Below are 72,089 nucleotides of genomic sequence, written 5' to 3'. Positions count from 1 at the left end.
AATTTATTAATGATTATTTTTAGTTATCTAATAAGTATATTAAATATTAGTTAAAGCTTATTAATTAAGGACTTATAATTTTGAAAAATAAATTAAACAATGAATTAACTTCCCACATAAGGATTTAAAAATCATAGCAAGTTAACATAGCTACAATAAAAATATGGCATCTCATAACATGCAGGTAAATAGGTTATAAGTTATTTGTAAGATATCATTGTAAATTCATCACTTTTAAGGAAAAAAGGGGACAAATCTTAATATTTATGATGACTAATTTATATCTGACCCAGTTGACATTATAAAAAAAAAAAAAACTAGATCAATGTGACTATATTTATGATGAGCTTAATGAAAATCAGGTTTTTAAACTTTAATTTATATCAACGTATTGTTTACAATATGTAATCATTCATCTTAACTTCTACGATATTTCTACTGTATATAATTTAAGAGAAATAATCAGTATAATAAGTTATAAACGTGCAACGCACGAGGTCTAATCTAGTTCTTTATTAATTACTATTGTAATTAATTGTTAAAAAGTGTAAATGTGTAATTGAAAAACAAAAAAGTGTAAAGTAACACCTTACCTTAGCATTGTTTCTCCCCAATAACACAAGACTAGTCTAAGTGTCTCACCTCCTCTCATTTTTGCTCACCGGCCAAGGATCCGAGTCAAGGAGTCGTCGATTACCTCTTCTCTTTTTAGTTTTCGGTCCTTAGCCTTATGTGGTTGCTCGGCTTTCATTTAACCTATTAGAGCCAAGATTAATATTATTTTTGGGTCTAAGCTTTAAAGTTTCCCTTTCAAGTTGCTCTCTGTTCAAGAAAGGTTGTGATATCATTGGCTAACTCTTTGTCTTAACAAGAATTTAAAGATATTTACAAATTTAATCTATAAAAAAGAAAATTATATAACGTATAAGACTTTTATAGATATATTTATAAATTTTATTGGGAAAATTACATTAATGGTCAAATATCAAGGTGTATATCACGATTTAGACACCTACAAATTTATTAACCAATTTGGTCAATCACTTCTTAATACCTACTTCTTTTGGTAAGAAATGAAATTATCCAATAATTTCATGCCATGTGTCACACATACATCCATCCATCTCTACATCATATATATTAATTTTAATTGGTTATAAATTTCACTTGTATTTCATATCCTATTTATCCAATAGGAAAATATAAAATGTTGTTAATAGCATGAGTGCTACTCTCACAAACAGCTTCCCCTAAATTTCTCACATGATAAATAAATAATTATCCCCACTGAATATGAGGACAACAGCAGCCAACTAAATGTTGTTAACAACATATTAGCTAACCCCTTATCTAATATGATTTCAAGTTAACTATAAAGCATCATCTTCGATTATAAGTGCAAAATATCAAATAGTGTATATTAGAACTTGTATAACATTACGAAAATGGTTATTATAAGTGCAAATTAAAATAGATCCTTAATTAAAAAATATCAGTTCGTTTTCAACCACTTAGGATTTGAATAATAGGATCAAAACGATCATGTTTGAGTTGATAATTTAAAGATTACAATTAAGAAAATATGTATCTTAATGAACCGTAACAAATGACTGAATCTATAATGATTGGATTGTATTGGTCTTTTTGAATTTGAAGTCAGCTCGGTTTATCTTTAATTCAACAAAAACTATAGGTTTGTTAGATTGTTGAGGAATTTCAATAGAATAGTGATTTAGGATCGATAATTTTTATCATTAGAGTAAGTTGGGAATCGAATGCTTATAATAGTGATTTAGAAGTGGGAGTGTTTTTGTTTTTGTCTTTGTTTTTTAACATGTACCTTATATGACACATGTCATGATATTATTGGATACTTTCATTTTTTATTAAAAAAAAATAATAAAAAATGATTGATCATATATCTATATCTATAATTCCTTATAAAACATATTGAAATTTCTATTTTAGGAAATTTCAGCACTTTTTTATACCCAAAATACCTCCATTTCTTAATCCTAATTCTCCTATATACCTAATCTATACTTTTATACTATCTAATACATAAAAAAAACAATTATCCTTAAAATGTTACATGAGAAAATTATCTAAATAAATTACACTATCACTCATTTATCTTTTAAAATATCTTCATTAACCTTTTAAATCAATTACTTTTACACCCATTATCTACATCACTTGACGCCGCCTCCACCACCAACAGTCGTTTCCACCACCACACCATCGTCGTCCCGACCACCTCCGCATTGCGCGAGTACCGTGCTAGTTAGTAAAAATTTTTGTAGGTGTCTAAATTAAGATATACATCTTCATTTATGAATTATGACTATTAAGGTAATTTTCCCAATTTTATTTATGATTATAATTTATGATTTTATGTCATAAATCGAACCAAGTGAAAGTTTATGCTTAGTAACTAATGGAAAGGTTTACATACTTTTTTAAAAATGAGTGTACTTTAATGAATATATAAAACCAAATGATGTACAAAATTAGTATAATAATGGATAATTAGAGAGCTAAACTAAAGTTAACTTACATGTTACAATGTATTCTACTTTTGTCCCTTTCTCGTTAGTTTAGATTAGATATCAGATTATATAATAGCTGATGTCTTGTTGTTCAAACTGTATCATGCCTCACTGTGGTTTGGCCAATCTTAGTCTGTAAATTCATATTTCCAACCCAGAAACTTATAACATTATATATTTATCATTTACTTGAAGTCCTAAAACTCAAATAGGTTTCGAAGGGAAAACTTTATCAAATATGACGAGCACTTTTTTACGATCATCACCCAAGTCCTTGTTAAGTATCTCCAAGGACAGATTGTTTCCAAAACTATCATATTCTCTGACAGAAAGGCGATATGCATTAATTTTGTGAACCATTTCAGAACACATTTTATTGACAGCAGTAAGGATGCCAAATGCACAAGCTGCCCGGTATCCAGCACATGAGGCCACATAGTTGAGCAAGTGTCGACGCATCTTTAAAATATCAGTGCAGTAGCCATAGCGAATAAATGATCTTACAAGTGTATGGGAATGCATTAGTCCATATACCGACATTTTCAATTCACGTGATCGTTTATTGCGATCCTCTAACATATGCTTGAACCAGGAGTCGCCAGACAAAATAGCCTGCAAACATAATAATACAAAAAAATTCTGTATTGTTAGTCTAATAAATGGAGTAACTTCAACCTATTTGACTGAAAATGTATAAGTTTTGGGTCATATAAGATTCGTTTCTGTCTTAAAAAAAGTTCAAAATGAAACATGTTTAACGGTAAAAAAATTACAAGGCATAGCAGTTACTTACAACTCTTATGTGAAATATTGGATCATTCTTAATAGCTTTTTAACCATGTTTACTTACTTAGGGTGTTTGTTTTAGTTATTCATAATAAACTTTTAATATAAGACAAAAAGATATTGATGGATCAACTTCGAATTGACTGACCCGTCTTGACACGCCCTAAAATTGTACCCGTATTAATAATAATCTGCGAAGGTCCAAAACAGATCAAAGAGTGTTGATGAGTAAAAGAAATACGAGCAATCCATTTTGGCCCCCCTACCCCCCCCCCCCCGCAGGCGGGGGCGCGGCGGAGCCTGTTTCATGTAATCAATGAATAAAAACTGAACATAAAAATACAAATGAACCTTAATGTACAAAATGAGTGTAATATTGGCGCCTTGGTGGGCGATCACGATTTTAAAAGAGATAAATATATATTCAGACAATTCTGCATAAATCGTTACCATTGCAAGTATGGACATGGCCTCTCGATTTCCAGCTGCGGCACACTCACAAAGGAGGTCATGAGGGTGATGATGCTTTGTGTAGTCATCTGTAAAAGTCAACTGGTGTAAGTTGACTATACTTTGGATATGTAGTCGTTCAGCCATTATCTTAATCTGCTTGCATCTGCACAAAATTCTAAGTGAGATAACTAAGAACACTCCAAGTAGCATTATTAAGAAGCATATAAGAAATATGTTGGTTGTGAATACTTACGTTGCTGCAAATCTTGTCAGGTCTCTGGCGCCATCAGTGGATATTGCTAACAATACGATGATAAGATCCAGAAGGTCAAGGGGCAAGTCATGCAAATGCGCCATCTTCCTGCTTTGGATCATTAATCCCATGATAAATATGACACAACATCATGAATCAGAATCAATACTTTTAATCTCAAATAGATGATGACAGACATACTTGAATTTTCCTCGAAACTATAAAATTAGTAAATGGAATTGAAAATTATAAGAATTGAAGTTACATTTCTCTACAGTTTCTTTTAAACAGAAAGATCCCCAAATATATTTTTCAACAAATTGGAATCTTACAAATACCTTTGAACATCACAAAACAATCATAAATATTTGAAGGATTACCGTTTAAGCATAGTAAGATAAGCTTCCTAATGAATCTAAAGATGATATAATAAATATGGTGTATATTTAAGAACCCGACAATCATAAATTTACTTGACGAAACTGTAATTCTAACACCTTCATATATTTCTGATTATGTTTATTTCAAAGAAAAAAATCCTACTCGGGCAAGTTTGATTTGAATCAGACGCAGATTTAAGAGATGCAGATTTAAGAACTCATGAACCATAAATTTACTTGTTGAAATTGTAAACCTCAAATCTCACATACCTTTCTCTCAATCAGAGCAAAATGACAGACAATTTATAACCCTATTAGATGCAACCACATTGACTTAAAAAGACATTACTCTCTATAGAGTTCAAAGAATACACGAAACCAATGGTGACATTACCAAGTCATCAATACGAGTTAATGCCACACCGACTAAATTTAATTCATAAAAGAAAAACAAGGTGCAAAAATCTATACCCTCTTGTGAACCTCACGACGACTTTGGGCTACCAGCAGAGCGGGTGGTTGCCATGGGATTAGTCGGCTCACAAAGTGGGTTGGATACCTCAGTTAACCAGAAAGAACCAAAGAGGTTACATACATCAGACATCAACAAACCCAATTGAACTATGCATAATCCTTTTAAGCACAAATCACAATGACTTATAGAGACATTATCTCTACCTATTACAGCATCTATATGAAACTAGTGGCATAACCAAGTCTTTAATAACGTAAAACCCTGAAAGCAGGTAGTTACTATCCTTGATTTATATAAAAAAAAAAACAAAGACGTTACATTTGCCAGACAGTAATTGCTGAGTTGCGTAAAATATACGCTACTATGAGACTATGGGTTGTCAAGATTTAATAGGCGAGGTTTTATTTGTCGGTGAGTCCACGTATCCAAATATTCAAGAAAAGTATGATCAGGTTTCGGGATGTCAATGATAGTATCTATAAACAATTCTACAGAAATTGTGGAAAAAAAAATAACTCTTGTACATTGTGGAGTTCTCATGCTCAAATTTACTAGCAGCAATGTTCTGTGTTCATAGGAGATTTACCCGGTTTATGTGAAGGGGGCATTGCAAAAATCCCATGGAATAGTGATAATACATCAAAGGAGGAGTCAAAATTAGGGTCTAAAAATCATACCATACATATTATACAAAATTTATACGAAATTCATCCCCTTGCAACAAACCATCTCAGCATGACAATTACTCTCTTCCCTCGTCCATTCCATTCCTTAGTAATAGTTACTTCATTCCATCCAATCAAATATATATAATAGGATCTCCTCTCCCAATAAAGTTCAAATCGGATTGTATTCCCCCTTATGCATACTTTCTGGCTCAGCCAGTAGACTATAAGGATATACAAACTAAAAAGAAACTCATTGGTAATACTGTAATACTAAACTAGTTTTGCTAAGTGTATAGTTACTCATTTACTAAGTGATTGCTTCTTATATGTAACCCTGAATTTCTATGTAGTAACGCATCAATGCATCATCGACGATCTAGCCAAACCACTCATTTCCACCAAAGTGATTAGAGTACACATTAACTCGACAGAAAATATAGTTTTAGACGTAAAGATCGATAGATATCCCCATTTTCTCGTTGTGGCACTAAAAGAAAGATTACCACAGTGTTAGTTTGTGCTCTGTAGATATATGATACGATTACAGCATTTGAGTTTTGTAACTCCTATGATCTACAACGGTAAGGGTTGATCAAGTTAACTGTTTCTATGATTAAGAGCACCAAACGTCTAAAGTTTATGGCTCACTATTTGAGTATTTGCTAAATTTCTAACAAATTTAAATTTTAAAATGAAGCCTACAAAATGCTACATCACTGTAGTGTTGGGTTTTTGCTTTCTCAACTTCCTAACCCTATATGCTTTCTTTTTTCTGTTCTTATAAGCAGGTTTTGACTTTGCAGTAGGTCATAAGAAGGAGAACTCAGATAATAATTACTCGTACTAATTACTTCACAATTAATCAACACAAACTATTAAGAGATGGAAAGAGATTTATGAACCTGACAAAATGCTTAGGCACGTGCCTGAATTGCAACAATTTGCAAGAAGCTAAGGCTGTCCGGAGTGGTAATGCCGGAGGTTGGGCTACTTGCACCAGCTGGAGGTTGCCTGTGAAAAATAGGGGGAGTGGAGTTACCTGGAAGGTGGGGTAGGCTTTTGTGACATGTGGCAATAAAATTATTAATATTAATTATTAAACACACTAGGAAACAAAATTATGTGTACTAAATGTGGACTTTTGTGTACTTTTGTCAGATCAAAGTGATATAGTCAACAAAAAATTGGCAACCCATATGGATCGCTTGCTATGCATATCGCCTGGTGGGGGTGGTGTAGCAGGCAACCCACCAGCGAAATCCGTTGGATCACTCCTCTCTCTCGCCCCACTCCGGATAGCCTAAGCCATCCATATGAACACTCAAATACAGCATAACTACAACTTATCACAATAAAACCTCAAAAGTACCACCCTTTAGCTCACCAACATTTCCGTGCATTTTCATCACAACTCCGTTTTGAAATCTTTAAACATAGTATACTGGACATCTGTACTTCACTTGAAACCAGAATTTTGATATTCACCTAAGCATAAATTAGCCTGCCCATGAATAATATGCAATATACTAGAAACCTTCTACATTAGAAAGATAACACTATCTCATGATCTCATCCCATGTGTTCAAAAGCATACCACATTTACGAAGTTAAAAAAACTCGTATAAGCAACATATTGTAAGCATTTGGTGATACCCTACACTTAACATATGTCTTTTCTTCTAAATACTCACAACACTATGGAAGCATCCAGAGAACATATTATCTATTTTTAATGATTCTTAAAGATATAAACTACACTGTAGATTAACCAGCTCTTCTCAAACCCTCAGCTAGATTACCCATTATGAGTCAGCAAGGTTGAATTTACCCCCTTCTCTCTGGAGACTACGATCACCTGAATTGAGAATGGATTAATGTGTTCCCATGCGCTTGTGAGATCTTATTTATCTGCTATAGTCACTGTAATGATATTTTATCGGTGCCTCAACTATGTGACCTCGTGTAATAGATACAAGTTGACTCCTGCATTTGGCAACCACACTGATATGCCTACCTGAAATGGTTCCAAAAAATCGTCTCTTTAGGCACGTTCATGATAGTTTTGAAGATAATGTGTCCTTGAAGATAATGCCTATCTGGTAACCCGAACCGGCCCATTGAGTGAAATGTGGTATTGGTTGTTAACATTCAAAATGGGAATATATAGTATATTAGAGAAGGCAATACCTGATGCTCTATTGAATTTACTATGTATGATTCCTGTATTAAAACCTTCCTCATCAGGGATACAACAAACGAGTTGAGTTTGCAAGAGATTACTACTTGAATTAAAGATTTTACAGGTAAGTCATGAAAAGTTTATAAGCTAAATAGGTCAAAAAAGAAAAAGGCTTATAAAAGATATGTCAAATCAAAGCTAAATAATTACATGAGTCTTTTTTTTTCATTACACTCTCCGTCTCAATTTAAATGTCATATTTTAACTTTTGAAGTCAATCTTTCATAGCTTTGACCGTAAATTGCTTCGTGTATGTTATACAATAATTGAAGTAAAATATACGGATGATTGAGCTTTAGATGTAGTTTTCATTGATATAACTTTCATTTGATAATCTATTATACAAACAAAGATACTTACGGTCAAAGTTAGAGTAAAAAGACCGAGCAAATCAAATTTGGACATTTAAATTCGTCAGTTAAAGATACCTTAAAAGTTAAAACATCCGTAGTTATCTTTAACTTGACGAATACTTGTGCGATATAGCGGTGATAATGATAATGGCAATGTAATGATGACGGTGACTGGCAGTGATAAGTAGTGTAGTTTTTTATTTAAAAAAATAGTGTACTTATTTTAATAATTGAATATAAACTAACTTCATTAAAGTTTATTGGATATTTAATAAGTTTATTAGTTATATTAAGGATATATTTAGAATCTCTATTATTAATAAAGGAAGATTGTTTATAGAACAAAAAATCATATGTGTCATATTCTAATTCTTTCCTACATTCTATATAATTAATGATGATGTCACATTACAAAAATATAATTATTCTAATCTAGCATTTTTTTTATTTAGTCATCATAGTTTAAAATTTTCACTTAAGTATTGATAAAATATTTATAAATCAAAATTAAGGATATCTTCTATATATCTATCTCTATGTAACAATTTATTTTGAAATTAAAATGCATAACTACATGTCTATTAGTCTACCTCGCTGGTGTATTGAGTTTATGGTTATAAATACGTAAATTATGTTTTGTTTTTATAGGTTGTAGGTTATATTATTATTACATAGTGATTATGCTAATATTATTATACTTTGAAGCTTGTATAGCCTAATTAATGTTCTCCTATAACAATTTTTATTAATTACAAATTTATAGTTATGATATTTTGTTCATTATCGAATTCAATATTTGATAATGTTAGGATCAATGTATGCCTCTTATAACAAAATTTATTTTTGTTTTTATTATAACGAAATATATTTGTAACTTCTTGGATTGCATCCTGGTTGATTAAGATTTTTTAAAAATTGTATTACTACACATCCTTTTAATTTAATTAGCATCATCATATTTTTTTATATAAAATTCAAAATATTATTTTCTTAAATATGTATCATCAATATAGATTTTTATTAAATATCCACAATATTATGTAAGTTTTAATCAACCTATTTTTTCGTTATAATAGACTGAAAACTATGGTGTTTTTTTTTTCTTTCTAAACAACATTTTTGTTTTTGTTTTTGCCAACCGAATGTGTTTTAACGTGTGTCCACAACTACAATACTATTGTTTCCGTTTAGTTTCGTTTTTTTACATAATAATTTATCACAATTTTCAACTTATTTAAAGTTGTTTTTTATACATTTTAATATAACAATATATTTTAAAGTTATCCGGGTATCATTCGGTTTATTTGCAAAGCGTTTATCAATTAACCCGGGTTAAACCCGGGTTGATCAACTAGTATTCTAAAGATAAAACAATCGAAATGGAAAAGAGGAGCTTGTTTTATATGCTAACAAAGATAAAAGTATAAATAATTAAGATAAAGTAACATATATAACTAATTTTATTATGGCCTACATTGATATTTATATACATCTTGTCCTAACAATGTAAGTGACAAACAATTTATCAGATTTTGTTTATTAAATTAAGTTTTACAACATCAGTCATAGAATTAAGCTTGAACTATTGGTTTTTGATATCTAACCGGTTGTTATGGAGATGTGACATCCGTCATCAAAACCAGTAATTCATTATAGTCTCTAATTTGTATTCCTAATTTCTTGACTAGTTAATGTGCCTACATAGTATAACAAGTGTGAAGATGTTGTGATCATTCTAATATGTGACTTTTATTACTTTGATTCCAATAGTTTATGATTTAATCACTCTGCAAGACATATGGTTATATGTAGGGCTGTCAATGAGTTCGGGTTCGGGTTGGCAGGTTGGTGGGTTAAAAAACTCCGACCCTAACCCAACCCACTAAAAGTTTCAGGTCAGAAATTTCAACCCTGACCCATAACCCGCCAACCCATGACCCAACCCATGTGACCTGAGAAGCAAATATATATAAATATAAAATGGAATAAATCAACCAATATAAAGCTTTATCATTGATGGTGTATGCCGAAAACGAAGGGTACAAAAAAGAAAGAAATACGAGGGTATTGTTAATACTTAACACAAAATTAACAAACTTACCGTCTCATCCTACATCACTTATCATCTCACAGAATTTTGAATCCTCCTTTTATTTCATATTTGAAGTTACTTTAAGTTAGAAATATAAAAAATGAGAATAGGACGTATGAATTAGTGTAATGTGGAGTATGAACTATTATATATAATTCAATTATTTTAAAGATATTGGGTTGGCGGGTCGACCTGACAACCCAACAACCCAACCCGGACCCAACACAGAAAAAATCAGGTTGGTGGGTTGGCGGGTTGGTGGGTCGAAAATACTCAACCCTAACCTGATTTTTTTCGGGTTGAGTTCGGGTTGGGTTTTGGGTTGGGTCGAAATTGACAGCCCTAGTTATATGTCATATTCACTTCTAGACATTTATAAATCTCTATACACTACTTAGTGGTGAGTCAAAATTTATAATTAAGGTAAATTATAATAATTATAGGTAGTAATAATAATAATAGTTTTATTATACTATCAAATTAAAAAGTTAAAACAATTAAAAAGTTCAAATTCAATTTGATGAGGTTATATCAAATATCAAAACATATCCTTCCAACCTTGTGGATTGGAATTTACGGCTAAGGGGATCATCCCATTTGAATTATTCTTATTATTAATAATAATATAGTCTAATTATATACTAACTTAAACACTTATACCTATAATAAATATAAAGCAAATAGCCTACATAAAACTAAAACTCTTTGATTTTGTGTCCCTGCCGTCGAACAAAACATCACCACCGAACCAATATTTTTTTATTTATCACATAATTGCCAAACATTCACCTGAAGGATTTTTGGATTTTTTTTTTTATAAGTTAATATAATTCTCAATGTATTTCAAAGGATATTATTATATAAAAATCTATGTTTAAAATCCTTATAGAATTATATTCTGTTTTGTTAAGGTATCTAAGGAATGATCATCAATTTTGGGGTAAATTACTTATCTTATCTTTTCATATATATAAATTTATCTTTATATTTATTAATCTTATATTTTGAGTAACCTATTTGATTAATATATATTTTGGCAAAATTTATAATAACTAATGAAAGACTTTTAAGGTTAAATCAAGAGCTTGAAGTATAGATCACATTAATCATAAATGTTTACGTAATAATTTTAGAGTAGTAATTAATATAATTTAAGAAAACTAATTATGAAGGCATGGAAATCATAATAACATATTTAAATAGGTGTTGGAAGACTTGAAAATTTATATATACATATTTAGTTGTAGTAGTCTTTAAAATAGTAAGTTGTAATTACTTCAGAATCTGGACAGATTTAGTTTGCTAACTTGGAAAGATCGTATCTTGGTCGTGGAAGATGGTTAAGTCACGTTTTTGGTGTCTAAAATTAAGTTCAGGAAGTGTACTTTCTAGTGGAGTTGGTTTCGTGTCAAAATATGAAATTTAAGGCTGTCAAACGAATTTTATAACAAAACTGCACAAATCTGAGTTTTCCGAACAGACTTGAGTCGACTTCAAATAGTCATATCTTGGTCAAATTTAAGAACTGGAAGTTTATGCTTTTCCGGGAATATGTTTAAGATGTTAAGAGTTGATAGTAAAAAGAATGGATTTTTTTGAAGCTTTAGAGGTCTTTAACTTTTATAAAAAAAATTTAGTGCCCAAACAGTAACTTTTCTGACTAGTTTGTAATTATCGAATTTTTAAAAATAGTTAGCGTACAAAATAAATTATGTAAAAATTCATGTAACTATATAACACTCTACGGTTACAGTGGTTAAGATTTGAAAGTTGAAATTGTTCGTTTCATTCTAATTAAAAATAGATAAAGTTACCAAAAATTTCAGTGAATATGAACTTGTGGAAATCAATAATAAATCATTAAAACGAATACTCTATATTAAGTTATGTGACTCGTAACTTAATAATACATGAGAAATCAGGTTGTGAATATTTTGAAAGTAACCATATGTGTATTTCATCAAATACGGGTTACAATGGACGGTTCTTGACCATGTCCATAATTATAACTTGTGCAATATGTTGTGTAGATTCTAATGATCTTTTGGACTTTGCACAACTACTTGCTTATTGAGGTGAGTTTCGTGGCCCTTTTTTATTTTATTTCTTTGGGGGAAAATGATGCTCAAAACATTTTTCATTTCTTTACTAGCTGTGCTAAAACTAGTTTGTTTTATTGGACAAATACGTGTAATTATCAAATGTGTATGCTAGCTTGTTTGTGTTGATTTCTATGATGCAATAGATGTCTGTTGATATCTATTGAAGACTATTTGATAACTATCGACCAACTTTATACTCCAGCTGGTAGTTTGTTGGTATACAATGTGTGATTGAGTTGTTGGCAGGAGTGATGAGGTTGTGTTGCTGGCAGGAGTGATGGGGTTGTGTTGTTGGATAACTATGATGGCATTGATCAGTATTTGGTATGCATACATGCTACTACATGTTTATATTTACACTATTGTCCAAACCTCATATATCATGCACATCAAATTCATTTGTATTACTTTAAACCTACGAACTCACCAACATTATGTTGACATTCTCGAGCATTCATTTTCAGGTAATAACAACGTTTGAGGAGCTAGAGAATAAGGACTTAGTGAGACCAATAACAAGATCCTTCATGGGTTTTTAGTTTGCATTTGAGCATTGATTTCTATTTGCTAATTGCTACATCATTTGCTATTTACTTTGGCATGTTGCCTAAGACTTATCCCACTGTGGGAATTACATTTCTTTGGATTTCATTTAATAAAACTCTATTATAAATTACATGTGCTATGTTATGTCTTTTCGTTATATCCTACGATTCCGCCTAAGGTGGGGTGTGACAGGAGATACATTCATAAATACAATATAACCTCTATAATTTAATACTTGATAAAATTAATAATTTGTCTGGGACCAGTACAAAATTGGACCCCAATCAATAAAATAATAAGATAAAATTTTTTTTGAAACCCTCGTGTAAATATGTTGGTCCCAATGAAACTACAAATTAATAATTACAAAAATATTCCAAAATTTAAAGGTTGTCTAGTAAGAAAATGAATATATAGTCACTTAATTTTATTTTAGCTTCAAGTCCTATTAAGTTCATCTTTAAATTCTTTCATTGCATTTAAGAGTTGATAAATCGTCTTATCGTATTACACCAAAAAGTTGTGATGAGTTGTTGCCGCTTACAATGCTTCTTTCTAAGCTCATAAATCATCCTCAACTTGGTCATCAAAAAGTGGTGATCTTTCTTATATACGCATAAAAGTTTTTGTTGTTGATTGATCATGGTTGATTTTTTATCACCTTTTACTTTATAAGCCATAATTGATGTGAATTTAAAACTTACCATACGATATTTATAGTGATCAATTTAGAACAATATGTATTGAGCTATCTTTAATTCAAAACAATGAACTTGGCAAGTTTTTCAAATTGGTGAATGTATATTCGACATGAAAATTTTGAAAGCAATACATTAATCTCTTTAAATTAATAATTTATTAATTTATTGATATAATAATATCTCGTTAAATTAATAAAATACTTTGGTCCTAATATTATTAATTTATAGAGGTTATATTGTAGTGTGATTACTATACTATTGAAAAAATCTTTGTACCCATGGTGATTCATAGTTTCATACACCTTAAATCAATAACATTGGTTGTGCAAAGATGACATATACGCAAAGAATCTTAAGTATTTTATATCTATACTCCCTTATAAAGAGTATTGGATATCTTAATTCAGCACTTTTTTTCTTTCCAAAACACCCCTACTTAAACATAATACCCTTATATACCCTCATTTCCTCATTTGCTCTAATCATTACATACTCTTATCGACTTTCTATCACCTTCCGCCGCCGCCCTCCTTCTCCACCGCCGCCCTCGCTCTCCACTACCGCCTCCCTTTTATATTATCATCACTTTCTAGCCGCTGCAACGTGCGGGCACTATGCTCGTTATCTTCAAAACACGTTTATACATGGCTGGATACATATAAGTAAATACCATAGATGAATATTTTATTTACGTCAGTCACTCAAACATGTAAATTAATGAATATGAAAATAAAAAATAATATAAAGTCGGTTCAACATGACAACTACAAAGACCTCAAAAAAATTTAAGTTATAACTTTCAGGTCAAAAAATAACACGAGCTAAAATTTTGTGTAGTCAATGTTTCTAATTAGTATTCTTTTGTAATAAACGAGTGATAGTGCTTGCGCATTGCGGCGGTAAAATGGTAGGGGTGATATGTCAAGTTATAGAGTATGATAGTCAAATGCCTTAGCTATACGGGCTCCGTCATCGGATTTAAAAATTTGTCGAAAATATATCGAATTACACCTCTAATTAAAGAGTATGAAATTTTATGAACACCCATATAATTTTTATAATTTATCGATATACGGTTTTTGAGATAAAAGATTTTCAATGAATTAGATGAATAAAATGATTTATGAATAAGAGAAAAAAAAATGAGTAGTTGAGATTTGAGGAGAGAGAAAAAAATGAGTGGTTGAGATTTAAGGTTATTATAGGTACATTAAGTAGAAATGTTTAAATTAATGAATAAAAAATAGATGTATTTTGGGTAGTTCAAATCATGTTTTTTTAAAAGAAAGGACAAAATCTTTTATAAGATAGTATTAGTGGGTAGTTCAAATCTTTTATAAGATAGGATTTTTAGGCTATTTTGTTCGAAGGATTAGTCATTTTCTTTAGATAAGTGTTATTTTTATTTTAAACAAAGGATGCTTTGTTTAACCCGTTACAATATTTTACGCATATCACATCAGCTATTGTTTGTACATGCAAGTATGCAACATAATCATGTAAATATGTCTAAATAAAAAATGTTCCATCAACTTTATAGGAAAAGAAAATATCAGTATATCACATCAATATTATACATAGTTAGTCGGTAAAGGTGTGTTACACTCAAATATATACTAGAATAATACCCGGTCGGTGACCAGGTTACATATAACCTTATATCTGCATCACATATTACGAAAAACATAAGTCTTATAGTATACAAAGATGAAATTAACTATGAAATCGAGCATGACATCAAGATAAACTTGTAACACTTATATATTTTATGGTATAACATATTGAGTCTATCAAAAACTCGATTCAACCCAAAACAACGTGAAAATAACCAGGTCATGCTTGCATATTTTGGACCTTTTAACCTGTCAAACAGATTCTTTCGGGCTGGTTGACCTTTCCGATTAACAGGACAACCTATCAACCCGGAACTATTTAAAACTTCTATAATTTTTTAATAGGTCGACCGACCTTTTTTATATGACTCTGAAACCCATAACTCGGTTGACCTAAATTCATCTGAGAATTGCAACCCATATGACATTTGTAACTAAAATTAATCTATCAACTCATTTAACCCGCCAACCGATTTTCTATGGATTGGCGCATTGGGTTAACGGATTGACACAGTCATCTCGTTTGAATCGGCCGCTAACAACATTTTTTATTACAAACATGTAATCTGTTTCATTTATATATTATGAATAAGGTTTCTAAACAAGCTTTGTTGTTTTGTTGTTTACACGTAATTACTTCATATCCATCTTTAAAATGCTTCCTTATTTTTTATACGAATCGAAATAAAAGTAAGACATGTACATTAGAAATTTTGAAGTCGACGGTCGGTAAAATCGACCATTATCACTTTCATTATTTTCCTAGGTAGAAGTTGATAAGCATAAGATTTAAATTTGATTTAAGCCTAAACTAAAATATATTGATAAACTACTTGACATCTTACGCATTGTTTGTGTTCCATTTTAGTTTGTGAATAAAATCGTTACATATTAAATTAAGTTGTGATTTATATTGAAACACATGTTTTGGATTGTTTGACAAATAACTTTTGTCTTACCCAATAATCATATCTCTCTTTTTTTATTCCTTTTTTAAAATACAAAAACGTAAAAATATAATTCAAGATGTCGTTACCTAGCCACATTCTTTGACCAGACTTGTTTTTAGATTAAAAAAAAAAAATAGTTACAAAAATTATGTAATTCGAGATGCCATTACCCTGCCATATTATTTAAACAAACTTGTTTTGTAATTTTTATTTTCAATTAAAACATACATGCTTAATATGGTACCTTACTACTTTCCTTTCTAAATTGTGTTATTTTTAATCTCGTTCATTAATTATATGTTTCAATGAGATACCTTCCTTCCTAAATTATGTCTTTTATTTTCAATGAAGAGATTAAATGTTAAATATATATTTGAGCTTTATACCCGGTCGGTGACCGGGTTACTCGAAAACAACCTATTTGCCCCTTTTCACCAAAAACTATCCATTTGACCCGTGAACCCCCTTGAACCAAAGTCAATCCGTTACGGGCTGACTCGATAGACAACCCTAATAATTAGGCATGTCTATACCCGACTCAACCTGAAACCAACCTGAAAAAACCAAGTTAGAGTTGTGAAATCTTGACCCGCCAACCCACTAACCTAATTAAGTTATATAATGTTTTTAACAGGTTGACTCATTAATTCATTTGACTTGCAAACTGACCCATTTAATCTTGAAATCAACCCGTCAATCAATAATTTATATGAGTTGTTTAACCTATATGATTTTTGTATAGATACACATATCATTAAATTAAAAGACTTTTTAATTAATATTATAACTTTAGATTAAAAAAAATGTATATGATATTAATTCATATAATGTTTATTTTAGTGGGAAAATAAGTAATTTTTGTTGATAAATAAATCGTAAATCTAAATTAATTAAATTTTTTAGCTAGAAACAAAGTATCATTTACTTTTTGATTTTTTCAATGTAAACATGAATTGTAGGAACATGATTTTGTGATTGTTAAGTTATATTGAAAGATTTAATTCGTTTGAATTCGAAATATACTTATTATAATTTTCCTTGGCATTACCTAATATAGAATGACATTTAAAATAGTTTCTAAAAATAAGTTCAACCAATTTAAATTCAAGAAAATAAAGTCCCCAACCAATCAGAAGCGAGAGAATTCATTTTTTTTTTCTCTCTCCTCTACCGGCAATATATATATAATTTTGTAAAAATCTAATTATTTTTATTTTAAAGGTAATTTGGGTTCAGTATAAACTTTTATATATCCAACTCTAATTTCAGAGGAAACCCATGTTGAAAAAAACCGTTTCCAATCCTAGGAGCATTTTGCTCACATCTGAATTTAAACACAAAACCTTACAGTCTCAAACTCCATCATATAGCAATCCATCTATTGAACTGGTAAATCTAATTATTCTTAACTTATTTTTCTAGCTAATAATTATATAAAAGGGTTATAATTAATCTATAACCTTAATCCCATTATAATTACAAGAGGTAATTACTGAAATGGTACCTCACGTTTGACCCATATTACTGGTTTCATACCTTTCCTTTCAAAATTACGTAGATCATACCCCATGTATGCAATTCTCCATTCGCACCATACTTCCGGCCAACGCCGTCACGTTTCCGTTAAACTCCCCTCACGTGACTTGCACGTGAGGGGTAAAAACGTAATTTGCCACTTGAATCTCGTGTTTGCCAAAGTAGATTCACGACTTCAAATGTGTAAATGAAGATGAAATTGGGGTATAAAAAGAGTTTTCAATGCAGCTCCAGGTGCAAAATTACGTTTTTACCCCTCACATGCAAGTCACGTGAGGGGGGTTTAACGGAAACGTGACGACGTTGGCCAGAAGTATGGTGCGAGCGGAGAATTGCTTACATGGGGTATGATCTGCGTAATTTCGAAAGGAAATATATGAAAGCAGCAATATTGGCCAAGCGTGAAGTACAATTTCAGTAATTAACTATAATTACAATTATGGAATAATACATATTTTTTATTATTGAATCCATCATATATTTTCGGAAAAATGTCGTCATGGGTCTGTTTTGTTTTCTTTTTAAAGAATATTAAGTGCTTAAATTGATAATATATATTATTTTTTTATTTATTAAGTTAAAAAAAATATATTTTTTATCGACTTAAATCCATTTTTTCTTAATTTTATTAAGTATATTAAAGTGTATGTTTAAGTGTTTAACATAGATTATCCACTTCATCTATTATACCCAGATTATTCGAAAAAACGTCATAATATCTTTTCCTCCTTTTTATCTCCCGAAATAAAAAAAAAACTAGGGTTTTAAAACCCACACTCAAAATCCCATCTCTTTCCAGTCCAGAAATCAAAATAAATCAAAATAAATCACACACACACACACAATCAAATCAATTCCAACTTCAGTTTCGATTCCAATATCAATGTCAACAATTCCTTCCGATTTATATCCGTCACAAGATGACCTTCTGTACGAAGAAGAACTTCTCCGAAATCCATTCAGTCTAAAACTATGGTGGCGATATTTAATCGCCCGAACCGACGCGCCGTTCAAAAAACGGTCCGTTATTTACGAACGAGCACTAAAAGCATTACCAGGAAGCTACAAACTCTGGCACGCGTATCTCCGAGAACGACTCGAATTGGTACGTAATTTACCCGTTTCGTATCCGCAATATCAGGCTTTAAATAATACATTTGAACGTGCCTTAGTTACTATGCATAAAATGCCTAGAATTTGGATTATGTATTTGACTAGTTTGACTGAACAAAAGCTAGTTACTAGGACACGTAAAGCGTTTGATAGGGCGTTATGCGCGTTGCCCGTTACGCAACACGATAGGATTTGGGAGAAGTATTTGGTTTTTGTTAGTCAGAAAGGGGTTCCGATTGAGACGGCGTTAAGGGTTTATAGACGGTATTTGAAGTATGATCCGGGTCATATTGAGGATTTGATTGAGTTTTTGTTGAATTCGGAGTTGTGGCAAGAGGCTGCGGAGAGGTTGGCGGGTGTTTTGAATGACGATAGGTTTTATTCGATTAAAGGGAAGACGAAACATAGGTTGTGGTTGGAGCTTTGTGATTTGCTTACGCAACATGCGAGTGAGATTTCGGGGTTGAATGTTGATGCGATTATTAGAGGCGGGATTAGGAAGTTTAGTGATGAGGTGGGTCGGCTTTGGACTTCGTTGGCGGATTATTATATTAGGAGGAAGTTGTTGGAGAAGGCGAGAGATGTATTTGAAGAAGGGATGACGACGGTTGTTACTGTTAGGGATTTTAGTGTGATTTTTGACGCGTATTCGCAGTTTGAGGAGAGTGTGCTTGCTTTGAAGATGGAAGGGTTGAGTGAGAGCGAGGATGAAGAGGAAAACGGTGTTGAAGATGATGATGGAGATGAGGAAGAAGAGGATCGGCTAAATGTGGGAAAGTTGGAGGAGAAGCTTAAGAAATTTTGGTTGTCAGACGATAAAGATGTTGATTTGAGGATAGCGAGATTAGAGCATCTTATGGATAGAAGGCCCGAACTCGCTAATAGTGTTCTTCTTCGTCAAAATCCTCATAATGTTGAACAGTGGCATAGGAGAGTTAAGATCTTTGAAGGGAATCCAACAAAGCAGATCTTAACATATACAGAAGCAGTACGAACAATTGACCCAATGAAAGCGGTTGGCAAACCTCATACCTTGTGGGTTGCGTTTGCTAAATTGTATGAAACTCATAAGGACATTGCTAATGCAAGGGTGATTTTTGATAAGGCTGTGCAAGTTAACTATAAAGCTGTGGATAATCTTGCTAGTGTTTGGTGTGAATGGGCAGAAATGGAGCTCAGACACAAAAATTTCAAGGGAGCATTGGAACTAATGAGGCGTGCTACAGCTGAACCATCCGCTGAAGTGAAACGCAGAGGTACAATTATACTTCTATCATTACTATATGTTTGTTAGAATCTGTTTTTTTCTCTCTCTATATTTTTTTTATATTTTGGAGCTGAAAGCTGCATAAACCACTATCAGATACTACATCAAACTGCATTAATCTTTAGTGGAAAACTGGATAAACCTGCAACAGTTAACATGCAAAAACAACAACCCTAAATTGATTCCAAAAAATAGCAAGAAAATAATAGAAATCAATTAAAACTAACATAATGTGTAAGTTTTGCTTAATGGAACCAGATTATGTTGTACGACCGCCTCTTTATATTTGGTTTTTAGCATTTAATTACATTATCAACCAAAACAATTGTGGATGCTTCCTTTTCTATTGGACAAACTGCACAAATTGCTAACATTATCACTGATTCAATTGCCTGATTCAAAATACTACATACTAACACCTGTAGAAGATAAGTACAGTTTTTGTCTTCGTGTGCAGCTATTATCAAAAGAGTATGAGTTGTACTATTGCTGGGCTGTAGCAAGCCTTTGTGTACTTGCATTAGTCAAATAACAATAGTTAAAATTTTAACCTACTATATAATTACACGACTGTGAAAGACGTGCATAAAAATTACATTGATAGCCTAAAGCACGAAAACTACCCCACACGGTGTTCTAAGAGTAGCTATGCAAGAAATTTGAAGGTGTTGACAACAATAAGATGAATATTATATATCACTGATTAACAAAGAGTAGCTACGCAAGAAATTTTAAGGTGTTCTCACCTATATCTTCTCAATTTTTCAAATGTTCTTAGATATATGTATACGTATGAAGCAACAGTAACTACATATAAGAAGACTTTACATCAGCGATCATTGTCTCTTTCCTAAGGTGGACATTCTTTGGACTCGCTATGCCAGTCTTATGATATAACCATAAATCTCTTTCATTAGATAAAGAATATGCCGAATCACCTTTATGAATTATGAGACTTTTGGGGTAGGTTCTGTATTGTTTTTTCTTCTGTATATCACCATATAAATGGCTAAATGGAATGCAACTTGTACTTACCTGTTATTTTTCTTTCAAAACTTTTACTCCAGTGGCTGCTGATGGCAATGAACCAGTACAAATAAAGTTGCACAAATCGCTAAGGCTTTGGACTTTTTATGTGGATTTAGAAGAGAGTCTGGGCACCTTGGAATCCACCCGTACTGTATATGAGAGGATCTTGGATCTACGAATTGCTACACCGCAGATTATTATAAACTATGCAATGCTGCTAGAGGTATGCTAGTCACTCTCACTGAAAAATATTTCCTCTGCCAGTTTTCTCACTGACTCGATTGCTTTTTTCTTTATGTTACCTTTCTTGTACCCAATGTGTCAAAACTCAAATTTCACTCGCATGCATTTTAGGATAACAAGTACTTTGAAGATGCTTTTAAGGTCTATGAAAGAGGGGTGAAGATCTTCAAATATCCTCATGTGAAGGACATTTGGGTTACTTATCTCTCGAAGTTTGTGAAAAGATACGGGAAGTCCAAACTTGAAAGGTCCAGAGAGCTGTTTGAGCATGCTGTTGAAATGGTATGTTTAATCTTCCTTCAGACCTAAATACCTAATCCATAATTACGACTATAATCTTTAACATGAACATATGGATAAAATTTGAGATGAGTGTTTGGCATATTGCATATGCATTCTACCTTAATTAACTACATGTTTTACTTTCATGCAATTTGGGAACACTGTTATATAGGAAGTTGGTAATGGCCACTCATGCGGTTTGTTTTATGCATATATGCTTTATATGTCGACAATATGGTATATTTTCTCTCATGTACTCACAATATTAGTTTGTTCTGGAGGTGGTGGCTTTGATCTGTTTACTTAAAATGGGTCGATTTGGGTTCATTTGAATCTCAAACATGTCAAATGATAAAACTGAGCTAAAAGGGAAAGGTTCAGATAGCTTGAAGGTTGCTAGAAGTGTATATTTGATAGATAAAACCTCTTATGTTGTGTTATATAATAATTATAATGAAAACAATAAAAAATTTTGATTTGTAAGCAAATTCAATGCATTATTTGTGTATTACGATACTTAAAAACTGGATAAACAGTGTTTTTGGGACATTACATAACCTGTCTTAAATGCAAACATTATCTATATTCCACTCCTGCAACTTGCTGATGCATTCATCTGTCACCTCTAGCTATGATTGTAGCTTAGTTTGTCCCTGCATAGAGTACACTGGTTTGGTTTCTGATAGTGCAATCATGCATTGCTTGAAAGCAAGTATTGAAGTATTATCCGCTATATTGAGGGAGGTCAGTTTTATTGCCCTGTGAACCCCACACCTATTTTCTTTTCAGCTCCCACCACATTCTCCTATATTGCATTCTGTGGTTTGAATTGATCTGCCATTCTTAGTCTAGCTCATGATGTTTGCTGCTTTGTTTGGATCATTGAGTTGCTTTTATCTTCAGTTCTTCATGATTTTGGTCTGCAATTCATGGTTTGACAGTTATTTGTAACTCACATTTTTAGATGATTTTTTGCCCTTTGATTAGTTTTGTATATCCTATAGAATATAGGTCGTTGCTTGCTTTGTATGTTGGTTCTAGATATATATGCAATCTTCTGGTTATTCAACTTTAAAGTAAAAGATATAAAGAATCCGTTTCGCACATCTCTATCTTAGGCATAAATAACAGCTAAGATTGGTTTAACAATGATAGAAAAAAGCATCAATATGAAAGCAGCAAATGAAACTTCATCAAAGTTATGTTGTCAACTTCGCCTCTTGCTATTTCATGAGTTTTTTTGATTTTGGATATATGTTCAACACTTCAAACAGGCCTAGATTAGGACATCAAGGTTTTGCTTTAAGGTTGCTTACAATATCTACAATCTTTCTAATTTCTATCTTTCTTCTCAAGAAGATGGGTTCATTGCCGTGGTTTTATGTGCTCAAGATTACTTCGCAGATAAGAAAATAGGTTTTATGTTTTGTTCAATGTTTGAGTCACCTCTTGTGTCAGAGGTCATTTTGTCATTCAAGTTTTCTTATTCGGATATGTTCACTATGAAATGCATAGTTAATTGTATCGATAATGATTATTTATTATGAAGCAGGCATCGTTATGGCAATGATAATAGTCACTGGTACTCTTTTGCATATTTTTATCTATGCTTCCGCAGTTCTAACTGAGGAACCCCTTACTGGGTTGATCTCTATGGTTGCAACTTTTTGGTTTGATCTTTATGATTGTTAAACAGGCTCCTTCTGAAGTTGTGAAGCCCTTGTATCTTCAATATGCTAAGTTGGAGGAGGATTATGGTCTAGCTAAACGAGCAATGAGAGTTTATGATCAAGCAGCAAAAGCTGTCCCAGCTAATGAGAAGTTGAGCATGTATGAAATTTACATAGCACGTGCAGCTGAAATTTTTGGAGTCCCTAAAACTAGGGAGATTTATGAACAGGCAATTGTTTCTGATGGGCTTCCCGAGAAGGATGCCATGAAGATGTGCATCAAGTATGCAGAGCTTGAGAAGAGTCTTGGAGAAATTGATCGTGCCCGTAAAATATATGTTTATGCATCTTGGCTTGCGGATCCACGCTCTGATGGTGATTTTTGGAAGAAGTGGCATGATTTTGAAGTACAACATGGTAACGAGGATACTTTCCGCGACATGCTTCGTATTAAGAGGAGTGTTTCTACTAGACATAGCCAGGTATGCAACCCATTTTTGCTGATAATTTTCGCCCATTAGTAAATTTTTAAGGGTCCAAGAGATCCTCTCCAACTAAAGATTCTAGCGCCCTTTTCTTCTAGTTTATTTTAGAATTATCTTCATATATAAGATGAGACACACTGTGAATTCACTAGGACTTACTACCCAGTTTTGTGTTCCTCTTCACCTCAATAATCACTGTCGTGAGTCATGACGTCAGTACAGTTCTTAACTTACCAGATGGTAGCAGAGCTGCATAGGTCTGTGAATGGAGTCTAACCGATCCTGTAAGGCCTGATCTTAGGAAGCCAGTTTATAGGCCTTAACGGGGCTGCTGGACAAGATTAGTTTATTTTCTTGAAAGCTTTAGTGAAAACATTGATTTTCTTAATTACCACATATTTTCTAGGGAATATGCTATTCTAGCAATTTTATTAATTATATATAAATAAATTTGCAAACTAAACTTGGTCCCAACATTTAATTGTCACTTATTTTGATAACATAATAATTATAATAGTTAAATTATGTGGTGATGGAATACAAAATTATAAAGTTCATAAACCATTCTGTGATAAATTGTTTGGTCAGAGGCTCAGAGCTACTTAGTAATTGGGATTTAGGACCACTAGGCCCAAAGAAGTCCATAAGTTTAGGTCAGAGCGGTTATAACTGGACTGTCCAAAGTAACGGTTGACTCTTTCTTAATGCGTAATAACTGGGGTTCAAGGACCGGCTTGGAGGGTCCTTGATGTTGATTTTTTGTTTGAAGCACGATTGTGGTGTCTGAGGCTCTCTACGTCTATGGGAGGGTTGGGAAGGGAAGTTTTTGCTTGAGTCTTTGGCGTTATGAAATTCTCCAAGCTTCGCCTGCAGGTCTTTCTGTGCAATTAAATCAAATTAACTTGTAAAAAGCGGGTGCTGGTTTTTACCTTGTGAAATAGTCCATATGGGTTATGTTTTTCCTTGAACTGGTCAAATAGGTAATTAAAGTTAACTTAAAAGGCATGTCAAATGGGTCAAAACCTGTATGAAGTAACGTGCATAATTTCTTAAATCATATTCTTTTTTAATTTTGTTAATCATATATAAACCAGTTATATTCTAAATAATTTTGGATTTTTTGATGAACCAAAATGGACTTGACCTATCTTGATTCGCCTCTAATGTATCTATTTTTGACCTGAACATGCTGATTATCTATTTTGTGACACCTCTATTTTAGCCAATTCTGTAAAGTGTTGATTTGATAAGGGTAGAGCCGTAGAGGGGGGTCAATTCTTGTGGTTGTAGAACTAGACAATAATCATGATACTAATGCCCTTTGATGGTTTATTGCAGACACATGTGATGCTCCCGGAGTTTTTAATGCAGAAGTCAACTGTAGATGCCGGTACCCCTGAAGATGGAATGGCTGCTTTAGAAAGGCAGTTGGCTCCTGCTGACCCGGAAAACCTTCCTTCCAATGATACTACTGCTAGAAAGCTTGGATTTGTAAGTGCTGGTGTACAGGTATCGCAAAAAGAATCAGGAATACTACAAAACCAAGAAGAGATCGATCTTCCGGAAGGGAGCGATAGTGACGAAGAAGATGGTGATGGAAAAGTTGAGATTGCACAGAAAGATGTACCTGATGCTGTGTTTGGTGGGCTTATCAGAAAAAGAGATGAAGAAGCAGAAAAAGAAAAAGAAAATGGAGATGGTGAGACCCGTCTTGGTGCACTTGAAAGAATGAAAAGGAGGCGTCAAGGTAACTAATATTCTGAGGTCTGAAGCCCGTCTCATTTTTGTTTCTTTTAACATTTTACTCGAAAAATTCTTTAGAAATGTGTAAAAAACTTTAATCTTGTTGTTTCATGATGTTACTAGAAATCTTTATGGCGTTGGAAGAGAATATGTACAAGATTTTGATAGGCATAATCGTCAACTAATTTACTTGCCCACGCTTATTATTTCTACAGGTGTTTTTTTTTTGTTCTTTTAACATGCTCTCAATTAAATATATCTTATAGATTTGAAAAAATAAAAATATATCTTTCTAAACAATTTGAAACGAAGCCTATGTTATTCTTTCTCGCTCTTTTTTTTTTTCCTTTTTTGTGGCTTATTTTACATTTTTTTTTTGCTTCGGATTGCAATAATGATGGAACATTTATAGAAACATCAATAATTATTCAAGTTTTTTTTTTCCCTTCATATCTTTTACAGCGTTTTGAGTTTTTGAAGTGTTAGCTACTTTACGGTAGCCATTTAGCTGCTATCCTCTTGCAAATCTATAGAGAATGTTTAGTAATTCAACTAGTTGTTGACCCGTGCGTTGCCGTGGGGTACGTTTTTGGCGAGCCTCTGAGTGAGTTGAGTGATAAAGTGAGGGTCCTGAGGAACCGGAAGATATACAATAAAGTTTTGGCAAATTTATGTCAAATATTCGAACCTAAACTTTAAAAATTACAACTAACCATCTAGCAATAACATTAAAATATTGTAAAAGAATTATAAGTCATATAAGAACACAAATAATAATCACAAATAACAATTATACTAATGCTTTATATGTTTCCTGAATGTAACACGTAAGCATGATGAAAATTATTATATGTTAAAAACGTTATATATATATGTATAAAAACTGAAGAAAATAATCAAAAACTAAATCTTTACAAGTAAAACCATAACTGTGTACAAATTGTATAATGAAACTTAAGAACCCAAAAGTTTAGTGTCAATAAAAATGAAAACGAAAATTTTGATATGGGATACAAGTTAAAAAATGAAAACTTTCATTAAAAAAACACTAAATATGTAGCAATACAATAAAAATAATGTAAAAAATATTAAGATGTATTAAAACATGAACAATAAACTATATTAATGTTTTAAATGTAACATGAACGTAAGACGTAACGATGATAAAAGTTATTGTATAATGAAGACGCTATATGTATAAAAAGACAAATGAAAATAACCAAAGACCAAATGTTTAAAAATAAAACCGTAACTGTGTGAAAGTTGTTTGATGAAAACATGAGAATTTAAAAGTTTAGTGTCATGAAAATGAAAGCGAAAACTTTGATTTTTTTTATCTTTTAATTAGAACAGCATAAGATTATATTACTATAAAGGGAGAACTAGCAAGATGCTAGTCGCCAAAAGTACAAAGAGAATTGTAATCTAGAAACTTTGATATAAGGTAAAAGTTAAAAAATAGAAATTTTAAGGGGTTAAAATAAAATTTGGTTTAATTTTAAAGGGTTAAAGCGAAATTTAGTTAAAATTAACATGTGCTTTAAAAACTTGTACATTCTATGCATAAAGTACTTATATATTTACATAGGTTTTTAATATATAATATAGTTTTCCTAAGTTTTAAAAAACATATAGTCAAAAAGAGCAAATATAAATTGTGACTACTCCACTGTTCTACTTTCAATCAAACATATCAACCGGAAAAGCTATTGTCGAAAACAAAGGTCAGGATTTTGATCCTTACTTTTGCAAAATGGTCATAGATTTTTCGGGAGTGCTTTTTTATTTTTAGTTATGAAAAAAATGAACATCTCATTTTTTTTTTCATACTTTGCGGTAGACGAGATTAAGCAATTGATATTTTAATTGCAAGCAAACCCATGGAAATAATAATCTATCGGTTTAAGTTGTGACTTCTCATATATCCCCAACTCCTGATAAGGGCATAAGGCTACATGAAATTGGTCTTTCATTAGAAATGAAAATAAATTTACATATTGCAATATCAGTATCAAAATATACTTAGAGGTGTTTGTCATTGTGATTACAAAACAAATTTTACGTTTTTAAAATAAATTATGCGTTTTCAAAATTGCGTTTTGCAAAAAGTAGATACGTACATGCTTTTTCAAAACTGCGTTTTCATAGCAGATAATCACTTTTTGACACACACTTTTTTAGATTATTTGCTTTTTACGAACGTAATAATCAGATAATCAATTCAAAACATATTCCTAAACACCCTCTTATTATTAAATTAGTTTACGTTACTCGAATTCCTTTTTGGAATATCGATTTATATAGTAGGATATTTATATTTATTTAAGAAGAAATACTAATACCTTGAGAGAAACTCTAGGCTTTTCCAAAGAAACCTTAAGAGTAACTTAAAAGTTAATAAATAACTTACGAGTCTTATAGATGCAAAGTACAAAAACCAGTATGATTAAAGTATTTGTAATAATAACTAAAATAAAAAAAACAAAAAAAAACATGATATGTGATTCGACTATTCCATAGTTCATTTATATTGTTCCCAAATGTATAGATTCGTTCGATAGAAAAAGAATATGAATTTTATCATATAATTAGAGGGCTCATCGTTTACAAAGTAAACTCATTTTCTTAGTATAAAATCATATAGTTATATCATGCTAATTACATCATCACATGTGATTCATAAATTTTCTAGACTAAATTTTACATTAAACATAAAAATTAGTTTCAAATAACGTGTCATAAACTTATAATTAGATAAATATCTTTTCTTGAATTATTATAAATTGAGTTACATATTAAATCGAAATTAATATTGTAAGGAAGGGAGTAAATACAATACTGCAAGGAACACATTCATGATTATACCCACCTTCTTCTTGGCCTCGATCGGTAGTAAAGTAACCGTATGAATACACCAAACAACTGGTGGCTACACCTAAATGGGCCTTGGTGCCATCCATTTACAATGCATCAATAATCATTATTCATTAGATATATTGAGATAATTTTAGAACTTATCTATTATAATTGAATGAAACTATGAAACATTAAAACATGAATGTGCTTTAATCAAATACAATGCCTTTTTCTAAACTATAAAAACAAAAATAATAATTTCTAACATAATATCAGTCTTAAGATTGAAAAACATTAATCGTCATAATATACGAGTAAGTATGTTAGTATCAGATACAAGGTTGTAAATAACGCTCGGCGGTTACTCAGCGATCGACCACCTTTAAGGTCATATCTCATTTCGCGGAGTTATAACGTCGTTATAACGGAGATTATAAAATATAAAGGAATTTATATAAATATTTATATATATATATATATATATATTAGCAATATCCTAACAAAATTAGTCAAAAAATGTCTTTTGACCGTTAAGCTCCATTAAATCCGTTATTTGACCGTTAAATTCCGTTATAACGACCGTTAAGACCGTTAAATCCGTTATAACGACCGTTAAATCCTCAGACCTTTAAATTTACCCTCCAACCCCCTTAACGTAACGGTGGACCTCCGTTACCGTTATAACGGCCGTTAAGGCCGTTATTTACAACACCGAACAAATATCACTATGTTTTTCTCGACTTATATAAAGGAATTTTTACAATTTAGAATATTCATGTCGTTGCATTAAACATACATCACGATAAAATATAAATCTATCTACTTATCATTTCTTTTTTAATATTCTTACCGAAACTAAGTTGTGGATAGTAGTAAATGTATATAAAAAAAGCCATTGAAGTGTTAGCCCAGTGGCCGGTCAGGGGTCTTCTACAACGTGGTTTTCTCATGGGAGGTCTCAATGCAAATGTGGTGAGAGAACCTTAACAATGTTATACACATCTAACACATGAGGAACAAACCCTTTAGAGCATTGTCAGGAGTCGAACCGGTGTGAGCGCATCCACGTGAGAAATATTAGTCATTTATGCGTTAGTGCCTAAAAAAAAAAAAAAAAGAAAAAAAAAGAGTAGATGTAAAAAAATTGTGATACAAATACTAACACCCTGAATTTAAACACATATTTTTAATTTATAATTGTATAATGTAATTGGTGTTTGAGTGTAGTTTTAGATCCCCATGATTTTGTCTTGAAGAACTACTTACACTTTTTGGTGTAACCTCTTAATTCCATCATTCATCCTCACCCCAACCATACTTGTATTTTAATCCTCTTCTTTTTATTTCATTATTTTAAGGTTTATGATTGTTCCCAACAGACCACTCAATGCATATTGAGAGTAAAAGAAGCGCTAATTTAGTGTCTATCCATGTTCCAAACCTATTAGTCCTAATACATGCCTTGTAGTTTTAAGGTGTTTGAATTGAGGTTTTGACAATAGATTTTGATTTTGGAAATAAATACAAATGTTCGGGTGAGTGGTATTGGTTTTATATCGGGGAATAAAGCCTTTTTAAATTTTACTTTTTTAGAATCCTTGTAATGTTGACGGGCTTAACTCTTTGTGTGGACCTTTCAAAGAAAAAAGAAAAAAACAAACTATTTGTGTGGATTCTCCCATTTTGCCTTCCTCCTTCTTCCAAGTTCCAACCATTCATTCTTCTGTCTAATGAGTTTTATTATTATTATTTATTTATTTCTTCCACATGTTTTCTTTCAATTAAATTTATATCTATGAATTAAATCTTTTATAAAAGAAACGCACCCTTAACTTGTTGCCCATAAGCATATGACAATGAAAATAATCATTTTTATCAAGAACAATTACTCCATTACCACATACAGAATGAGTTTAGTTATCAATATGAATGTCTTAAAAAAAAGGTAAATGCCCAGAAACCTTTTAGTTTCGCAGAGAAATTTTTTTCTCTAGCTAGCGACCCAGCAACACTCAATCTGAATATCTTATGATAAACTAGTTCGTATATTTGTTGTATTTCAATCTCTACAAAGTATAATAACACCAATTTCTAATACAAACATTCGTTTTTTATTAACAACCAACAAATATCTATCGAAGTACCATAGAATTGGAAACAAGTGTGCGGTCCATCAAACCATCTAATCATCATAATATTTGTTGTTCTTAAAGTTGCTTATTTTTAAAAAAATCTTTACACCCATAGAATACAAGGTATACACTCAATTTAACTATAAAATATGCATGTATAAAAAATGGATGGATGTCCTTAATTGAGAGAACAAAGAATGACACAAAAGTAAAAGACAAAGTATTTATATTCACATAATTAGTAGCATTATCTTTCAAGAGTTGCTTAAAAAGCCTCAAATGGCTCTTGCATCAACACTTGTACGACCTTCCCAATAAAAGTCCAAATCCCATGAAGCATAACTTGTGCCAATTTTTAGGCTTTTAATGTCCCCGTAATCTTTCTTCTAATATCCTCTACATATACATTTCTATTTATTCTCACTAACACAAGTTGTATAATTATACTACAATCTAGCTCCATAAATGGCTACACTAAGCACCCTTGAACTCATGCTTCATGAAATCCAAAATAGAGAAAACCTTGAGCACTATGTTGATTATGGAAAATTGCCGGTGTTGCCACAACGACCGGTTTCTAAGGCTCGGATGCCAACCGGAAGAGCTAGAAGGGCGGTTTTGTCGTTACACTTGCAAAAGATTGGTGGCAAGATAAAAGATGAGTTTGTTGATGGAATGATCAAAAGAGACGGATATGCATTTGTTAATGGTGGTCTTCTTTCTTCTAGTACTGAGGTATTACACAATAAAACTATCTTTATATATGTCACAGTTGTGTTATATATGGACTTATGGTTACATGCATTAAAAATTGTATTCTGAATTGAATATTTTGCTTCTGTAACATTTTAGTACAATGATGATCACATTAATTAATTACTACAGTAATTAAAATGATCACATTTACTAGGTGTTTACTTGATTCAATTTTCAGGAATTTTTATCTTCATCAAGTTGCAATAAGTAGTGGATTTCTGTTGTGTTAAAAAACTGCGTTTTGGAAAAAATATGTTCTAACATGCTTTTTCAAAGTTACGTTTTTACCTTTATAACACGCAGATAATCACTTAGTTGATAAACACATTTTTTCATTATTTGCATTATACAAACGTAATATTCAGATAATCAGCTCATATATAATATAATCACAAACACCCCCTCTTAATGGTCTTTACGAACGTGCATATATATTTTGGTCATGCAAACAGATCATTCTTTAAGAAAATATAACATTTTTGGGAAAATAGATATATTCTAAAATCAGTTGATCACTTCTTATAAAAGCGTATAGCCACATGTAATGCACGGGGACTGACTCGTTTTCGTTTCTTTTCTTTAAACAAGAGAAAATTTCATTAAAAAAGTATTATCTTATCGGAGAATGCCGCGTCTAATCTCATGAAATCTAATTTTTTATTATTCCTATGATTGAGTTGGAGGGACTTTCGATTACTGAATCCATCGATAACCCTAGACCCCGATAACCTTCGTAACCAAAGCGGGGGAAGTGAAGGTGAAAAACCTGTTAATCAAGGGACCCATCATTTATTCATTAATATTAAAATATTACTTAAGTTGGGGTGTGGGACAACTCAACCTTCACTTCCCCAATAACATATACTAATATTGGTCTTAATTGCTACTTGTGTAATGTACAAATCGATTATATATATTGTATGGTTGTTTTTTTCCCCTAATATACGTCTTACCATCTATATGATGTACACTTGTACAGATCGATTACATATATCGTATGAATGATTTTTTGTGTAAAAAAAGAAAAAATTGAACATGTTGCATAACACTTGGCCGGTCTCAGCTGAACCGTTTGATTAACTTGTATTTAACTGAATTTAATCAATAAAAAAGAGTTTATGAATCATGAAGTTAATTAGCTGGTTATATGCAGGATCATGAAATGAAGAATGAAGGAAAGGAAAAAGCAGAGAAGGGCATAATCGTAATACAAAAATATTTCCGTGGGTACCAAGCACGCTTCCATTGTCACAAGCTTAAGGATGGGATTATTACACTTCAATCATGTAGACAGTCTCTTCTGTTTAATTCGTACTTTTCCTTAGTTTACTAGTTTAATTCATTTTAATCTAAAGTTATAACATTTATACAGTAAAATATTTATGATGAGAAACCATATCCACTTTCTTTGTGAGCTATAACGATTATCGTGAGGACATCCATGTTGGCAATAGCTGCTTGCCACATTGGGTGTTTTCCTTTTAGTGTTTGGACCCTTTGAAAGTTTTGAAGTCTAAAATATTTGTTTCAATTACTAGCTAGTCTCATGGTTCAATAGGACCTGAAATGTTTCAAATATTTGTTACTTTCAAAACGATACACTTTTAGAGCCTTGCCAACCCACCTCGTCGTGCTCGTCACGGTTGGCACTACCATGTCATTGGCCCTAGTTGTGAGGGGTGTCCGTGGGGAGACAGAGCTAAGACGAGAAGAGAGAGTGTTAGCTGGTGACTCAACCAATTTTAAAGAAAGGGAAGGTTTTCTTGGTATGTTTTTCTTTTAAATAATAAAATATATGAGGAAGAGATATGAATGATAAGAGTATTCTCTAGGAAAAGAAAATGATGTGACCCTATTCTGGTTTTTATTGCGAATAGAAAAAAGGGAAATGATTGATCATTCTGACTAAATGGCCTATAGACACTCCTAACTAGATTGTGACATTTGTCAAAATCAAAGAATGAGATAAGGAGAGAGAATTAATGGAGAACACTTGTCAAGTAAAAGGTATTAAGAGGATTTCTAGGAGGATTTATCATTTCTCAAATAAAAATGTTTGGTTACACCAATATTCGACAAGCACTAAATGATTATGTAAGTCTTAAAGTATCGTAACTTTGCAGTTGCTCGTGGTGAAAATGCAAGGAGAAAGTTCCAAAATTTGACAAAAAATCTCACCCAAACGACACACATTCATCAGGATTTCGTGTGGAAACCATTGAGGACCCGAGAGGCAACAATCATATATTTGCAATCAGGTATGAGCATTTTAATTAGTCATTCTGGTCCCCGTGTGCCAGCTTAAGCCTTTATCCACCGAACTAAAAGTTTCTACGTTGCTATTTTATTTCATTGTTAGTGGTTCGAAGTTGGTTAAGTCGAAAACACATTGACTATATAGAAGATCCAATAATCGAGAACAACAACGAAGTAAATGATATACGCAAAGAGATCGTGGAAAACAAGGTACATATTTTAGTTTTAGTCACACATTTTAGGAGTCGGCTTTGTTGAAACAGAGTTAACCCATGTCTTACAATTGTTTTAGGACCAAGTCAAGGTTTCACAATCCTACATTCGTGATCTTGAACAACAATATTTAAGGGTTGAGACCGCTTTACAACACAAGAAACATGAAAACTATATCTTGGAGCTCCAAATTCAACAAATTGATAAGAAATGGGAGTTGCACAAGGCTAAGATGGACATGAAGGAGAAAGCATGGCAAGATGAATTCACTTCTATTCAAGTATGTCCATTGTTCCACCTTTGTCTGACTTACAACTTTTTTTCAGTATGCATTTTTGTGCAGGGGTACCCCTTCGAGAAACAGGGCTATCCTCGACTTACAACTTTTTTTCAGTAACACACATATGCGGGTCATGAAGCTTTATGATTGGTCCTTCCTTGACGGGCATTTGCGCGTCATCTGACCCCTTTATGACGCGCATAGCGCGTCAAGAATAGCTGTTTTTCTAGTAGTGGGTTAACGTTTTTCGATTCACAATTTGAACTAAAAAGTTTGAAAACTTTCTTAGATGAGCATAGCTTCAACAGAAGAAGAGACTACAAATGAAATAAATTGTGTCCCTCAAAAGCCTACACGACAAGAAAATGTCAACAAGAATATTACTATCAGACAAATACTCGAGAGGCAAGAAAGTGGTTTTGGCTTTCAAATGGAAAATAAGTTGAATTCAAGGAAAGGTCAGGAACAAGAGCTTCGAAAACTGAAAGGTCGGTTTAAGGCATGGAAGAAAGAGTTTAAAACTCGGTTGCACAATGTAAAGAGAACACTTGATAGATTGGATCATTGTAGAACCCAAAAAGTCCATAAGAGTTGCTTCGTTAGTTGATCAAAAAGATTAATATCATGTTGAAGCATACATGAGAATAAGATTTATGTCAAACACACACATATAGATACACACACGATCAGAAATCAAAGGATTCCTAGAATTGATGATTTATATATTACTGAAGCTGATTTGTGACATTCTGATTTTATTGTATATATGAAAACTTAAATATCTTGGATGGCTTTTAAACCGTTGGACATATGTTAGCAGTAAAGACACATAACTCGACATATCCAACATAGATGTTGCGACTATCTTTTTAGCCAAGGTAATTTGGTAAATCAGGATAGCTGTAGCTGCTTGCTATTTGTTGTTGCAATACTGCCATACTATTATAACGACATTCCTTTTGCTGTCAAACTTGTGAACGGCAGGCTTATTTGCAGTACCAAAATGATGTTGATCATCATCATGATTCAGGTTATTTAGTGTGAATTAAGAGGTATTCACGTAATGCTCTATTAATTTCTTTTTGTCTAGAGGTGGCAATTGTGATCTGTTTACTTAATACATAGTCGATTTCTACTTTATCAAAACGGGTAAAACTTTTCCAAAGTAGGACCTCCATATTCATTTGCCCATAACATATGATCAAGTCCTTTGAAGTAGTATTGGTAAAAATAAAGTAAAATCCAGACATAACATTTTGGGTCACATTTATCCAACCTTGCCTATTTTGACCCGGTCTTCAAGTGCAGCCATTTTAGTCTGTTACTGACCCGCCCGTTTTGTCAACTTTATATTTATCTTTTTACCCGCAAGATTTCTGTAATTACTTTATCAGCAAGAAACATAAACATGAAAAGAAACTTCACATAAACCAAATATGCTTATTCGCCAAATTCCATAGTTACAAAATTCTCTTGCTTCAACCAACTCTTCGTAGAAGAGTTGGCCACCAGTTGCCACTTTCTAGGAGCAACCTGGGTTCGAATCTTGCCAGATTCATAATTGAATTTAAGTGGTTGAATTACCTTGACACTATCGGGCTGGGGTTTATGTGGGTACCAATTCGGTACATGGGATCAAACGGTTCCTATCAATCTACCGTTTTCAAAATTCTCTTGCTTCCTATTGGGACTTGTTTTATTTGTAAATATAAATTTTATGTTAGTCTTTTGGGGTTGCCCGCCCTTACAGCCTTTGATAAGTAGATTATTTAGAACTTCGGATTCTTATTGCTATCCCCTAGATTAGCTATAAAGGAGAGTGCATTGTAAGTGAGTTCCAACATATTAAAAAATCATGTTCCCATAATTTTTTACATCTCATATCGGATCATAGTTATCTGGGGTTTCTAATTAGAACCGGAAGTTATTGTCCTTTAGTATGTAAGAAATCTACCTTAAGCCAAAGACCTGCACATGGCCTCATAAAACTAATAGTGGTTGTGATTCTGTCCATCTCTTATTATGTGCTGATGAGTTAGCTTATCGCATTTGCTTTGATGCAACTTCATATATGGGTTGGGAATGTAGCAAAACTTACGGTGAGTTCTTAATGACAAGGGAATTATCAACATGTGAGTATTCCTTCAACACATAAGTATCTGGCATATGGAAATTTTCGAGTTATGACTTCCTAAGTCAATTTGCCAAACTTTAGTTGTAAAAGACAAGAAACCATCGAAAGACGGTTTTTAGTTGCAGACTTTTAATAACTCAGTTTTGCGGCATTCCCTGTTGATTTCAATCCCCTGTATAACACAAAAAACTCCCTGACGTATGTATGTGAAGATGAAAAAAAATTGAAAACTGCACTGTATTATTATTATTATTAAAACTAAAAGAGAGTACAAATTAAGAAGCTTAAGTCTATGCTTCTATTTATACAAAATAAAACCAAACACAGATGCATAAAATTGTGAACCATCTCCTTTTTCAAAGCAACAAACTAACGTCATTTCTCTAAAAACTAGGCCAGACCATCACATTAGCCTATAGATTATTTGGTGACCCATTCAGATGACATATGACCTCTTTGACCCATAAACAAACCGCTTAAACCCAACATTCCCATCGGGCAATCACTCCATAATAAACATGTTTATCGTCTTATTCAACTTGTATCTGTACTACAAAATATATAATGATAATTTTACAAAGTTTCAAACGAACTTTATTATTTTTACTCCACGATAACCTTGAATCCATAAATTTAATGCGTTGTATCACCGATAGAAAAGCTTTATAAATCAAAGAGGAGATATCAATGAATAAAACACTGTTTGAGATCTAATGAGGAGATTCTGGACAACGTAACTGAATCCAAGGCTCAGATCATAAAGAGATATCTAATGGAGCTCTAATTGATTATGTAAGTCTCATAGTATCTCCAAATCTTTCTGCTTAGCTTCTATTGACCTCTTCGAGTTACACAAATATTGTGGCCTCGGGAGTGTTGGCCAATCCGGATCATCTCAGGCTCCAATCAAACATGTCTATGAACAAAACTCAAGACACCCAACCTCACACTTTGTATATAATGAATTGTAACCATGGTCAAGAATCACAACTTTTCATACATAACTACCATCGTGACTTTTCCCGAAAGTCACAGACTTTTCATAACTAACTTCCTATAACCGAAAACTACCATTCTGTTATTAACTTTAATCTTAACACATTACTCCCTTAACTTATACACTTTATCTATACGACTCTAAATACACAAATAACTAATCACATAACGACCCTAAACTTCATGTCGACATTCAATTAACTAAAAGGTTTAATCCAACAAGTGAGAAAGGCCCAACTCGGTCCACGAATGGAATTTTATAGATAAGGAATTATCCAAATAAGTGAGAAAGGCCCAACTAGTGTTGTATTTCAATGCGGGCTGGAGAAGGAAAAGTAGTGGATGTCTATGAAATGAACACTGGAGCAACAAAGATTTGAGGATTTCAAATGAACACTGAAGCCCAACTTCATAAGCCAAAATCACTGATTCATTTATATAGCTCATTGAGAATAGCAACAAGTTATTGGTGGGTTAGGAACCCGGTCAGATGGGTTAAATTGGTATTTTTAAAGGACCATGACAACATTTCCTGTTTTTACTGCTACTTTGACACTCTGTATTATCCTTGCTCATTTAACTTACAAAATAATTGTTTAGCCAATTATGGATCCCGAGCCACGGAATGGATCGAGGATTTCAAGCTTTCGGTATCATTATCCAAAATTAAAAATCCAATCAAATTAAGGACACAAGATGTAAAACATAAAAAGCCATTAGGCTTGATGAGAATGACGCAAAACAATATCTAAATAAGTTAACAACATTGTGCAATCAACTTCTTTCTCCAATCATGTATCCTTGAGGAATGACCATTACATCTACAAAAGATTTAGTAGAAGTAATTGGTGGAATCAGATTTACTTTTAACAAATATACTATGACCATATGTCGCACTCATCAAGTCTGCAATAAGAGGAAACTGCAACGTCACAAAAGAAGTAATTGGTAAGCATGTCAACGCACCTATTGGAAGAAGAATCCATGAGTTTCCTTGTCCAAACACAAGGAGTAATGTTGCACCAAAAGCTATGATCATTGCCGTCGTAGAGACGAACAAGGTCGCAAGACCAATTATCAACCTTTTAGGCAACTTGAAGAGAAAGTCTTGTTCAGCAAAACGTGTGGTGAGGATGGATAAAAACATTAACAATGACGTAACAGACGTGAATAATGATATGGCATCTGATATTGCAAATATTGTGAAAGCCGCCTTGCTGGAAAACATTGGTAACCCTGAATCCTTGTTTCCCCCGGGAACTGTAATAGCAGCTGCAAACACAATTGTGGTTATGAGAGCAGCTGTAATTGTGTATGAATTTGCAGTTTCTTTCATCCATTTTTCTCCCTCAATCACCAAGTCCTTGTGCTGGCTAGTAAATACCATATCAGGTGTTTCATCAGAAGAGTTCTTTTGAATCTTGTTCAAGGAGGTTACAAATCCTTGTACTTCCTACAAGATTAGAATTAGAATATGCTAACATTTTGTATGCATAATGAGAGTTAAAATTTGAGTCACTTCTTACCGTAAACCATTGGAGTTCCCGCTGTAACTGCAAAGCTGCACCTGATATAAGGTTTAATTTGTTTGAAGGTGCCAATCTTGCAGCCAAATGCAAGAGGTTATTTCCAGAAGAGTCTCTGATTGTTTTATAGATATTCTTATGTTCGCTCATTTGGTACAACAGGTTATAAATCTTTTCCGAACGATTTATCACAGCATATTGCATAAAGTTGTGACCATCTTCATTGGTACTCCAAATTGTATTTGGGAAAAATTTTACAATAGTTTCAACAACCTCGAATGCATTTAGTCTTGTGGCTTCAAACACAGGATTAGTGTAACAGTGATTACTATTGCTGGTGCCTTGTATTTTTTCACATACTCTCCATAGTAGGTTGTTTGCTTTATAATCTACATCAACTCTCTCTTTAGTGAATGGCCATCCTGCAAGCCAAATCATATTTTTGTAGGAACAACATTAACGAAAATAAGAATTTATATACAATATTCGAATTACAATTAGAAAATTACAAGGAAAGACTAGAAATGAAGCAAAACTAAGCTACATAAACAGAAAGAAAAACACAAATAACAAAAGAAATGGGAACTATGGCTAAGGATTCTGTTAGACAGACGGCCCTAAAACAGATTTTGAGACACCCAAGTGAATCATCTGTCAAGGTAACAGTTAGCTATGAAACACCTATATAGATTCAAGATAAACTTATAACAAAATTTATATAGCTATGAAACATACTACATAGATTCAAGATAACAATAAACGAACCTCTCCTTTCCGGTTCATTTGGGTAGTTTTGAGCTATAGCCATAAGCAGAGCTTCACTATCTATGGTTTTGTAATATGTCAACATATCCCATGCTACGCCTACGTGCACATTTTGAGAAAGTTAGTCTTATGAATCAAATGAGGTTAACTTTTTTAGTTTTGGAAATTTAAGGCAATAGACGACACTTACCAAATTCTTTGGAAGAAATAGCTAGAACTAAATGCTCATCACCACTTGTGCCAGAAAACAGAGTTTCTTGATACTTAGTGTATGTGGAATACTTATTTATCTCATTTTCAATGTGCTTCAACACACACCGAGAAGTATTGGTATGCATATTAAAAAGGGATACGGCTAGTGGTGTGTGACCTTCCTTGTCCTTGACCAATACAAAGTCTAGGTTTCTTTCCAACAACATGTTAGCAGCTTCAGTGTTGCCGGCAATAGCAGCTACATGAAGTAGTGTACTTCCGTCTGCATTTACCAAATCCAATAGTGTGTTTTCTCCTGGTACCATTGCTAACAAATGTTCTAATATTTCATGATTCTTGGTTGAATAACTCACTGCTACATGGAGTGCTGTGTTGCCATTATTGGTTATTTTGTCCGTTGGTGCAAGACCTTCGTTTTCTAGAATGTGACGCACACGATCCAAAGCTCCATTTAGAATCTCCTGATAAATTCTCTTTTCTTTTGATACAACTCCTGATATTGCGTCTTGAAGCGAAAAAATACACATCTACATAAGTTTTTGACTTGGTTGAATTCTAATAGTTAATTAAGTTATAGACCATTGATCAATATAAATTTCGTCAAATAAAATGCAATCATATGGAACTATTGAAGGAGCATTTTGAAATGAAGTACCTACTACTACCGGTTTTTGAAGAACTATTGAAGGAGCATATCTACTTTGTAGTTCATCCCATGCATGTTTTGCAGTAAAATCGGAATCTTTGTGCTTCCATGTCAGGTGATTGACAAGTTTAATGGTTGCTTCTTCAGAGAGTGAGCCAAGTATCCAACCTTTGACTAGTGAATCCGATTTCATCCATGCCTCCTTCTTCATGTCTCCCTTTTGATTGCCATCGGGACTCACGAATGTTCCGTCAATGAAACCAAGCATTCCTTGACTCGATAAGAGGCATAGCATCTGTGTTTTCCAAGTGTTGTATTTGCTCTTATTACTCAGCTTGACAGTAACACAATTTGGGAGAATAAAATGTGAAGGGTATGGGTATTGATCGTCTATAACTTCAACTATGAAGCTCGGATTATTATTATTGTTGGATGTTGAAGCTGCCATAATCACTTCTTCAACTAATTCCTTTATTTAACTTATTGATTAATTTAGAAATGTTACATATGATGTCAGTTTGGATTATTTAATTACTCCAAACATGGAAATAAGAGTAAATATCGCCGATATTAAAGATCTAGGGGGTCAACAGATTTCAAAATCAAATAATAAAATAAGACTAATAGCTACACAAACTGTAGTGGCTCAATTTTTTATTATGTTGGCTGAATATTATGAAGTCCAGCTGGTGAGGGTTATATATGGCCTATTGGATTTTCTGACTTGAAGTTTTGGGTTTCAGCTACCGTTTGTTTGGGAAGTTTAGACTTTATTTTTTTATTTTATTTTATTTTTTTATCTTAATTCGAGACGTGGAAGAAAAATGGTATCTATATATCTTTCTTGGCTTTTAATTTATCTATCTATCAGACTTCACCATGTATACCTACGATTTTAAATTAGAACAGCCAATAGTGGTCTTCTATTAAGTACTCTATGTATAAGAAATCTACCTAAAATCCAGACATAAAAGTGTGTTGGGTCACATGTACCCAACCTTGCCCATTTTGACCTGATCTTCAATTGCAACCATTTTTTACTCTGTTGCTGACTAACCCATTTTCTGAAAGTTATATTTATCTTATTACACGCAAGATGTCTGTAATTACTTCATCAACAAAAAACATAAGCTTGAAAAAAACTTGTCGTATGCCGAATATACTTATTTGCAAGATTCCATAGTTACATAAATCTCTTGCTTCCTCTGGGCACTTGGTTTATTTGTTATATTTTACGTTAGTTTTTTAGGGTTATTCTTATTGATATATTAGATTAGCTATAACAAAGAGTGCATTGTAAGCGCGTTCCAACATATTAAAAGACCATATTCATAATTTTTTTCCTCTCATTTTAGATCATAGTTATCACTTCAGTAACATTTCTGTCTCAAAATATGAGTGACATGAAAGAGAGAGCTAATAACGATCAGCTTTCACCGAGTATCTAGGATTTTTAATTGGAACCGGAAGTTATTGCTTTTTTTTTTTGAACGACATTTTATTTTACTTTTACTCCTAAATTACACATATGTCTGGAAAACAAGATTCTCGAAAAACCCCTATTAATCCACCCTCACCAATGTGAGAAGTGGGACTTGAACCCAGGAGGATTCTCCTAAGGTCAAAAACCTTACCAATGAGCTACCAACCCCATTGACAGTAGTTATTGCTCTTTATTAAGTATGTGGGAAATCTACCTTAATTAAGCCAAAGACCTGCACATGGCCCCATAATTACGATACTGCACATATAGATACACACACGATCACAAATCAAAGAATTCCTAGAATTGATGATTTATATATTACTCAAACTGATTTGTAACTTACAGATCTTATTGTATATATGAAAACTTAAAGCCAGGTCCCCATATTTCCAGCAACAAACCAACGTCATTTCTCTAAACACTTGGTCAAACCATGACCAAATAAAATCAGCCTGCAGATTATTTGGTGACCCATTCAAATGACATATGCCCTGTTTGACCTGTGGCCCATATACGAATCGATTAAACCCAACAATTCCATCAAGCCATCACTCCATGATAAACATCCTGCAGATTATTTGGTGACCCATTCAAATGACATACGATCCGTAAGGCCCATGACCCATAAACAAACCGATTAAATCCAACATTCCCATCAGGCCATCACTCCTCGATAAACATGTCTATCACAACCTTTATTACAACAAAGATACTGTTTTATAAACCAAAGAGGAGATGATATCAATGGCTAAAACACTGTTTGACAGAATGAGAGCTAATAACGAGATACTGGACAAATTAATTGAATTTAAGGCTCAGATCACAAAGAGAAACTATAAGGACTCCAAAGGCAAAAAAAATAAAATAAAAGGACAGATATTGCTGAAGCCAGATTGGATATTTTTATTAAACGTCCCGAACTGGTGCTCTATCTCAATTCTCAAATGCTGGCTAAATCAAGAAAAGAAGTGGTGGATGTTCATGGAAGGAACACTGAAGCCATACAAAGATTTGAGCATTCCAAAAAGAAGTAAAATCAGATCATGAAGTTCAGAACTGGAGAAGCCAAAATCACTAATGTGTTTTTATGACTGATCGAGAATAAGTTTTTTGTGGGTTAGAAACCCAGTGAAATGGGCTAAATGGTATTTTTAATCAACTATAATGGACCATGGCAACATTTCATTCTTTTACTGCTACATTTACACTGTATTATTCTAGCTCAATTAACGCACAAAATTTTCCGACTTTCCATACCATTATTCAAATTAAATTAAAAATCCAATCAATTCAAGGAAACAAGGTGTAAAACATAAAAAGTCATAGGGCTTGATGAGAATGATGCAAAACAATATATAAATAAGTTAACAGTGTTAAGCAATCAACATCTTTCTCCAATCATGTATCCTTGGGGAATGATCATTACATTTACATGTACAAAAGTTTCAGTAGATGTTGAAGTCGTCATCATATTTTCTTTTAACAAAGATACTACGACCATATGTGGCACTCATCAGGTCTACAATAAGTGGAAATTGCAGCGTCACGAAAGAAGTAATTGGTAAGCATGTCAATGCACCTATTGCAAGAAGAATCCATGAGTTCCCTTGTCCAAACACAAGGAGTAATGTTGCACCAAAAGCTAAGATCATTGCCGTCGTTGAGATGAACAAGGTGGCAAGGCCAATGATCAACCTTTTTGGCAACTTGTAGAGAAAGTCTTGTTCAGCAAAACGTGTGGTGAGGATGGATAAAAACATTAACAACGATGTAACAGCCGTGAATAATGATATGGCGTCTGATATTGCAAATACCGTGAAAGCGGCCTTGCTGGAAAAATTTGGTAACCCTGTATCCTTGTTTCCTCCGGGCACTGTGATAGCCCCTGCAAACACAATTGTGGTGATGAGAGCAGCTGTGATTGTGTAGGACTCTGCGGTTGCCTTCATCCATTTTTCTCCCTCGATCACCAAGTCCTTGTGCTGGCTAGTAAACACTGTTTCAGGTGTTTCATCAAAAGAGTTCTTTTGAATCTTGTTTAAGGGGCGTACAAATCCTTCTACTTCCTGCAAGATTAGAATTAGAATTTGAATATTTTATACAAACCAATACGGATTTGTATCGAAAACAACAAAATAGAAGTGATTCTTGCAATTCTAGAAGCAAGAATCTCCTAAAAGTCTGAAGACCTCAATTTAATTCATCCATAATCAAAGTTAGATCCCTATTGTCTATGTAAATACTAATCCTATAGCTTAACCAACTCCACTTAGGTGTGTTGGCTAGGGTATTTTCTAAATCCATTATGTGGGCCCCGGAGGTGAGTTTTTCTTAAGGTCTCTGGTTCGAGTCTTAGGTTTCACATCTCAAGGTATTTTCTATGAGGAGGGGGATCACTGGTTAAAATTACCTGTAGCACGTCTGAATCGAAAGTAACTTAAAAAAAAATAAAAAAAAACACTAATCCTATAGCTTGATTAGCAAGCGAACTAAATAATATATAAAAGATATCATAAGATATCTATAATAAATACAATACTTTCCTAATCATAATAAAAATGATAAAACTTATATAATCTATTACTAAATTATTAATAATATCATTCCAGCAGAATAGCAGATCCATAACAATATGTTAACATTTTGTATGGATAATAAAGTCAAATATGAGTTATTTCTTACCTTGAACCATTGAAGTTCTCGTTGTAATTGCAAAGCAGCACCTGATATAAGATTCAATTTGTTTGAAGGTGCCAATCTTGCAGCCAAATGCAAGAGGTTATTCCCAGAAGAGTCTTTGATGGTTTTATAAATATTCTTATGTTCACTCATTTGGTATAAGAGGTTGTAAATATTTTCTGAACGATTTATCACAGCATATTGGACGAAGTTGTGACCATCTTCATTGGTACTCCAAATTGTATCCGGGAACATTGACATTATAGCTTCAACCACATTAGTTTCGTTTAGTCTTGTGGCTTCAAAAACAGGATTCGTGTAACAGCGATTACTATGGGCGCTGTGTCGTATAATTTTACATGTTGTCCATAATAGGCAGTAAGCAGAATAAGGAATGTTAGAACTTTTTCGAGTAAATGGCCATACTGCAACATAGAGCCAAATCATATGTTACTATTCACATATTGTTTCTAATACTGTATTATATAAAGGGTTCTGCAACCAGTGTCAATAAAAGTGGGCTAGTGGTATATTGGAAGGGTGGGGTCAAAAAGTTTAATTTACGTCGTTGCAGTTCATTAATTAGAAAATAACTATTAGTCAAGAGATTAATAATGTCTTTGAGAGTTAAAAGTTGAAACCCGGCCATTACTATCCATAAGTATTCTTTACCCCTTCTAGCTAGCCACCAAATAAAAAATGGATGTTCATTAAGTTGGTTAAAGGTAACTTATAATAAAATTAAAAAGGTCATAAAACACAACACATAGAATAAAGGTAACGAACCTCTTATCCTTTCCCAAAACTTGGGTTCACGTGGGTAGTTTTGAGCTATAGCCATAAGCACAGCTTCACTATGTATGGCTTTGTAATGGTCCAACATACCCAGTGCTATGCCTACTTGCACATTTTGAAAAAAGTTAGTCGTATTATGAATCAAGTGGCCGGGGTTAACTTTTTTAGTTCAGGGATTTCAAGTGACACTAGCTACTTACCAAATTCCTTACAAGAAATAGCTAGAACTAGAAGCTCATCACCACTTGTGCCGGAAAACAGAGTCCTGTGATACTCTGTGTCTTTGACGAGCTCCGGCAAATGATCCATCCCTATCTCCAGATCAATGTGCTTCAACCGAGTTTCTCGATACTCTTTGTCTTCGACAAACTCCGTAGTATCCCTCTCTATCGCAGTACCAATGTGCTTCAACAGACACCGAAAGGTATCAATATGCATATTAGAAAGGGATACGGCTAGTGGTGTGTGTCCTTCATTGTCTTTGGCCAATAAAAAATCTGGGCTTCTTTCCAACAAGATGTTGGCAGCTTCAGTGTTGCCAACAATAGCAGCTACATGAAGCAGTGTGCTTCCATTTGAGTTTACCAAATCCACCAGTGTGTTCTCTCTCGGTATAACTGATAGCAAATACTTTAATATTTCATGATTCGTCGTCGATGAACCCACTGCTTCGTGGAGTGCTGTGTTGCCATTACTAAATACTTTGTCCGTGGGTGCAATACCTTTTCTTTTTAGAAAGTGACGCACATACACCAAATGTCCATTTACAAACCACCAATGAGTATCGTTGCTTAATGATCGTCTATTTATTTTTTTATTTTTTTTTAATTCAACTTCTGATTTTGCATCTTCATGTTTCGAAATTCCTTCTCTTGTAATTTCTTCTTCAAAACAAATGCATATCTAATTAAGTAAGGTTTTCACTTGGTTGAAAAGATGCAATAATATGGGCGGGGAAAAAACTATCATTTAATTATGAACCAAAGTACCTGCTTTTTGAACAACTATTGAAGGAGCATATCGACTTTGTAATTCATCCCATGCATGTTTTGCAGTAAAATCAGATCCTTTGTGCTTCAATGTCAGGTGATTGACAACTTTAATGGCTGCATCTTCAGAGAGTGAACCAAGTATCCAACCTTTGACTAGTGAATCTGATCTCATCCATGCCGCCTTCAAGTCTCCCACTACTTTCCGCTTCTTACCCTTTTGATCGCCATCAGGACTCGCAAATGTTCCATCAATGAAACCAAGCATTCCGTGACTCGATAAGAGACATCGCATTTGCGTATTCCACACGTTGTACTTGCTCTTATTATTCAGCTTCACAGTAAGAATATTTGTGGAAAAGTTATGTGAAGGGTATGGGTATTGATCGTCTCTAACATCAACTATGGACCTCCGATTATCATTATTTTTGGATGTTGAAGCTGCCATATAATCACGTCAAACTAATTTCTATTTAACTTTTTTATCGATATATATATATATATATGCCAGAGATTAAAGTGAGGAAAGCTGACGGCATGTAACAATGTAAGTATGAGGTATTTCATTTTAGAGTCTTCATTTTAATTTTGATTTTAATAATTTAGAAACGGTACCCGCACAATGCGGCGGTGGCGGTGGGGAAGACGGTCCGGTGGTGGCGGTAAGAGTACTTTTGTAGAGATGAAAATAGTTGAAGGGTATAGTTGATATATCACATGAAAAGGTGCCTAGCATGGAAGATTATTTAAGGGTATTTTTGTCTTATTAAGTTCTTAATTAAGTAAAGACGAGAAACCCAATTTATTATAGATGTTATGGAATCATATATGATTTCAGTTTGGATTATTTTATTACTCCAAACATGGAAATAAGAGTAAATATCGCCGATATTAAAGATCTAGGGGGTCAACAGATTTCAAAATCAAATAATAAAATAAGACTAATAGCTACACAAACTGTAGTGGCTCAATTTTTTATTATGTTGGCTGAATATTTTGAAGTCTAGCTGGTGAGAGTTATATATGTCTAGATGGCTACTGGATTTTCTGACTTGAAGTTTTGGGTTTCAGCTACCGTTTGCTTGGGAAGTTTAGGGCGCGTTCGGTTGTATAAAATGTTTTCTAGTTTTTCATTTTTAATTTTCTAGAAAATAAATAGGGCTTTTGTTAAAAATTTTGAAAACGTCGTTCTAATTAGAAAACTAGAAAACATGTTAAAGTTGTGAGGGGAGAGGGTGGAATGAATTGGAAAATGAACATAGAAAATAGAAAACAAGAAAAAGGTGTTTTCAAGTTTTCTATGGAAAAATAGAAAACCTTGTTTTCTGTTTTCTTAGAAAACATTCTTAGAAATCTATGATTAAAACGCGTTTTCTGTTTTTCATGGTTTTTTGGAAAACAAAAATGGAAAACAAGGGGTGTTTTCTATAACCAAACGCCCCCTTAGACTTTATTTTTTTATTTTTTATTTTTTTATCTTAATTCGAGACGTGGAAGAAAAATGGTATCTATCGATCTTTCTTGCCTTTTAATTTATCTATCTATCAGACTTCACCATGTATACCTGCGATTTTAAATTAGAACAGCCAATAGTAGTCCTCTATTAAGTACTCTATGTATAAGAAATCTACCTAAAATCCAGACATAAAAGTGTGTTGGGTCACATGTACCCAACCTTGCCCATTTTGACCTGCTCTTCAATTGCAACCATTTTTTACTCTGTTGCTGACTAACCCATTTTCTGAAAGTTATATTTATCTTATTACACGCAAGATGTCTGTAATTACTTCATCAACAAAAAACATAAGCTTGAAAAAAACTTGTCATATGCCGAATATACTTTTATGCAAGATTCCATAGTTACATAAATCTCTTGCTTCCTCTGGGGACTTGGTTTATTTATTATATTTTATGTTGGTTTTTTAGGATTATTCTTATTGATCTTAGATTAGCTATAAGTCTATAACAAAGAGTGCATTGTAAGCGCGTTCCAACATATTAAAAGACCATGTTCATAATTTTTTCCTCTCATATTAGATCATAGTTATCACTTCAGTAACATTTCTGTCTCAAAATGTAAGTGACATGAAAGAGAGAGCTAATAACGATCAGCTTTCACCAAGTATCTAGGATTTCTAATTGGAACCGGCAGTTATTTCTCTTTAATTTTTTTTTTTGAACGACATTTTATTTTACTTTTACTCCTAAATTACACGTATGCCTGGAAACAAAGACTCTCGAAAAACCCCTATTAATCCACCCTCACTAATGTGAGAAGTGAAACTCGAATCTAGGTGGATCCTCCCAAGGTCAAAGACCTTACCAATGGGCCACCAACTCCATTGACAACAATTATTGCTCTTTATTAAGTATGTGGGAAATCTACCTTAATTAAGCCAAAGACCTGCACATGGCCCCATAATTACGATGCTACTTCATATATGGGCTGGGAATTGAAGGTAGCACAACGTATGGTGAGTTCTTAATGATAAGGGAATTGCCAACACATGAGTATTCCTTCAACGCATAAGTAATTGGCAAGGAATTGTTCGGTTTATAACCCAGTTTTGCGGCATTCCCTGTTGTATAAAAGGATAGTTTTTAGTTGCAGAATTTTAATAACTCAGTTTTGTGGTATTCCCTGTTGGTCTGAGGCCAACACACAAAACTCCTGACGTAATTAGTATGTAAGTGAAGATGAAAAGGAAACATTGAAAGCTGCACTCTATTATGTATATCTATACTCATATATATAAAGCATAGAGTTAATTACTGAAATGGTATCTAATATTTGCGCCATATTACTGGTTTCATACTTTTCTTTTCGAAATTACACTGATCATACCCAACGTAAGCAAATCTCCACTCGGACCATACTGGATGCCAACGCCGTCAAGTGGCCGTTAAAACCTCCCCCACGTGACTTGCACGTGAGGGGTAAATATGTAATATCGCGTTTCTTAATTACTTAAATGGTACCTAACGTTTGCACGATATTGCTGGTTTCATACCTAATGTTTCTTAATTACTTAAATGGTACCTAATATTTAGTTATTAATTTTTTTAATTATTTTTTATTTTTTTTATTTTGAAAGGTGAATTCCGCTTTAAGCCAATGTTTTAAAAATTGGTATTTTAGTCATACTGGTGTGAAAAAATTTCTGGTATTATCGGTATTACCGAAAATACCGGCCGATACGACTATTTTTAATTTGTTTTATTTTTCTTTTATGAAAATTTTCCAAAACTTGTTACAACTTAACAAAAATAGTCAAACTGTACTTATAATTCACTAAAAAATAATACCAAATAGGTCTTTCATAACAAAATATAAGTTTAAAATTCACAAATAACCAAAAATAGCAATATAATATCATAAAAATAATTTTTTAAAAAATTCAGATTTTCTTCTTTATAAATATTGGGAATACCGCAACGGTAATACCAGAAATATCTAAGAATACCAGAAATATCGGCCGGTATTTACCGAAACATTGCTTATAAGTTCATTTTGAATGGATTATAAATGTATTTTAAACTTTAAACTTATATTTTGTTATGAAAAACCTATTTGTTATTATTTTTTAGTGGATTATAAGTGCATTTTGACTATTTTCGTTAAATTGTAACAAGTTTTGAAAAAAATTTATGAATAAAACAAATTAAAAATTGTCGTACCGGCCGGTATTTCCGGTTATACCAATAATACCATAAATTTTTCTACACTAGTATGATTAAAATACCAGTTTTTAAGATATTGGTTTAAAGTGGAATTTACCTTTCAAAACAAGAAAATAAAAGTAAAAAAGTAAAAAAAATTAATAACTAAACATTAGGTATAAAACCAGCAATATCGTGCAAACGTTAGGTACCATTTAAGTAATTAAAAAACATTAGGTATAAAACCAGCAATATCGTGCAAATGTTAGGTACCATTTAAGTAATTAAGAAACACGATATTACATATTTACCCCTCACGTGCAAGTCACATGGAGGGGTTTTTAATGGATACGTGACGGCGTTAGTCTCTAGTATGGTCTGAGTGGAGATTCGCATACGTTAGGTATGATCAACGTAATTTCGAAAGGAAATGTATGAAACCAGTAATATGACACAAACGTTAGGTACCATTTCAGTTATTAACTCTAAAGACTTCCAACTTTAAGTTAAGATACAATCTTGACCATTCAGTTTTAACATGATAGATCAAAGCCATCCATTCTCGTATTGTACTAAGGATAATATGATCATTTGACACACTTTTAAAATATAACAAAAGGACAACAAATGGTCCCTACACATTTTAAGGACAATATGGTCCCTTCAAATTTCTTTCTCCTTTCATTTTTTTTTTATCTCTCTCTCCGGATTTCAAGAATTCGCTAGGATTATAACACTGCAAGAGTTAATCACATATCTTAAACTCTAGAGTAAAAAACATGGATAAAAGTAGGAACTATCGTACTGCCGCTATGCGCGGGTAATTTTCTAGTTAAACTAAGAGGGTCCAAAGAAGCTAACGTCTATTCTCCTACTTATGCAAATTAAAACATAACACATTAGCCTGCAGATTATTTGGTGACCCATTTAAATGACATATGACTCGTGACCCGTAAATAAACCGATTTAACCAAACATTCCCATCATGCCATCACCCCATGATAAACATGTCTATTATACCTTATTCGACTTTTATGTGTAGTAGTACAAAATTTACAACGATAATGTTCATGTTTCAAAAGAACTTTCTTATTTTTATTTGATGATAACCTTGAATCCAAAAATGTATTGATGGAGATCCTCTAAAGTTGATTTCAACGGTCAAGTTGAAAGCATCTTGATCTTTGAATTTAAATCAAAGGTCAAGATTCAAAGATTATCTTTTAATCTTGACATTTGATTTTAATTCAAGGGTTAGGATTAACAACTTTACTAATAAAGTTATAAATAACTTTAGAGAATCCCAATCCAAAATTTATTGCATGCTATCACATATTGTAAAGTTTTATAAAACAAAGAGAAGATATCAATGGATGAAATACTGTTTGAGAGCTAATGAGGAGATTCTGGAGTACAGAGTAATTAACTCAATCATCCAACGCTCAGATCGTAAAGAGAAAAAGGACTCCAAAGGCTCTAGTAACATTATACTTTATCATTTACTCGATTGAAGTTGCTCAGAATATTTACTGTCAGTAGTGTTAGAATATGATCACGTAAAATGAACGTATGTCTGAAAATGATTTAAGCCTACGAGATCACACAAAATGACACGGTAACTCTATATTATTAATTAATATATTAAAGTAATATATTAATTAGTTTAATCACTTAAATGATTAATTTAAATAAGTTAAAAAAGTAAATTATATTTAATTAATTAAAAGGAGGTGAAATATGAAATAAGGAAATTAGAGTTGGACTCTAATTCCTTGTATAGGGGGCCGAAATTTCTCAAGGCTTTTTGCCTTGAGATTACTTGGTCACCAAAATGAAAACCCTATGAATTAATCCTATAAATAAAGGCTTAAGCCTAACAGTTTTATCCATTCAATTCACACATAAAAACCCTCTCCTTCTTTTCTCTCTATAATCGACCGAACCAACCCACTATGAGGTGTTCGGTTTGTGCCATTCAAAATCAAATATGGAACTACAACAATTAATGCTTGGAATTAATTGTACTTTCGTTTGTTAGACAATTGATTTTTGTTTCACGGATTTTGATATTAGAGATAAACACAATGAGTTTGTGGGTTCGTGATCAAGGTACTAGCATACGATATATGGGTGTCTAGTGTGCAAACGTAGAGAAATTTACTTCAAATTCTCATAAAGTTCTTCACTTTATCATCTACATCAAGAGGTAATCCTAATACTATTTCAAGGTTAATTATTTGATTACATGGTTTTATTTGCTTCCGTTGCGTACTCGTGTTTAATGATATTTGTTATATATTCCAACAGTGGTATCACGAGTCACCATGTGATTTTTAATTACCTAAAAATCAAAATTTGAAGGGGGGTTAGGGTTTCATAATTTTCGGAAATTTTATATAATTATCTTGGTTACTTTATTAATTAATTGATTTAATTGTAATAAAATAATATAAAAAATTATTTTTTTTAAACCCTATTTTCGAAATCCAGAAAATAATAATAATAAAAAAAATTTTGAAATCCTAATTGCAAGTTTTGATTTATTGCATGATTAATGTGTTGATTACATGCGTTTATGGATTACCTTTATTTTAATTGTAAAATAGAAGTAATAATCATGAATTTTTTCATGCAATTAATTCATGATTATTAGTTAGTTATAATGATAAAATTACTTGATCACTAGGTCTATTTAGGTGGATGATTAAAATAATTAATTGCTTGACAATGTGATAATTATTTGTTAATGTTATTGCTTGACATCAGTCTACTAAAACGACCATAACTTTTGATCCGTAAGGAGTTAGAAGTCGTACTTTGAACCGTAGAAACTAGACTCATAGGGCTACAACTTTATAGTTCTGTGATAATCCCAGCGGTCATCTTCTAGGGCTAAATAGGTCTTGAAGCTGCTGGAATATTCCAATCAGCATACTATATGTTTATGTGATGAATTGTTATTAAATTTTGGCTTACGCAATCAAGTTTACTTGAGGTATGTGGTCCTTTTCCTTGAGAAAAGGGGAGCCAATCTTAAACCATAGTGGCCTAACCTAGGATGGATACCTAATTTTTACGTGGTTAGTAAGTTTAGTTTTGCCCTCTATAAACATTGTGTGCAAAATTGTTTTTGGAAAATTAAACTTGACTAAATTATATCGAAATAATGATTTTGTTTATAAAATTGGTGCCCTAAAATCAAAAGATACATCGGCTCACCCATTTGAACGAACTCTAAGAGAGATATAAGTCGGAGTGCGCTAGCCTTCTAAAAGGGCGGGTTTTTAATTGCGTCCATCGCAAACCTTTGCCCTTGCGCTTCTTTGTGAGTTCAAATGGAGCTACCGAGCTCTTTTGTATTTAAAGACAATAAAAATGAGTTTTATAAACATATTATGTTTAGAAGATATGCATGAATCTTCAAACATAACTTTTTGATCACACATCAAATTGATTGACCTAATAAACTTAAGTCATTTGCCATCCAACTTGTAAAGGACACATGTGGCTGTTGTTTTACTCACTGGTACACAGTGGTGAAATGGCAGTTGCATGGCGAATCCCACTCATTGGTACACAGTGGTGGACAAATTTGCGCATTCTTGGTTGGAAGACTTAAAGCGAGTTAAGCGGTGAGACCTTGACCCGTGACAAAAGATGGGACAAAACATGACTATAAAAAGATCACTTGATGAATCAAATGTCAAATGTAGGTCCCATTCTTACTAGGAATTGCACATGTAATGCAATTATTACTTGTCACTTACCTTTTGAGTGCAATCATTTCTAGCATATCAACTGATAAAATAGTTGTATGTCAATTGGATCCTAGCCTTAATGAAATTAATTGTTTATTTTATAAACATTGGGTAATTAATTTCTTAAGGATTAATTATCGAAAATACCGATAATTGAACTTGAATCTGTTTTGTAAAAGCCAACAAATCCTTCACAAAACATACACCAATCGGCTTTCAGGTCGATGCTAGAAAGGGAAAAGTTTCTAAAACCAATTTCAATGGCTGTTTTGTCAATAGAGAATTGTTCTAAAAATTGATGTCATTGAAACTCAGATATCGCTATTCCTGATGCAAGTGCCACTACTTTGCAATTGGAAGCATAAATACTCGGTACAATAGACATATTAATGTTGCTTCTTTGATGCTAGAAGCATGTCTCCTGAGCTTCAAAAAGCAATTCGGATTGCAAAATCCGTGTGATATGATCAACTAACTCAAGTCTATGTACGAAAAACAAGTTGGAGTTGAATTACTTAATTTGAACACGAGTATGGGAACCGGTGAGTGCTCGTGTACTCAAGATGAAGAGTTACTTTGATCATTTTGGAAAGGTTAAACTATGCGTATCTTCTGCCGATTGTTATTAGCATAAGAGACAATTACAATTTGCATAGCATAATTGGACTTCATATCAAGTTGATTGAGTATGAGGAAAACCTTCCAAGAAATTTGAGATACCCCAAGTTCTTATGATCAAGGGGGGAATGGTTTAGAAAACAAAACAACCGTAAAGCTAAAGGCAAGAACTTTGGTAAGAGAAAACAAAGTGTTTTGTCTCAAAACCTTAAAAGACCCTTTGGCAAAAGGAGCATACGGCTGATGACCAGGCTTGTCATCACTGTGCTAAAGTAAGATACTGGAAAAGGAATTGTCCTGAGTATCTAGCTGAGTTGAATAAGAAGAAAAAGCAAGTTGGTTTAACCAGTTCTTCAAATATCTTCTTAACTGAATTATTAGTGTTGATGAGATCCAAAGAATAATTCAATAGCAAAAGAGTCGAGTTAACTTGGACTCTATCTATCTATCTTTGACATTGTCATTTTGTTTAATTTTGGCAAGAAACGCATTAAAAGTCTTCAATGTGAAGATATCTTACAAATCAAATGATGAATCATTTGATAAATGCGTGGTTTTGGAAAGAAACACATTAAAAGTCTTCAATGCGAAGATATCTTATAAATCAAATGATGAATCGTTTGATAAATGTGTGTCTTTCAAATTGTCGTTAGCAAGAAAAGCATTGAAAACTTCAACGTAAAGGGATCTTACATTGAAAAATGCATGTCTTGTGTTTTCGGCAAGATGACAAGAATACCTTGTAACAACTAAATTTGAGCTTGATTTGTGCAATAATGGAGTTAGTGTGTGAAAAGGTGTTTGTGTGTGTTTGGAGGTTGAAGATGGAGATGGAGAGAGAATAATTAGAGTGAAATGGAATGATTAGGATAAATGTGGGAAAAGACTTACAATTTTGGGTATGGAGAGGAGTATTTATACACTTGACTAACTTTCACTAATACTCCTTCCATTATTAAAATAATTACATTTTAACACCATTTTAGATTTCTAACATTCTTCCCCTTGGTGTTGAAATGTAATTCATACATGATATCATCTATAAATACGAATTTGTTGATGAAGGTCTTCGAAGCTTTCTCATTGTCTTCAAGATCTTCCATCAAACTTGACTTTACATCTTTAATCTTCACACTTACCTTAAAGATGTATCTTTAAGTCTTGAACTTCTTAGAGTATAAGCATTGCGGAAACTTGATCTTGGCTCTTTAGATTTGAAAATGAAAGCCTCTTCTTGACAAATTAACTTTGTCACACTTCCCCTTAATTAATGAATCTCTCTCTTCAAGCATTTGGACAAACATCATTTTCATCACAAACTTCCCCTCAATCAAACAATCATATTTGTGTACCACCAACGCTTATGTATAGGGTGTACCCGCGGCGTACTCACCATGTTGGCGATAACTATCTTCAAAGAATAATTTGGGGATCACTTTAGTCAACAATTTATCTTTCTTCCCCTCAACTTATGAATTCTTCTTTTTCCCATCAAATTTCAAGAAAACATTAAGGTTGTTCGATTTCATTGTTCTCTTTCTTCCCCTCATGATGAATATGAGTCTTCATGTTTATCATGTCTTTTTGAACTCGAAACTAGGGAATCAACCATTATGAAGTAGTAGTCCAATAAACAAGTCAAAATAGTACAATAATAGTGATAGTTTAAGCAAGATCGTCTTGAATGAAAAATGAAACGATCTACTACAGATCGTCCTAGACACCAAACAAAAACAAGATCGTCTTGATTTATTATCACACAACCAATCACAGTTCACTTTTCACAAGAACAGATCTGACATCAACAGTACACTTTGTCTCCCACTATCACTTTGATGAATTAATTTCGTGATCCAATCAGCAAAAAAAAAAAAAACGTGGATTGCACTATGAAATTTGATTCTTGTTTAATCTGCCTTTGAAATACGAACAGCAGCAGCAGTAACACAAAAACGTTTTTGGTAAACTTCGAAAAGTAAATCAATGATAACTCGCTCAAATCTCAACGAAATTTCACAAATGATATACCGATGGATTCGTAATCACAGTGCGCATCTAACGGTATACAAAATTCAGATTGAAATGAATTGTAGCAAAATCCCACAGTTGATGAACTAAAACGGTTTCGGAATAAAAATTCGAAAATTGGATGAGAATTGCACAAAATCGAGCTATGGATCGTTCAGATTAACTGATTGTGCTCTGATACCACTTGTAACAACTGAATTTGAGCTTGATTTGTGCAATAATGGAGTTAGTGTGTGAAAAGGTGTTTGTGTGTGTATGGAGGTTGAAGATGGAGATGGAGAGAGAATAATTAGAGTGAAATGAAATGATTAGGATAAATGTGGGAAAAGGCTTACAATTTTAGGTATGGAGAGGAGTATTTATACACTTGACTAACTTTCACTAATACTCCTTCCATTATTAAAATAATTACATTTGAACACCATTTTAGATTTCTAACATACCTTTTTCGCATAAAATCGGAAAAGGTTAAGGAACTACTTTGACTAATACATTCGGATGTATGTAGCCGATTTAGACATGAGTTAAGGAAAGATGCTAGCTACTTTATCATTTTTTATGAATGATTTTAGTCGTTATGGTTACTTTTACTTGCCTAAACATAAACATGAAGTGTTTGAAACATTCATAAAAGTTTAAAAATGAAGTAGAAAATCAACTCGGCAAAACCATCAAGATTATTCGTTTGGATCGCGGTGGTGAATACTTAAGCCAAGAGTTTAAGGATTATCTAAAAGTGTGTGGAATTGTCTAACAACTTACTCCTCCTCAGCATAATGGAGTGTCTGAAAGGAGAAATCGAACCTTGCTAGACATGGTGAGATCTATGATGACCCTTACGACTCTCCCATCTTCGTTTTGGGATTATGCTCTAGAAACTGCTGTACGCATTCTCAATATGGTTCCAACCAAGAAGGTTTGACACCGTATGAATTATGGCATGGAAATGTCCTTAACCTGTCTTACTTAAAAGTCTGGGGATGTTAGGCACTTTTGAAGCGTGATACGCCTGACAAACTTGAACCCAGAACTACTAAGTGCATCTTTGTCGGCTACCCTAAGGAAACGATGGGTTACGACTTCTATGATCCCGCCAAAAACACTGTTCGCGTTGCTCGATATGCTGAATTCTTTGAAAAGAAATTAGCTCAAGAGAATAGTGGGAGGGTTGTAGAACTTGATGAAACTCAAGAGGAAGATGTGTCACCTTCTGTAGCTCCTAGCATTCATCAACTTGGGGGGGGGGAAATGTTCAAAGTGATGAACCTCAAGTCGATGAAGATGAAGCGATTCCACTTCGTAGGTCCGAAAGGACAAGACGTCCTACGAACAGATTATGTCTGATGGTAGAAGAAAACGTTTTAGGAGATCTCGATGAGCCTCCAAATTTCAAAGCTGCATTATCAGATCCGGAATATGACAAATGGCTTGAAGCTACGAAGGTGGAAATGAAATCCATGAAAGACAATCAAGTCTGGAGCTTAGTTGATCTTCCACAAGATGCTCAAACTATTTGGTGTAAGTGGATCTTCAAGAAGAAGACTGACATGGATGGAAATGTACACACCTATAAAGCTCATCTCGTGGCGAAAGGTTACACTCAACGTTTCGGTGTTGATTATGATGAAACCTTTTCTCAGGTTGCGAACATTAGAGCTATTAGGATTCTCTTAGCCAAAACTGTGTACTATGACTTTGAGATATGGCAAATGGATGTTAAGACTGCCTTCTTGAATGGTTACTTGGATGAAGAAGTCTATATGGATCAACCTGAAGGTTTTGTTAATCCAAAACATCCCAACAAAGTATGCAAGCTTCAAGGGTCCATTTATGGACCAAAGCAAGCATCAAGAAGTTGGAACAAGCGGTTTGATGAAGAAATCAAAAAGTTTGGTTTCGTTCAAAATCCCGATGAGCCATGTGTATATCGCAAAGCTAGTGGGAGTCATGTTACTTTCCTTGTCTTATATGTCGATAACATATTGATCATAGGAAAACACATTCCAATGTTGCAAGATGTTAAATCGCATCTTGGAAAGTGTTTTGCCATGAAAGATTTAGGAGAAGCGACATTTATTCTTGGAATCAAGATCTACCGAGATAGATCAAAGCGGTTGTTTAGATTAAGTCAAAGTGCTTATATTGATGAGGATCTTGAAGCGTTTCGAGATGGAGAATTCTAAATGTGGGTTTACACTATGCAAGAAAGACTTAACTTATCTAGCAAGAACGGTGCTTCTACACCTAATAAGGTGGAGCGTATGCGAAAAATCCCTTATGCTTCGGCTGTGGGATCTATTATGTATGTGGTAAGATGCACTAGGCCTGATATTGCGTTCGCGCAAAATATAGTTAGCCACTATCAGCAAAATCCTGGATAAGATCATTGAATTGCTGTTAAGAACATTCTTAAGTACATGTGTGCTACTTAAGAATTATTCTTGGTGTATGGAAGAAATCCTGATCCAGAATTCAAAGTGAATCGATACTGTGATGTTGGATTTCAAACTGATAAAGATGATTCAAAATATCAGTCGGGATATGTCTTCATTATTTAAATGAAGACACGGTGGAATGCTATGAGCTAAAAACCACAGTTGCCATGTCTGCAACAGAGTCTGAGTACATTGTTGCCTCAGAAGCTGCAATGGAAGCAGTCTGGATAAGGAAGTTTATTAGCGGGCTTGACGTGATCCCCTCAAGTGACTTACCCAATGATATGTACTGTGATAACACTGGTGCATTAATTATTGCCAACGAGCCCGGAGCTCAGAAAGGTGCCAGACATTATGCTAGAAGATATCACTATGTTCGTGAGCAGATCGAACTAGGGGAGATCAAATTACTCAAAGTTCACACAGATTTTAACTTAGCTGATCCTTTCACAAAAGCTTTGGTTAGGCCCAAGCTTGAAAGGCATTTCGAGGGCATAGGACTTAAATTAGCTAGTTATTTCATGTAAATCTGTTGTTTTGGTATTTGGATAAGTGATGTTAAACAATTATATTTTTCATAATGAAATAAAGTACTTGATATGTTTGATTTCATTTAATATTAATTGTATCCTATATTTGCATGTTTAATCCTTGAATATTTTTAAAATATTCTAAATTGTCCATTGTCGATTAATTATATGGGAATATAATTAAACTAAGACAAATCGAAGTGATTGGTTATATTCTTTGAATATGTAATGGCCGGTCCCACCAAACTCACATGGTATCTATATGATGCATATCGGACTACCATACTAACGAATTTATCACTTTATGGATCGACGTCATTAAGTGAAATTCGTAAAAGGTTACTTTATTGATCATTTTGTGTGACCCCTTTGACTTGATGGTTACTTTATTACCTTCATTTACTACCGGCTCAAGTGGGAGCTGTTAGAATATGATCACGTAAAATGCACGTATGTCTGGAAATGATTTAAGCCTACGGGGTCACACAAAATGACACGGCAACTCTATATTATTAATTAATATATTTAAGTAATATATTAATTAGTTTGATCACTTAAATGATTAATTTAAATAAGTTAAAGGGTTAATTGTATTTAATTAATTAAAAGGAGGTTAAATGTGAAATAAGGAAATTAGAGTTGGACTCTAATTCCTTGTATAGGGGGCCAAAAATTCTCAAGGCTTTTTACCTTGAGATTACTTGGTCACCAAGATTAAAATTCTATGAATTGATCCTATAAATAGAGACTTAAGTCTAAAGGTTTTATTCATTTAATTCACACATAAAAACCCTCTCCTTCTTTTCTCTCTATACTGGACCGAACCAACCCACTATGAGTTGTTCGGTTTGTGCCATTGAAAATCAAATATGGAACTACAACAATTAATGCTTGGAATTAATTGCACTTTGGTTTGTTAGACAATTGATTTTTGTTTCACGGGTTTTGATATTAGAGATAAACACAACGGGTTGTGGCTTCGTAATCAAAGTACTAGCATACGATATACGAGATGTCTAGTGTGTAAACATAGAGAGATTTACTTTAAATCCTCATAAAGTTCTTTACTCTATCATCTATATCAAGAGGTAATCCTAATCCTATTTCAAGTTAATTATTTGATTACATGGTTTTATTTGTTTCCGTTGCATACTCGTGTTTAATGATATTTGTTATATATTCCAACAAGTAGTACTAGAGTTCTTTGTAATTCCTAGTATATATCAAATTTTCTGTCATAAGGTTGTTAACATATTTTTCTAGTACTATTCCGATTCCTCTCCACAACCTTGTAATTTGTTTATAATTTGTAAATAAGAGGCTACCCAATGTCAAGGACTCATCCCTCAAGGATTAGTCTCTGTCAGCATCACATCAGTAAAAAACAATCTAAGGACTAATCTTCTCAAAACATACCCAATGCCCTCATCCCTCAAGTAATATTTTTGGAACCACCAATTATTAAATTCTACACATTCAAAATTAATAATAATAATAATAATAATAATAATAATAATAATAATAATAATAATAATAATAATATATTTAGAAAAAAAAAGATTATTTAGTTTAGGTTATTTTTAAACTAAAATTAAAGTATTGATACAAAATGAAAAATGTGTAATAAGGACAAAAGACCAAAACAACATCCCCTCCTTATTCTTTCCCCAACGTTCCCTCCTTCTTCGTGATGATTTCTTGTCGCTAGGAAAAATTTAGGTAATACTTTCTTTTTTTTTTTAACAGTAAACACACACAGACGTCTATCTATTTATGTATTTATATACATATATATATGAAAAAAAACAAATCGGTCATCACAACTTGTCCTTCCAGGAACGAATTGAACCCCTCAAAGGAGACAACCGGACGAACCAGGAACGAGTTCCACCCAATGGTATGGAATCGTCCCTCTACACCAGATGAGCCCAGGGACAAAGGCATTAGGCACCCTGTAAGTGACATATTGAAAATTACAACTCATTGTCATTTATTCCTTTATATGTATGTATTGCTCATGTCAAGAATCGTGTACAACTCATTGTCATTTATTCCTTTATATGTATGTATTGCTCATGTCAAGAATCGTGCATTTATTCCTTTATATGTATGTATTGGTCATGTCAAGAATCGTGTAATCGTACTATTTGTTTTAATAGCATTCTGAAGCACTAGACTGATCAAGTGTTTAGTAACTAATTCTAGATACAATTGAATGTCAAGCACATGCTCATAATACACCATTCCTAGTTGTTGCACTCTTTTAGCTCTTTTCCCTTTTTTCTTTAACTATTCTTTAAATTCTTTTCCTTTAGCAAGTACCATCTCGATCTTCTGCGGAGGCTATTCTGACCCCCTTTTTATATTAATCATTAGGAGTAAAAAAAAAAGTATTGGAAGAGTCGTTATGGGCTAATGAGGCCATTTTTTGGTCATTGGTTTAGAAACCATGACAACATTTCCTGTTTTTAACCAAGATACTACGACCATATGTGGCCCTCATCAGGTTTGCAATAAGCCAATAAGTGGACACTGCAACGTCACAAAAGAAGTAATTGGTAAGCATGTCAATGCACCTATTGAAAGAAGAATCCATGAGTTCCCTTTTCCAAACACAAGGAGTAATGTTGTACCAAAAGCTATGATCATTGCCGTCGTCCAGATGAACAAGGCGGTAAGACCAATGATCAACCTTTTAGGCAACTTGAAGAGAAAGTCTTGTTCGGCGAAATTTGTTGTGGGGATTGGTAGAAACATTAACGAGGATTGATCAAACAACCTTTTAGACATTGTTTGATTGTGTATGTATACTTTAAAGTATATATAGATTGACTTATTAGAGACATGATGTACCAAAAATTGTACTTTGCAGTTTTTTGACTTAAATTAAAAAAAAATCTCAAAGTGTTGATATGTAACAAAAATAGAAGACCAAAAAAATATTGAAACAAATTTATTTACAGAAAATTATTACAAAAGATGAAATAATGTATATTTTGTTTCAGAATTACATCATTACTATTTTGATTTCATTTACATTCTCTACCCTTAATTATCAATTTAGTTTTTGTTATATTTATAAACTTGTATTATAGGGTTTTTATATGCATGTATTTAACAATTCGTTTTATATTAAAAGGGTCATTGAAAAGAAAAAATTATGGTGTACCATTAAAAGAAGTTGTGCATATTATCACTTTTTAAATTAGTAGCTTGGCAATATTATTAGGGGAAGAGGAATTATGCCTCCCAAATTTCCATCCCTCCCAAATTCCACCAATTAAATACTTCCAACTCAATTTTCTTTTTCAACCTCCTAACTATCCCTCCCAACCATTTTCAATGACATTCATGACCTTCTTAACCCTCCCAAAATTTTTTTTTTTTTTCATTTAATTTAATCAAACACTTTCTTTTTTAGTAAAAACTTAAATATTTCATTAAAATTAAAACATAAACCATACATATTCAAATTAAACAAAGTTCATTACACACTTAGACAAATAAAAATTAAATTGTTCGACACATAAAAATAAACGCTAGATTAATAACATAAAAATTACTCATTAAACTCCCATCCATACTTTTCTTTTATCCAACCCAACGTTCAAAACCATGTGGCCCCACTTCCCAATGTCTTTCTTTGCTTCAACTCGCGCAGGGCTTATAATCCGTTGAGATCCATGCCGTTTTCATGCCATCGAGATGGCGCCGGTGTTCCTTCGAAGGGCTGGGCATGCCGCGCCCCATGCCATCGCCACTCCTCTCCCCCTTAGTGAGTTAAAAGGTTTCTTGGCATTTGATCTTGTGCATTTATTTCACCTGTTTTAATTTGTTGGTTCAAACTTCAGAATAACGAAGTCTCATGTGTCCCATGCCAAGCGGGTCAAACTATACGATATACGTCATAGGGTAACGATTCTCTCAAGTTTACAAACTTAAGGGTTAAAGTTAGAAAAATCTTAATATTTGAATTAAATTAAAAGATCAAGATTCAATAATAATTGAATCTTAGCCTTTGATTTTAATTGAAAGGTCAAGATCATTCTAACTTTACCCCTTAAATTGGGATAACTTTAGGGATTTCTACCCTACCGTAACATAAAGTTTAAATATAAAAGGGTTGAAGTGAATTGTAAGCACCATACCTGTGCAATACTGTATTGGTCGTGACGACGACAAGTGTAGTGGTAGGGAGACTGTTGTTAGTGGAGGCGATGTCGAGTGGTGTACATAATTGATATAAAAGTAAGTGATTTAAAGGGTTAAGTAATGGAGAAATTTTGAAAGATTAATGATTGATAGTTTAATTTATTTATTAATGTTAAGGGGATAGTGTATGTAAACATATTCTAAGGTGTGCTAAATATCTATATTATATTATAAAAAGAATAGCACTTTATTTTTGAAAGTGTTGAAAAATATGTAATATTTTTAATTAGCACCCCTTAAAATATTTTCACTTACAATTACATTATCAATCATTTAACTTTTAAAATATCTTCAATAACCCTTTATATCAATTATTTACACCACTCGACACCTCATATACCACCAACAATTGCCCCACCACCACATCCTCACCGTCACGAAAATCGCCGCATTACACGGATAACGTGTTAGTATTACAAAATATAGATAAGGAAAGACATTTTAGATATTTCCATCCATGTTACTTTCAACAAGAGAGAGTGTTTTGTTAAATAAATAATATAGATAAATGATGAAACTTAGTACTTAATTTTTAAATAAAAAAAACTAAAATATCAAAACATAAATATATAGAAAATTGAAATAAAACCTTGTAATTGCTAGAATAAGAGAGACCGAAGATGCAACTATATAAAATAAATCATATTTGGTCTAGATGGTTAAATTATGTTGTATAAATATCACTTCCTTTGTCAAAACCAGTGGTGTATAGATCACTATTTATATAAAAAAAGGGTTAAATTAGAAATTATTAAAGTGGGAAAAACTGGTGAAGTGTAACTATGTAACCATCATCGTGGAGTTTGGTTCATTTAGGAGAAGCTTTTATTTTTTAGAAATGTAAATCCGAAGATAAATTTCTAACATAGATCTATATCTTTAAAATTATCTGGGAGTTTTATAAGTGTTATAAGAAATTTATGTACTATGAGGTGTTGCATATTAAAAACTATGGTATGGCCCTTGTGGTTGTTGAAGTTAGCATTTTGCACCCTATGCTCGGTAATTGTCACTAGGTGCCCCTGTAGTTACATTTTTGTATCACGAGTCACCCATCCCTCTAACATCCATCTAATTCACTCAGTTAATGCCCTCATGTGCATCTCACGTGAGGGTATATTCGTCTTTTTACAACTAAAACACTCTCTGCTCCTCTTCATCTTCTTTATCAGATCTAACTTCATCTTCTTTATCAAATCCAACTTCACACACACACACACAAAAATCGAAACCCCCACACACACGGATTTACACCAACACATACATTGATTTCACACACGCACACAATTATTAACACATACACACACACACACACACACAGAGTTTTGCATGTACATATACACTGTTTCACATCCACATTCACACTCCGATCAAAATACAGAAGAGGAAAAAACCAAAAAAACAGATCGGGAATGGAAATCAGAAAAGAAGAAAAGAAAATAGAAAGAAATTCAACAAGGACACTAGTTATTCACGAACTAGAAGTTTGTGCCACTTCATCATGACCATGTTGTTCGGGTTTGGCTTTTAAAAGTTTCACCTCATGAACTTCATGAAAAATCATGAAAACCCTAACCCTTTAAGGGTCTGACTTCACATACAAGAGAAATGAAGGAGAAGAAAAGCCTCAAACGATACCCAGATCTAGTGTCTATATATGGTTTTTGGTTTTTTATATTTTCGGTAGATTCCATACAAGTATATACATATATATTGCGTTTTTCGTATAGCTTTAGGTTAAACAAATAATTTCCATGTGTAGATCTAACAGATCCTTACAAAGGTCTTGAAGATTGATGCTGAAAAAGAAGAGGGAGGGTAAAGAGAGGAGGGCGGCCATATATATATATATATATATATATATATATGTAACATCCCGAACTTTTTAAATAATAGTTGACTTGAGTCGTTAAGTCAACACTACGTATCCGTTAAGTCTCTATGAGATTTAATGCTTATTTGTGATTAATGTGCTATATGTGTGAGGCTTTAATGCCTTCATGATGTACATGTTAATGTGCTTAACATGTGTTTAGTGTGTCGGTAAATATTCTCGTTAGTCGTTTAAGCCTTAAAAGTGATGTTTAATAGTGGAGGGGCCCAAAGTGCAAGATTAAGAGATTATGGCCAGGGGTTAAATGGAAATTAGGCATCCCTAATTCCCATCCATCTGCACATTACGAGAGAAAGAACCCCATAGACGCCCCTTTTCACTCTCAAGGCAATTCTCCATCCAAATCTCTCCATTTCTTGGTGTTTGAATGAAGTTTGATCAAGATCTTTCAATATTGTGACCATCTACAGGTAATATAGGTGACTTCCCTTAGATTTGTGATCATATGTATCAATTGTATGGATTTAATTCAGATCTTAGGGTTTGGAGAATGAATTGGGTTGTTGGTAATCATTTGTGGTTAATTGATCGAGTTTTGATGTTAGGAATGGTTGTTTAATGTGACCTAATGATCCTTTTTTGTTAATAACTCGTTCATGGAGCAATCGATGGTGCCAAGTCATCAATTTGGTCTTAAAAGAGTCTTTTTATGGTGTAAAACCCATTTCTGGGGAAATAGTAAAAAAAGAGACTAATTTCTGGGGTGATAGTAAAAAAGGAGACTAATTTCTGGTGTAATAGTCAAAAAGGAGACTAATTCCTAGGGTAATAGTCTATAAATAGACAAAAGTTGAGAATAGACCAAAAGAGACTAATTTCTAGGGTAATAGTCAAAAGAGACTATTATTTGGAATGACGGTAATTAAAGGGTATGTGACACGTATTTAGACTGTAGGTCAGTTTAGTCTCGTTATACTCATAAATCGGTCCTATGTTGATTATAGGTAGTCGGGAATACTTGCAAAGCTCGGTAACTTACGTTATCAAATGTTGTACGTTTCTACGAGGTGAGATACACTACTTTGACACGCCGAGGGTTCAACAAAAACATGATTTTCATATAATAACTTCCCAATTGGTATCTTGTTTACTTATGGTTAATCTGGATTATACGGGAGGTGATATGGGCTATGTATATGCACATTGAAACCTGAAATGCTACCCATAGATATGTGGCGTTATGATATGATATGAAATACTTTGAGTTGTTATGAAATACATTATGTAATGAACTACGTTATGCAATGAAAGATGATATGTAACGATATACGATATGCAATGATATATGATAATGTACGTGATGTAACAATGTATGCGATATAATGATATGCTATGAAATGCTATGTAATGTCTTCAGGTGAATTGAAATGTAATATATGTTTATGATATGTAGAATGTGCATGAATACATGGCTTGTTCATCTAGTTTACTAGACTTAATAAGCTGCCATGACATGTGCACGTTTAAGGGCCCAAACGTAAAAGATGAATACGTGATTATGTTTAGGTAATGTGAACACCTAAACTTTATGTGATGCAAATGCTCGAGCTATTTTACAGAGATGAAAGTGTTAAGCTTAACCCGTACATGCCATTGCCAGGGTTGTGCGCTTGATGTGGTTGCTTGGGTGCTCCTTGCAACGAGGTACAATGTGAAGAGTAATACGAGAGGTCTTTCCAACCCCACTTGTCTTGTACATACGAATTACTCAGGGATTGGCGTGCCATTCTTTAACGACATTGATGGACCGCCGTAAGTCTTATCTTTCTAGTCGGGTGGAGGTTTGGACTTTTAAAGTTTAATTCCGCATTCTTTTAACGCCGTTATGCGAAAGTTTTTGGAAATCCATATTTTGAAATGACGGGTGTTACAAGTTGGTATCAGAGAAATGGTTGAAGTGAACCAATGACTATATGTATGCCATAGGAATTGGACTTAAACCGTAAGATCAGACATGCTAGGCTTAAGTAGTTGAGCTTTAGCCTTAAGATGAGATGTTTTTAGGTCAGGGTTGGGATGAGTGAGAGTGTAGGATTAAGGCTATATGATGAGTGATTGATGATATGATAATATGCTTTTAGCCTTTATTCTTCCGTTTCTCGCTTCCCCGTCACTAGATTATTCTATTGCTACGATAGACGGTCCCCGAAGTGATGTGCTATTTCCCGATCTGGAATTGTTAAATGTGTACAGTTATTTATGTGTGAAGTGGTTGAAATGAAAGGAAATTTGTTGGATTAGGTGAAATGGTGTCCCGTCAATGGTGTCCAACCAACGAGGTTAGTGACAAGGACCGCAACGGAAATGAGATGTTGAATGGATAATAAGGATTTCGTGGATAGAGTAGGTGAAAGAATGTGATACGCAAATGTTGTAATTAACATGCACATGAAGTGATACAACTACAGTTATGGTCCGGAACATAATTGCAAGCGTATCATGACGTGAGCGTGTTTGTGTGGCCATACTTGTGTTGACTGGTGTAGAAAGTAATGAAGTTGACAAGATTTCTATGGAGTGTTGTATTATGTTGTTGAGCCCACGGGCTTAAAGGACATGAGTTTGAAGTTTGACAAGTAGAGTTGATGCTGAATACTTGAAGGGTTATAAGTAGGTGACGCATAGAAGGGTTACCGGACACATGTTTGGAAGGATACAGTTACAATTCCGGTCGTGAACGTAATTGTAAATGTATCAAGACATGTGTGTGTTTGTGAGACTGTGTCTGTGATGATCCGAATGAAGTGAGGATGAGAATGATGGAATCACTGGATGGTAGCATATTTAACCACATGAAGAGTGGTCATGTATCCATGGATAAAAGAATGATGAAGATGAAGCAAGTAAAGAAGTTAACACTAAAGTCGATTGAATTCATGGAAACTCTTCCATTCTATGAACACTATGTTATGATGTGAAGCTACATTCGAGTTGTGAAGTGTTAAAGTGGTGCTTGGGTGTAAGGAAAATGTTTAGGTTTTGTTTGAAATAATCTTTCCCGATTATAGATAATATGCGGCACATGTTTTGGTCTGTTTCGGATTTATGACACTACGGTGATGATGAAACCAATGTGACTCCATTGGAAGATGGGAGTATTGGTGCCAAGAAAGTGATTGTATAGGAGTCGTTTAAGATTCTTGGCATAAGTAAGTAAGCTCTGTATGAAGCAAATCGACCTTGTACTTGTGAAATGGAAGCATACTCGTAGAGAAAGCTTAACTTGGGAAACCGAGTCCATGATGTGGGAGAACTATCCTCACCTGTGTGATGCTAAAGTGATTTCGAGGACGGAATCCTCTTAAAGGAGAGGTAATTGTAACATCCCGAACTTTTTGATTAACGGTTGACTTGAGTCGTTAAGTCAACACTACGTGTCCATTAAGTCTCTATGAGATTTAATGCCTATATGTGATTAATGTTCTATATGTGCGAGGCTTTAATGCCTTCATGATGTACATGTTAATGTGCTTAAGATGTGTTTAGTGTGTCGGTAAGTATTCTCGTTAGTCGTTTAATCCTTAAAAGTGATGTTTAATAGTGAAGGGGCCAAAAGTGCAAGATCAAGAGATTATGGCCAGGGGTTAAATGAAAATTAGGCATCCCTAATTCCCATCCATCTACACATTACGAAAGAAAGAACTCCATAGCCGCCCCTTTTCACTCTCAAGGCAATTCTCCATCCAAATTTCTCCATTTCTTGGTGTTTGAATGAAGTTTGATCAAGATCTTTCAATATTGTGACCATCTACAGGTAATATAGGTGACTTCCCTTCGATTTGTGATCATATGCATCAATTCTATGGATTTAATTCAGATGTTAGGGTTTGGAGAATGGATTGGGTTGTTGGTAATCATTTGTGGTTAATTGATCTAGTTTTGATGTTAGGAATGGTTGTTTAATGTGACCTAATGATCCATTTTTGTTAATAACTCGTTCATGGAGCAATTAATGGTGCCAAATCATCAATTAGGTCTTAAAAGAGTCTTTTTCTGGTGTAAAACCCGTTTCTGAGGTAATAGTCAAAAAGGAGACTATATTCTGGGGTAATAGTCAAAAAAGAGACTAATTTTTGGGTAATAGTAAAAAAGGAGACTAATTCATAGGGTAATAGTGTATAAATAGACAAAAGTTGAGAGTACACCGAGAGAGACTAATTCCTAGGATAATAGTCAAAAGAGACTATTATTTGGAATGACGGTAATTAAAGGATATGAGACACGTATTTAGACTGTAGGTCAGTTTAGTCTCGTTATACTCATAAATCGGTCCTATGTTGATTATAGGTAGTCGGGAATACTTGCAAAGCTCGGTAACTTACGTTATCAAACGTTGTACGCTTCTACGAGGTGAGATGTGAAGAGTAATACAGGAGGTTTTACTAACCCCACTTGTCTTGTACATACGGATTACTCAGGTATTGGCTTGCCATTCCTTAATGACATTGATGGACCGCGGTAAGACTTATCTATCTAGTCGGGTGTGAGGTTCCCTGTTAGGTCTTATGACCGCCTACACACAAACTTTCACCTTATATGTGATGAGTGACTTACGTCACGGGTAATGTATGTGACTTATGTCACGCCTAATGTAAGTGACTTATGTCACACTATACGACGATCTAGGTTGCACGGAAACGGGTACGGCAACGGGGTACGGGGACGATACGGGTACGGGATACAGCAAAACTAAAAAATTCAAGATACAGGTACTGCAAAGATACGGCAATACAAAAATATAAAAAAAAGAGAATATATTTAAAAAAAATTAAAATAAAACAAATAATATATATTGATGTTAAGTGTAAACTAAAAAAATACTAAATCTTTGAAAAGTATAACTAATTAAGATGATATGATCATCAAAAGTGTTACAAGATTGAGGTTACGTAACAAATTTAAAATGATTAGCGTTGAATTGTATTAGTTTCTAACTTTATCTATATAATTTTGAGTTAAAGGGCTAAAGTTGTAAATATGTAGAAGTTAAAAAGTGAGGGGATTAAAACTGTATAGTAGGATAAAAGAGAAGATATTTATTAATTATCACTTCTATCATCATCATCATCATTCTATGTTCTCCATCATACAAACACAGTCACTGACAAGTTATTCTATCTTCTTTATGGGATCTGCATCATCATCATCATTCATCATTCTACCTTCTTCGCATCATCATCATTTTATATTCAATCATCATCATTAGAGTTGAAGATCATTTTTAATTGGAAACGTTTAGGAAACGACATCTATACGTCCCCTATAATCTTGGTACTTATAGGAAACGTCCCTATGGAGTACCCTATGCGTTTCCGTCCCCATCGCGTCCTCGGGACGGGTACCCCTACCTTAGAGCCTTCCCCGTGCATCATATCTAGAGTGATTCAACCTGTTATAATGATGTTTGATGCGATGATATGTTATGGATGATGTGATGCATTGATCTGATATGTGCCTTAACGAGTTAATTATGACTTTTATATAATGTTTTAAATGGACAAACGTTTTTTAAACTATGTGTTATCTTACTTAGCTAATTCGTTAGCTAACACTTGCTCTTTTAAAATGTGTTGTGCCCTTAGGTGTAACAATAGTGAGCAGGTAGATGTGAGAAGATGTGAGGCATGGGTAGATGATCTTGAAGCTGGCTGTAGTTACCCATAGTGGCTGCTCGCATTAGACGTTCATTATGTTTAGATATTTATGATTTGCATTTACTATAATGTCGGTTGTATAATGTTGGGCCACCGATGGATTCCCATTTAGATTTGTTTTGATGATATGGCTAGTAACACCATCTAATGAATAAACCAAACAGATTTTGCTAGTTTGGACTTTTAAAGTTTAATTCCACATTCCTTTAACGCCGTTAGGCGAAAGTTTTTGGAAATCCATATTTTGAAACGACGGGTGTTACAATATATATATATATATTAGAGAAAAGTGAGTATGGGGCTGTTATGCACCCAACTTGGGTGAAAAAACCCTCACATACCAATATTTTAATATTTTGAATAAATGCTTGGTCCGCCATGATTTTTATGGTTTAAAAAAAGATATGCGAGGGTTTTTTCACCCAACTTAGGTGCCTAACAGCCTCATATTCCCTTCCCCCTATATATTAATAGATGTATATGTATGTATAAAAATAGATATATGTATAGATTTAAGGTGTATGTAGGTATATGGTTTTGGAAAGATGTATACATATATATTGCATTTTTCGTATAGATTTAGGGCATGTTTGGAACGGTGAGTTGAAGCCATAGAAAAGGAAATGAAACCAATTCCGTCGTTTGGTTGGTCAGAGAGTTGCTCTGCACGGAGAAATACAAGTCCCGAGAAAACCATCTCTATGTAATTTCATTTCCATCCATTTTAGAAAGAAATGATATTTGCTCACAAGATTTCTCCGTGTTTTTCTTACGGAGAAATTTAGATTGCTTTCAAAGAAGGTATAACCCTTTTTTATCCTCTTTCTCATGCGATTTATTTCCCTATTATATTCCCACCCCGTCGATGTCTACACATACTGACCTATAATCGTCACTTTTATCATTTCATCTTCTCCATAATCGATTGATGGTATGTCTTTATTTGATTGTTGATTTGATTCTGATTTTCATTTTAATTGTAGGTATTTTACTTCTAATTTTATTTTATTTTATTTTTTGTAAAATTTTGAACAACATCTGCTTTTATGT

At 33.3% G+C, this 72,089-nt stretch overlaps 5 protein-coding genes across 9 annotated transcripts; 2 read left to right on the top strand and 3 right to left on the bottom strand.

Moving 5' to 3' along the window:
- Positions 1 to 2,675: 2,675 nt before the first annotated feature.
- Positions 2,676 to 7,449, bottom strand: LOC122583009. 5 transcript variants are annotated; one of them, XM_043755443.1, is made up of 5 exons: positions 7,420 to 7,449; positions 6,467 to 6,575; positions 4,042 to 4,149; positions 3,786 to 3,951; positions 2,676 to 3,161 (listed from the first exon to the last, which is right to left on the bottom strand). In XM_043755443.1, exons 3-5 carry the CDS (start codon positions 4,143 to 4,145, stop codon positions 2,754 to 2,756), a joined length of 678 nt encoding a protein of 225 aa, XP_043611378.1. In that variant the 5' UTR covers positions 4,146 to 4,149; positions 6,467 to 6,575; positions 7,420 to 7,449; the 3' UTR covers positions 2,676 to 2,753. The 5 variants fall into 5 exon arrangements, with proteins under 5 accessions (XP_043611378.1, XP_043611379.1, XP_043611380.1 ...); XM_043755444.1 differs by lacking the exon at positions 7,420 to 7,449 and having other exon boundaries at positions 6,467 to 6,861; XM_043755445.1 differs by lacking the exons at positions 6,467 to 6,575; positions 7,420 to 7,449 and adding an exon at positions 4,893 to 5,186.
- An 11,051-nt stretch (positions 7,450 to 18,500) lies between these two features.
- On the top strand, positions 18,501 to 25,738 carry LOC122582171 (pre-mRNA-splicing factor SYF1). The gene is made up of 5 exons (XM_043754529.1): positions 18,501 to 20,065; positions 21,144 to 21,328; positions 21,460 to 21,630; positions 23,327 to 23,782; positions 25,124 to 25,738. The coding sequence occupies exons 1-5, from the start codon at positions 18,580 to 18,582 to the stop codon at positions 25,538 to 25,540; spliced, it is 2,715 nt and encodes a 904-aa protein (XP_043610464.1). The 5' UTR covers positions 18,501 to 18,579; the 3' UTR covers positions 25,541 to 25,738.
- A 6,646-nt stretch (positions 25,739 to 32,384) lies between these two features.
- LOC122582646 (myosin-4-like) lies at positions 32,385 to 34,802 on the top strand. The gene is made up of 5 exons (XM_043755069.1): positions 32,385 to 32,558; positions 33,396 to 33,530; positions 33,632 to 33,738; positions 33,821 to 34,021; positions 34,311 to 34,802. Exons 1-5 carry the CDS (start codon positions 32,420 to 32,422, stop codon positions 34,626 to 34,628), a joined length of 900 nt encoding a protein of 299 aa, XP_043611004.1. The 5' UTR covers positions 32,385 to 32,419; the 3' UTR covers positions 34,629 to 34,802.
- Positions 34,803 to 37,983: 3,181 nt separating this feature from the next.
- Positions 37,984 to 40,182, bottom strand: LOC122583366 (ankyrin repeat-containing protein ITN1-like). The gene is made up of 4 exons (XM_043755780.1): positions 39,633 to 40,182; positions 39,443 to 39,541; positions 38,678 to 39,099; positions 37,984 to 38,604 (listed from the first exon to the last, which is right to left on the bottom strand). The coding sequence occupies exons 1-4, from the start codon at positions 40,180 to 40,182 to the stop codon at positions 37,984 to 37,986; spliced, it is 1,692 nt and encodes a 563-aa protein (XP_043611715.1).
- A 2,965-nt stretch (positions 40,183 to 43,147) lies between these two features.
- LOC122583365 (ankyrin repeat-containing protein NPR4-like) lies at positions 43,148 to 45,699 on the bottom strand. Its single transcript, XM_043755779.1, has 4 exons — positions 45,462 to 45,699; positions 45,253 to 45,363; positions 44,470 to 44,891; positions 43,148 to 43,853 (listed from the first exon to the last, which is right to left on the bottom strand). Exons 1-4 carry the CDS (start codon positions 45,697 to 45,699, stop codon positions 43,233 to 43,235), a joined length of 1,392 nt encoding a protein of 463 aa, XP_043611714.1. The 3' UTR covers positions 43,148 to 43,232.
- Between the last annotated feature and the right edge of the window lie 26,390 nt (positions 45,700 to 72,089).

This window comes from Erigeron canadensis, chromosome 9, assembly GCF_010389155.1.
Source record: "Erigeron canadensis isolate Cc75 chromosome 9, C_canadensis_v1, whole genome shotgun sequence".
NCBI lineage: Eukaryota > Viridiplantae > Streptophyta > Magnoliopsida > Asterales > Asteraceae > Erigeron > Erigeron canadensis.
Note: the sequence above shows the minus strand (reverse complement) of the source record. Positions and strands in the feature narration are given on the sequence as shown.

Excerpts from the sequence above, each read along its gene's own strand:
- LOC122582171 (XM_043754529.1), top strand. The coding sequence starts at position 18,580 with ATGTCAACAATTCCTTCCGATTTATATCCGTCACAAGATGACCTTCTG. Across the intron at positions 20,066-21,143 it reads CGCTGAAGTGAAACGCAGAG|TGGCTGCTGATGGCAATGAA; the intron begins GTACAATTATAC and ends CTTTTACTCCAG. Across the intron at positions 23,783-25,123 it reads TTTCTACTAGACATAGCCAG|ACACATGTGATGCTCCCGGA; the intron begins GTATGCAACCCA and ends GGTTTATTGCAG.
- LOC122582646 (XM_043755069.1), top strand. The coding sequence starts at position 32,420 with ATGCAGGATCATGAAATGAAGAATGAAGGAAAGGAAAAAGCAGAGAAG. Across the intron at positions 33,531-33,631 it reads AATCATATATTTGCAATCAG|TGGTTCGAAGTTGGTTAAGT; the intron begins GTATGAGCATTT and ends TTTCATTGTTAG. Across the intron at positions 33,739-33,820 it reads AAGAGATCGTGGAAAACAAG|GACCAAGTCAAGGTTTCACA; the intron begins GTACATATTTTA and ends CAATTGTTTTAG.
- LOC122583365 (XM_043755779.1), bottom strand. The coding sequence starts at position 45,699 with ATGCATATTGATACCTTTCGGTGTCTGTTGAAGCACATTGGTACTGCG. Across the intron at positions 44,892-45,252 it reads GTTTTGGGAAAGGATAAGAG|TATGGCCATTTACTCGAAAA; the intron begins GTTCGTTACCTT and ends TCTATGTTGCAG. Across the intron at positions 43,854-44,469 it reads GAGAACTTCAATGGTTCAAG|GAAGTAGAAGGATTTGTACG; the intron begins GTAAGAAATAAC and ends CTAATCTTGCAG.
- LOC122583009 (XM_043755442.1), bottom strand. The coding sequence starts at position 4,172 with ATGGGATTAATGATCCAAAGCAGGAAGATGGCGCATTTGCATGACTTG. Across the intron at positions 3,952-4,041 it reads CTGACAAGATTTGCAGCAAC|ATGCAAGCAGATTAAGATAA; the intron begins GTAAGTATTCAC and ends AATTTTGTGCAG. Across the intron at positions 3,162-3,785 it reads CCATGTCCATACTTGCAATG|GCTATTTTGTCTGGCGACTC; the intron begins GTAACGATTTAT and ends TTATGTTTGCAG.
- LOC122583366 (XM_043755780.1), bottom strand. The coding sequence starts at position 40,182 with ATGTGTATTTTTTCGCTTCAAGACGCAATATCAGGAGTTGTATCAAAA. Across the intron at positions 39,542-39,632 it reads TATTTCTTCCAAAGAATTTG|GCGTAGCATGGGATATGTTG; the intron begins GTAAGTGTCGTC and ends ATGTGCACGTAG. Across the intron at positions 39,100-39,442 it reads AAATGAACCGGAAAGGAGAG|GATGGCCATTCACTAAAGAG; the intron begins GTTCGTTTATTG and ends TTTGGCTTGCAG.